This window comes from Henckelia pumila, chromosome 1, assembly GCF_033568475.1.
Source record: "Henckelia pumila isolate YLH828 chromosome 1, ASM3356847v2, whole genome shotgun sequence".
Lineage (NCBI taxonomy): Eukaryota > Viridiplantae > Streptophyta > Magnoliopsida > Lamiales > Gesneriaceae > Henckelia > Henckelia pumila.
Window position 1 is genome coordinate 69701154 of NC_133120.1, and position 72089 is coordinate 69773242.

General features: G+C 38.3%; 2 protein-coding genes and 1 pseudogene across 2 annotated transcripts; all 3 read left to right on the forward strand.

Moving 5' to 3' along the window:
- Nucleotides 1-13995: 13995 nt before the first annotated feature.
- LOC140864477 (nuclear transcription factor Y subunit C-3-like) lies at nucleotides 13996-14533 on the forward strand (annotated as a pseudogene).
- A 15293-nt stretch (nucleotides 14534-29826) lies between these two features.
- On the forward strand, nucleotides 29827-30375 carry LOC140864482 (uncharacterized). The gene is made up of 2 exons (XM_073268695.1): nucleotides 29827-30184; nucleotides 30233-30375. Exons 1-2 carry the CDS (start codon nucleotides 29827-29829, stop codon nucleotides 30373-30375), a joined length of 501 nt encoding a protein of 166 aa, XP_073124796.1.
- Nucleotides 30376-39139: 8764 nt separating this feature from the next.
- LOC140864486 (uncharacterized) lies at nucleotides 39140-39748 on the forward strand. The gene has a single exon (XM_073268709.1). It carries the CDS (start codon nucleotides 39140-39142, stop codon nucleotides 39746-39748), a length of 609 nt encoding a protein of 202 aa, XP_073124810.1.
- Nucleotides 39749-72089: the final 32341 nt, after the last annotated feature.

The following is a 72089-nucleotide window of genomic DNA, read 5'->3' on the forward strand; positions in this document are numbered from 1 at the left end:
TTTTGCACAGCCTATCTGTTCCTGAATGGAAATGGGATCACATTTCTATGGATTTTGTCACGAAGCTACCACGATCCGTTCGAGGATGCGATGCTATTTGGGTAGTGATCGACCGATTGACGAAGTCTGCGTGTTTTATTCCGTACAGGATGACGTATCGTCATGATCAGATGGCTGAGTTGTATGTTAGCAATGTTGTGAGATTGCATGGTGTGCCGAAGTCGATCGTTTCAGACAGAGATCCTAGATTCACTTCGCACTTCTGGCATAGTTTGCAAGAGGCGCTTGGTACTCGATTGCATCTGAGTACAGCTTATCATCCTCAGACAGATGGACAGTCAGAGCGGACTATCCAGACGTTGGAGGATATGCTGCGAGCGGTAGTGCTAGACTTTGGCACTAGTTGGCAGGATTCTTTGCCTCTTGTCGAGTTTTCTTACAACAACAGCTTCCAAGCGAGTATCGGTATGGCGCCTTTTGAGGCTTTGTATGGTAGAAAGTGCCGATCTCCGTTGTTTTGGGATGAATTGTCCGAGTCACCAGATTTGGGACCGGAGATGCTTAGAGATATGGCAGAGCAGGTTAAGATCATTCAGACCAGAATGAAGTCAGCTCAAGATAGACAGGCGAAGTATGCGAATGTCAGACGTCGACCTCTGAGTTTTGAGCAGGGAGACCGTGTATTCCTTAAGATTTCTCCGTTCAGAGGCACCGTCAGATTCGGTAAGAGAGGAAATTTATCTCCGAGATTCATCGGTCCGTACGAGATTCTCGAGAAGATAGGCGATCTTGCCTACAGACTTGCACTTCCTCCGTCTTTATCTGGTATTCACGACGTTTTTCACGTCTCTATGCTGCGAAAGTATCAACCAGATATTTCTCATATCCTTCAGCCTGACGAAGCCGAGTTAGACGAGACCCTGAGCTATTTTGAGCGACCGATTCAGATCCTTGATCGGAAAGAAAAGCAACTCAGAACCAAGTTGATTCCATTGGTGAAAGTGCAGTGGAGCCGTCACGGCGTTGAGGAAGCGACTTGGGAGACAGAGTCTGACATGAGACAGCGTTTTCCAGAGCTATTCGGATGACGTGAGTTCTTCTTTTTGTCTTTAGTTCTTTATTCTATCTTTGAGTTGTCATTCTCGTTGATTTCGAGGACGAAATCTCTTCTTAGTGGGGGAGAATTGTAACGCCCCATTTTTATCTTAAATGAGTTTATTGAGTTTATCAGAGATTACAGAGTTCTCGAGCCGGTTTGATTTTGATCAGGGTCCTTTTTGCAAATTTTGGAAATTTCAGGGACTAAGACGCAAATAGTTGATTTTATATATTATCTACACTTGATATTTATTTCACAAGTCACCTCCTTCCTCCTCCCAACCGTGAGCCCCCATTGAAGCCGATTCTTTGAGCTTTCAAGCTTTCAAAATCCAGTCCGAGCTCGATCCGTCCGTTAGAAATTAATTCTGAAGGCAGATTATCGATCACTGCAGTGAGAGCTCTGTTATATTGTAAGTATTTCTCCGATCGGATATGTTTTGTTTTTCGGAGGTTGTTAGAATCGATTTAGATTCTAGTATGTTGTTCTAGGCAGAGTTCTGATCGTTTATTACCTGTCGGTTTTGAATTAGAGCGACGTCCGGATTTGTTATGATTTTTGGAAGCCATTTTCGAAAATCATGGTTTTGAGATTTGTTGGGTTTGTCTTGTTGTTGTTGTATTAGCATTGAATTGAGTTGTTATCAGTATTGAACTGCTGTCTGCGTTGCCAGTTTGTTCAGTTTATAGCCGTTATGCCATCGGTTTGAGTTTTGGGTTTTCGAATCATTTTTGGTATTGAGTGAAGCCTTGGCTTGTGAATGATCGTGATTGTTGATCAAATCTTGTATTCGTACAGATTCGTTGGAGTGTGTCGAGCCCTGTGTTAGCAGCATTGTTCGTCGAGAGTTGGACGAAGAACGGTAAAGAGATTTCCTTGAACCGTTGTTTGTTGTTTAGGTTGTCTAGTTGTTGATACAATCTTTTGTTGTAGCTTGTCCGGAGTTGGATCTACGACATTGAAAGGTAAAAGCAGTCATCGTAGCGGGATAGCATACTCGGGACTGTTGGTTCTCGAGTTTCCCTTTTTAAATCACATATTGCATTGATACTGGTTCTAGCACGTGGAACTTGTAATTGTTGATTGATTGAGTTTTTGTTATGTGGCTTATGTTTATGTTTCTGTTATGCATTCATCTTGAGCCTACTTTGATTTCAGCGGGCAGAACCGCCCTTTTTGTTAGACGTTTGGGAACTATGATTGAGTGGCCTAGGTTGTAGTATTTCGCCTAGTGCTAGCATACTCATTATGGTTGCTCAAAGTCTAGAGGAGTGGGATACGTGGCACCACCTCGATTGGGAGAGTCGGTGAGTCGTTACGTGATCTCATCCTCGGGATCCCAAAAGCAGAGCAATACTCCCGTGTTTATCAGAATCGATATCCTGGTTTTAAAGACATGCATATCATTAACTTCGACTTGAATATGTGGTTTGATAGCATGTTGTATATTCATTACTTGATATGTTGCTTTTACTGGGATTATCATTCTCACCGGTTATCCGGCTGTTGCTTTGTTTTGTATGTGTACTTGGCAACAGGTGGGGCAGGAACAAGTCAGAAGAGGCATGGTTAGCTTCGAGGGCAAGTAGTAGAAGTGAGACTCGGTTTAGAAGTCGAATTAGCATGTTTATCTAGTTTAAGATTGAAGCATGTTAGAACTCGAACTTGATATGTTTTGTTATTCGAATTAGTTTGTATTCGGATTGTAATCTGAAATCGAAATATGTTGTTGTTGTATCGATTTAGACTTCTGGTTGTTTTTAGGCCTTATGAAAGCATGACTTGTTATGGCATGTTTCCCTACACCCTGTTATTGCATTTGTATTTGAAGGCATGTCGGACCAAGCGCGGAATTCTTTTTTTTTTCTTTTTCTGCAGCCTGAGCATTTTCTGCCCAGGCCTTCCGCGCGCGGGCGAGGAGTTCCTCGCGCGCGCGCGAGGCCTCCGTTGGGCCTCTGATTCGTTTGCCCGCGCGCGCGCGAGCTTGGTACCTCGCGCGGGCACGAGCCTTTAAAAAAAAAAAAAAAACTTTTGAATTGTTTTAGTCTTGTATTCTTGTTCGCTTACTTGTTGTTTAATCCGAGATTAGTGGTTTAGAATCGAGGTCTCACATCCTCGGTATTGTTTACTGGTATGACGTCCTCCACACTTGGTACAATACACATCAGATTTCTGTCCAACTCTTGACTGTTTGGATCCACTTGAACTAGAAGAGCTACCACCAGGGCGTTTAAACTGTTTGCTTTTGCCCTTAAAGAAATTCTTCTTGCCACTGCTACTACCTCCTGCATCAAATCGAGGTGGTGGTGGAATCTGTGGCTGCTCTTGTGGTTGTTTCATTAGCTGTGGCACAAACTGTGCTCCTCGTTGCCTCAATGTCTCTGTTTTATCTCCCTTTGCATGATTCAAAGCATCGGCAAAGTTATTTGGTCTTCCTGAATTTACAAGAGTGAACACATCTGGATTCAAGCCATTTATAAATTGATCGGCTTGAGCTTCATCATTCACAGCAATATGTGGAGCAAACTTCAACAGTCTAGTGAATTTTGCAACATATTCTTCAATATTCATTGGTCCCTGTTGCAAACTCGCAAACTCCGCTCCCTTGTCCTTACGATAAGAAACAGGAAAAAATCGCTGATAGAAAGTAGTTTTAAATACAGACCATGTGATAACTGTACCTTGATGTTCATATGCCCTCTTCGTCGCTATCCACCAACTCTTTGCAAGTCCATGTAGTTGATGAATCACCAATCTCACACGACGATCATCTGTATAGTCGAGGGACTCGAATAACTGCTCAATATCCTCTAGCCAATTTTCACAATCCATAGCATTCTCAGTTCCTTGCAACTTCGGTGGTTTGAATGACTGGAATCGTTTCAGAAGTTTCTCCATCTGATTAGCATCACCAAACACATCAGTAAAAGTACTACTCTGTCCAAGTTCAGGTGTTGTTGCTGGTATTTGTGCAGCATTAATCTGTTCAGGCTGATTTACTGCCAATGTCTGTCTAACTCTCGGTACTGGTCGAGGAGGCATATCTGATAATCAAACAGATTAGTTTACAGTTCAGTATCATATCATAACACATTTATGTTTCAGGCCCTCCTCTGATTAGCACTTTCATGCATCTTCAAGAGATCGAGTTCTGATTCATACTGATTCAATACATGCTGTTACTCAACTTCAGAAAATCAGATAGCATGTAATTTGAAAGACTGTACTACATACTCTTCTCATTTATTCACAAAATCATGTGATCATAAACATCGGAAGGTAATAAATCATATACATACAAGTATGAAATCATTAAATAAAGCACTCAATCAAACTCGATCTACCCCTCTCATCTATTCTCAGTCCGAGAAACTTAACGCTTTGATACCACCTGTTGTGAAGCCTCGAGTTGCTAATCTCATTCTTAGGGCAATTAGTAATTAAACATCATTAATAAACAAAGGAAGGAGTAAGATTAAACAAATTTTTTTTTCAAAGGGGGGTGCACGGGGTCGGTCAAAAAGAGCAGACCGTTTGCCCCCTTAACCCAACTCTCGGGTTGGGAACAAAATAGGCAGCGCTCGGTCCGCTAAAAAGAGCATACCGAGCACAACACTGGGCAGCCTTTTACTCTGGATTTTGATAGAAAAAATTGATCTTACCAACCCCTCCAATTCAACATAATGATGTCCCAAAACATGTAGATATATATAGAACAAGATCTAAACATGTTTATAACAAGCTAATGCATCAAAGTAGAGGTTTGAATCCAACCAAAAGCATGAAATTTTACAAAGTATTCATCAATTCTTCAAGAACAACGACTAGAGTGTTTTCTAACATGCTTTCTAGACTTAATATACATTGTTGCAACTACAACAACCCGAGTCCACTACTCTAGAATCTCTCATGAGCTACCCTCGTCGACTTTGGCCAGCTCCTGCCCCATCTGTTTCCATGCACACATAGAAAACAAAGCAACAACCGGATAAACTCCGGTGAGAAAACATTCCAAGTATAATCGACATATATAAAGCGTTAAATAAATCACATCGACTCTATTCATATCAACTCAAAAATAGAGTAAATAACACATATATCGATTAAGAATTGATTCATCATTCGTCGTTGCCATCAAGATTCATAACCGATCTTGACATGGATATCCATCTATCGTAGTCATTCTGGACTAGAAAATAAGATCGTCTCAGATCTTGACATAGAATCAATTCAATATCATATCATATCATCATCATATCGACTCAAACTCAAAGATCCATTACCTGAGATGGATCGACAACATCAAAATCAACTCAAAACAATAACAAGTATGTGGTTTTGGCGGGACAACTCAAGAAGCTTCATTCTCGAGTTTCAAAATCCCTGACTCGCGATGTCGTCATTATACCTTCGTATATCTCGGTTCTGAATACTTCAAATCTGAAACACAATATCAAAACATACATATTAAACTGTGTTCAAGTCTATCATTTCAGAATTGATTCAAAATCATCAATAATATTCAATCAAATCCACTTCAACCTCGTCTTCTTCTTCCTTGGTTAAAAGTTGAGGTTCTTGAGTCAATAGTCTCCGATTAAACTCTGAACTGAAAATAAAATTTCTACAACGTCAATAACATATCAAGTAACATCTCAGCTTAATCATCGGCTATCGAAACGATCGCAAAACACAAATCGACGGCGTAGCGATTGAAAATCGGTAACCAACGAAATATCGAAACCATTTCCGACTTAGAATACAATTCATACGTATATCATATCAGCGATAACAACTAATAGCAAGATAACAACAACTATAACCATCGAACATAAGCTGAAAATCAGGATTAAGTACAAGCAACATGAATTTTTCGAGCCGGTTTCGATATTGGAATGTAGAAATGTCGAAGAACATATACATAACATCAATATCTGATATCTACCAACTTTCGAGCTTCAAAAATGCCGAAATAAATCAAGACTTACATCAAATCAAAGCCTTTGTTGCAAGGATTCCAGAACACTTTTCGGAATCAAAATCGGACGATCGAATCAAAAGTTACGATGATTTGAAACTCGGAAAATCAAAAGAAAAGAGAGGGTCTCGACTTCTGTTCTGAAAATTCTGAACAAGAATGGAACATACACGTACACATGCTGAGTATTACATTTAAAATCAGATAACTTCAGCCAATATTTCCATTTAGTCCCTCAATCCTTCAAAAATTTCAATTCAGTCCTCGGCCCCTATTTTAATTCAATTTCGATCCTAAAGAATTTAAAAATATTAGAATTTAAATCAAAACTCTAAATATTCCCAAATTAAATATACTCGGATTAAAATTAAATTACCTCGAATTACATTAAATAATCCTGGGCCTTACAAGAATCAACTAGGAGGTCATCTGAATTTGAATCAACCTCCGATGCAACAGAATTTAGTAATTGCTCTTATGAGAATCCGCAGACTCGGACTGCACCTAGAGATGTTATGACATGTAACCATTCAAATTTGGTTTTTCTTCCTGTTGAATATTAGATATTGGTATTTTTCCTACCTTTTTACTTGAGGAATCTAATTTGATGCATTCCCTTTTGTTGAGCTTGTGGGTTACTTTAGTAGAAACTCTTGATTTGGATGGGAATAAGATTGAACTAGGCAGTTGGTACTTAGTTTATCGGATTTTGAGTTTATTATCCGTTTAGCTGTTTAACCAAGTACAGGACAACCGAGGAATGTTTTTTAGGAATTTGTCAGATTCAGACCTGAATCGTTAGACAATTGGAAATCCTCCGTTAAGAATTCTTGATTCGTAGATTCTATTGTTGTTTGTTCTGTAGAATGACCGTTTATTACAGAAATGTGCGGAAGAATTCTTGATGTTTGGAGATGATGTCCTGAATTTTAACCCGATCTGGTTGATACACCAGTGGTTATAAAATTTGCAGACGATGATATAACATGATGAACTTCCAGTTTTGATTCTGATTCATTAGATTGACTTCAACTTGAATGGAAAGCAGAATATCATCTTCCTAAGATCGGACCCAGAACGAGGTATGGTCGCTTGAACTTGTTTTGCCGTTGATTTGGTAGACTCTCCTGCAGTGCTTATGAATTTTAGGAGCCGGATCTTTCAGAGATATTGGGATGAATTTGTGACTATTCTTATCGATGATATTCTTATCCGTTCGAAGAGTCGTACTAATCTTTCAGATTCTTGAGAGTTGTTTGCAGATTTTCATTTCGAGCAGTGTTATGCTTTCTCTATTGGCGTCTAAATTCTGATTGGATCGAGTTGTCCTTCCTCGATCATATTATCTGGAGGTGGAAATACTGTTGATCACCTCAAGACCAAAGCCGATATGAATTGATCTATATCAACGTCCTTACCTGGAAATTGAAGATTATTGGTTTAGAAAGTTCCATCGCAGACTCTTCAAGGGATTCTTATCGGTTGTGAAGCCAATTACTCAGCAGAATATGTTCTTCTGTCTGGACTTAATCTTATGAGACTATTTCTTATTGATTGAAGAAGAGGTTGATCAGCGCTTCATTATTCTTTTATTTCTTCTGTATTGATGACCTTACAATGATTTTCACTTCTTCTTATTGCGATTGGAGTTATATTCTTGTTCAGAAGAGTCATTTATAGCATGAGCGTCGAGGCAGCTGAAGACGCTCGAGACTCAATGTCTGATTATGGAGTTTGAGCTAGTAGCGATCTTATTGATTAAAATATCTGGTATCTAATTTCTTATGAGGAGATTTCCGTAATCTTCTTGATCTTGGAATCTGTAGTACTGGTTTTGCCGTACAGACTGAGTATGAGAAAGAGAAGATGATTAGAGGTACTAGGAATTTACGATTGGAAATCCATTCTAACCGGAGAGATTGTTTGCATTAGCAGATGCTCGAAGCCGTAATATCTGTTTTTATTTTATCTACTATCGGCTTTCTCCTTGATTGATGAATTCAGCACTTCCGGTTTAGAATGCGAAGCAGATAGGAGTTCTATCAGCATTTTTTCTTTCGAGCCGAATCAGAATTGATTGAGAAGATCAAGATCGTTTAGAGATTTAATTCAACTTTTCAGAGTTCGATGAAGGAAAGTCAGAACTGAACCAACCTGAGATTTCAGGTCGGTGTTGATGCTCTATTTTAGATTATGTGCCAATCTCAATATATGTTGTCTCTATTTTAGATTGAGCATATTGTTGTGCCAGATGTCTCTGATTTAGAGACAACATATCTTGAGATTGGCACATAGTAGTGTTTTCAGTATTCTTTCAGATGATCAAAAGATTTACAATGATCAGAGTCAATTCTGTTAGAAGCAGTTAAAGAACGATGTTGAGGTACGAATTCCGATATTGTGAATTGTCCACAACTGAAAGCAGAGAAACTACGACCAAATGGTATGTAGTACAATTTATTCTGGTTCAGAATGAGTTGGAGATCGTGTTTCGATGGATTCGTCATGAAACTACTGAGCAGTCTGAGTTTGAGGTACTTTCTTTTATGATTGACCGATTGATGAATCTGCTTTGTATTCCCTACGGAATGATTCTCATACATGATCAGATGTTAGATTTTTTGTAAGAACTTTTGTCAGATGGTCTGATTGCCAGGTCGTTTCAGACAAAGATATTTGGTATACCCTTTTCTTTGGTATATTCTTCGAAAAGGCTTTTTTTATTCGATTGCAGCTGAGTACAATTGTTATCCTCAGAACGACGGACAGTCAGAACAGACGTTTTGTATTAGAGGCTTTGCTGAGCTGTAGTGCTAGGCCGACCCAATATCTGTATAGCCTGATTTGTGCTAGGTGAGGTGAATGGTCCATGCCATCACTTAAGCTCAAATTATTACCAGACTTGGTAATTCATGGTACCTATCCTGAAGGTCTATAGTTTGTATTAGAGAAAGTTATGAAACTTCTTGACTCCGGGAGGAGAAGATTTGGTGTATGGTGCTTGATCCTTGCACTAGCTGACGAGTGCCGCTTACTCCTATGAAATTCTTGAACAACAACAGTTATTAGATGATTATCTGGATGGAATCTTTTATGAGTTGTGCGAGAAGAAATGGAAACCTCTGTTGTTTTGGGATGATTATTCTTCTGAGTCACCTGTTTTGGGACCAGATTTGTTCCGAGGTTTAGGAGCAGTTGATGATTGTGTGTTGAGAATGTAGAGGAATTGGACTAAGCGGTCGAAGTATACGAAGGTTAGATACAAACTTTCGTTTTTGATCGGAAATATAGAATATTTCTGAAGATTTCGACTTTCAGAAAGATTTGTCAAATATGAGAAGAGAGAGAAATCGTCTCGGAGATTGTTTAAATCTCACTAGAGTCTAGAGCTGATAGGCGATCTTGCCTACAGATTTGTTTTGTTCCGTCTCTTTCTGGTTTTCACAAGGTGATTTTCGTCTTTCATTGCGGATTATCGCCAGATCCGTGTTGCTGAATTACCCAACCAGAAGTTCTTATGTTCTTTATTTGTTGAGATCGGAATTTGACGAGTTACCAAATTGCCTGAGACGACTGATTCAGAGTATGACCGAACAGAGAAGCAGCTCCGAAACAAACAGAGTCAGTTTGTGCTAGTATAGTTGAGCCGTTATGGTTTTGAAGAAGATATTTGGGAAATAAAGTCCGATTAAAGACATCGGTTTCTGGAATTATTCTGAGAGATGAATTCTTTTCCAGCTTTGGATATTATCCCTTTTCTTTTGAGATTGAATCGTAATTGATTTCGAGGACGAAATCAGTTCTTAGAAGGGGAGAATTGTAATGCCTCGAAATCATCTTATTTGAGTTTATTTGAGATAATTAGAGATTATAGAAGTCAAGAGCCGACTTGATTTTGATTAGGGTTTATTTTGCAAATTTCAGATTTTCCAAGGACTAAAATGCAAAATTGGACTTTATTAGATATTTAATCAAGAGTTGACTTCTCTTTTCACTCCATCTCCTCCCCCATCTCGCCATTCCTCCATTTAAGAACCAACGTGAGCTTCCAAGCTTTCAGATTTCTTCCCGAGCTCGATCCGTCCGTTAGAATTTATTTCTGAAGGCAGATTAGCGATCACAGCAGCGAGAGCTTTGTTCTATCGTAAGTTTTTCTTCGATCAGTTAGACTTATATTTTAGGATGTTTTTAGAATCGATTGAGTTTCGGTTATGTCTTTCTTGAGATAGTTCATATCGATTATTCTCAGTCGGTTTTGAATTAGAGCGTCGTTCGGAATTGCTATGATTTTTGGAAGCGTAATTCAAAAATGGAGATTTTGTGATTTGTTGGATTCGGATTGTTATTGTTGTTTTAGAATTGATTTGAGTTGTTTGCAATGCTGTAATTCTGTCTATGTTTTCGGTTTGATCAGTTTATAGCCGTTATTCCGCCGATTAGAGATTTGGGATTTTTTAACCGTTGAGTTGTAGAACTTTGGCAATTGGGTTGTTCATCGTTGTTGATCATCTTTTGTCTCTGTACAGATTCGTTTGAAGTTTTTTGAGCCCAGAGTTAGCAGCAGTCGATCGTCAAAGAGTTGGACGAAAAGCGGTAAAGAGTTTACCTTGAGCGATGTTGATGTTTAGGTTGCATAGATTTTTATATAATCTCTTTTTTAGCTTATCCATAGTTGGAGCTATTTCATCGAAAGGTACAAGCAGTCATCGTTTTAGCGGGATAGCATACTCGAGACAATTGGTTCTTTAGTTTCCCTTAAAATCACATACTTGCATCAATACTTGTTCTAGAATGTGGAACATGTATTTTGTTGTTTTAGATTTGTTATATTGCTTAATGCTTCATGTCTTCTTATGCATTCATCTTGAGCCAAACATTTGATTTCAGTGGGCAGAATGGCCCTTTTTGTTTAGATGTCTGGGGGCTATACTGCGAGTGGCCTGGGTTGTAGAAGTTCACCTAGTGTTAGCATACTCCTTATAGTCGCACCAAAGTCTAGGGGTATGAGATACGTGGCACCACCTCAATTGGGAGAGTCGGTGAGATGTTATGTGATCTCATCTTCGGGATCCCAAAAGCAGAGCAGCAATTCCTTGATTATCAGTTTTGATATCCCTGTTTTTAAAGACCTGCATTTCATTCGTATTAGCTTTGAATAAGTTGTCTGTATTCCATGTTTTGAGTTAATACTTGTTATTGCATGTTATGTTGCTTTTACTGGGAATATCTTTCTCATCGGAGTTATCCGACTGTTGCTTTGTTTTGTATGTGTACTTGGCAACAGGTGGGGCATGATCAAGTCAGAGGAGGCTTGGTTAGCGTCGAGATCAAGGGATAGAAGTGAGACTCAGTTTAGAAGTCGAATCAACATGTCAATCTAGTTTATGTTTTGAAGCATGTTAGAACTCGAACTTGGTTGATGTTGTAGTTCTTTATTCGAATATTGTGGATTGATTGCTGTCTTTGCATGTAATAAGTATGTGAGATCTTGGTTCTAAACAACTAATCTCGGTATTAACAACAATTAAGGCAAGCTACAATTCAAGATTCAAAGCAATAATTTTTTTTTAAAATTGAACAGTGCTCTGCATAATCGGTAAGATCTTACCGATCGAGCGAGCCTAGAACCAAAAAGGTTCTGCCCGAGAATTCCAGCTCTCGCTCGATCTGAAATATTTTGCGAATCGAGCGAGACACAAAATATCAAAACAGAGAACAACATCAAAAGCTCTCGCTCGATCCGCAACTTTCTGCCGATCGATCGAGGACAGATACAGGGCAAAAACAGCAGAAATTTATGCTAGAACTCAAGTCCAAATCATCAACTAATAATCATGCATTACAATCACAAAATCTCCAACTAATACATGAAGTTCTAGAGTTGATCAAATGCCCAAAAGGCTAGAACATGCAACGGTCTTGACTATTATAATACGAATACAAACATAAGAAGTTCGAATTCTAACATGCTACAATCTAAACTAGATGAACATGCTGACACGACTTCTATACCGAGTCTCACTTCTACAACTTTCCCTCGGAGCTAACCATGCCTCTTCTGACTTGATCCTGCCCCATCTGTTGCCAAGTACACATACAAAACAAAGCAACAGTCGGATAACCGGTGAGAATGATAATCCCAGTAAAAGCAACATATCAAATATTGAATAAACAACATGCTATCAAGACAACATATTCAAGTCAAGGTTAATGATATGCATGTCTTTAAAAACCAGGATATCGATTCTGATAAACAAGGGATTGCTGCTGTGCTTTTGGGATCCCGAGGATAAGATCACGTAGCAACTCACCGACTCTCCCAATCGAGGTGGCGCCACGTATCCCACTCCTCTAGACTTTGAGCAACTATAATGAGTATGCTAGCACCAGGCAAAACGACTATGTCCCAGGCCACTCAATCATAGTTCCCAAACGTCTAAACAAAAAGGGCGGTGCTGCCCGCTGAAAACAAGATTGGCTCAAGATGAATGCATAACATACACATAACACATAAGCCATTTAACAAAAGCCAATACAAACAAACAAGACACAAGTTCCTCATGCTAGAACAAGTGTAGATGCAAGTATGTGATTTAAAAAGGGAAACTCAAGAACCAAGCTGTTTCGAGTATGCTATCCCACTACGATGACTGCTTTTACCTCTCAAGGCAGTAGTTCCAACTTCTGGAAAGCTACAACAAAAGATTGTATCAACGACTATACAACCTAAACAACAATCAACGATTCATGGAAATCTCTTTACCGTTCTTCGTCCAACTCTCGACGATCAAATGCTGCTAACACAGGGCTCGACAACTCCAACGAATCTGTACGAATACAAGAGATGATTGATCAATAGCCACGATCAACTTACAAGCCAAGTTCATAACTTAAAACGGTTCGAAACTCCAAAACTCAAACCAACGACATAACGGCTATAACTGAACAAACCGACAACGCAGACAACAGTTCAATACCGATATCAACTCAATTCAATGCTAATACAACAACAACAAGACAAACCCATCAAATCTCAAAATCATGATTTTCGAAAATAGCTTCCAAAAATCGTAACAATTCCGAACGTCGCTCTAATTCAAAACCGACAGATAATAAACGATCAGAACTCCGCTAAGAACAACATAGTAGAATCTAAATCGATTCTAACAACCTCCAAAAAATAAAACATATCCGATCGGAGAAATACTACGGTATAACGGAGCTCTCACTACAGTGATCACTAATCTGCCTTCAGAAATAAATTCCAACGGACGGATCGAGCTCGAAATGAAATCACAAAGCTCAAAAGCTCAAAAGGGGCGCTTCAATGGAGTCTCTCGGTTGGGAGGAAGATGAAGAATGAATGACCAAGTCAATACAAGTGTAGATAATATATAAAATCCCATATTTGCGTTTTAGTCCCTGAAATTTCCAAAATTTGCAAAAAGGACCCTGATCAAAATCAAACCGGCTCGAGAACTCTGTAATCTCTGATTAACTCAAATAAACTCATTTAAGATAAAAACAGGGCGTTACAAAGTACCTTGTTATGTTTTGAATGAGTATTGGTTTGAGATTTGGCAAGTTTCTGCTGGTACTTTTGTTTCAGAGTTGTCATCGCTCGATCGGTAGAGTTTAACCGATCGAGAGATGGACTTTGGGCCAAGTTTCTATTTTTGCAAAAGTTGCCTGCTCGATCGGTTGAATCTTACCGATCGAGCGGCGTTGGTTATTCACGGGCAGTAAGTTTGGGAATTTATGCTCGCTCGATCGGTCGAGTTCTATCGATCGAGCGAGGCACTATTCTCTTAAAATTTTTTTTTTATTGCTTTTAATATTGGATCTTGTATGCTTAATTATTGTTTTATCCGAGATTAGATGTTTAGAACCGAGGTCTCACAATCACCTTGCTTAACAATTTGAAAACCTTGGTCACATAACTTATTTTAAAAACCAAAGCCTGCCCTTGGCCAGAATCAAGAAGATAATGAAAGCAGATGAAGATGTTAGAATGATATCAGCTAAAGCACCTGTTGTCTTTTCTCGTGCCTGTGAGCTGTTCATCCTAGAGTTGAATTTACGTGCATAGAACCACACTGAAGAGAACAAAAGGAGAACCCTACAGATAAATGACATTGTAGCAGCAATTACAAGGACTGACATATTTGATTTCTTGATTGATATTGTACTCGGGAGGATTTGAAAGATGAGGTTCTTGCATCAATGTCCGTAGGACCCATTTCTATTGGAGCTCCATCTGAAGGGCTTCCTTACTATTATATGCCACCGCGGCTGCCAAACCCCACAAGTTGGTGCTCAGGGGATAACTGTGGGGCAGCCTGTAGATCCATCCCTTTTTGTTCAACATCCTCATCCTTATATGGCGCAACATATGTGGCCGCAGGAGCAAGCCCTGCCACCTGCAGACTCCTAAGAGTATTTTGCCACCAAATTTTACCAATTTAAGTGTTGGTAACTTAGTTTTGTTAGTTGATATGCTTATTTATATCATTGGTATTTATTAAAATACTTAGACCTTAAAGTTTTGAAACATTTTATATTTGAGATGGAGGGACGGGCTCCTTTTCAAACATCCACTTAGCATAAACCACACCCACCAATGGTAAGGGAAAGATAAAACTTTGGAAAGGTACTTGTTCATCCATTTGTTATGTAAACTGTAATTGTTTGAGGAATTTGGTAATACCTTGTCTTATGTTGGATTGCGGGACGTCTGCTAATGAAGTTACAAGGCCACTAAATGATTGTTCTAGTAACATTTATATTAGTTACATTGTAAATTAAGGACCTATGTGAAATGGTTTTTAGCATAGGCTTAATTATAAGAAGTCTCATTTGCTCTAGATCGGGGTGTATCAACATTAACTGTCTGGATAGCAGGCCTTTATTATGACTCGGGGTGTATCAATATTAACTGGTCTTGTTTGCTCTTGCTTGGGGTTTATCAATATTAGCTTGGTCTCGTTTGCTCTGGCTCGGGGTGTATCAATATTAGCTGGTCTGGAAAGGAGGCCTTTATTATGTGAAACCAACTTGTGACTAGTGACTAACATCCTTGGACCCTATACCGTGCTTATTATACAAGTGTTCTTCTGTACTGAAAAATCACCCAGGATAAACCTTTCTCACTATTCTAACCTTGTGGGCACATGGCATCCAACATTTCTGCTATAATTGGTCTCATACATGCTCTGTTACATTAACTAGATCATAATATATGCGGTAATATCTAGTTGGCAAGATTGAAAGATGCAACTCCAAGTCCCTCTGCTTTATTATTTTTTGATTTACGTGTTATGATTCTTAAAAATAACTGCCATTTGCAGATGTTATTGCAGAGATCGTGGAGGAGTTATCCAAGCTTGTGGTGAGGCAGATGCAAAGGCCTCAAGTTTGAAGAAATCATATGGAGTATAGATATGTAGTAACCCATCTCCAAAATAAGTAATCAAGCTTCTAATTATATTTAAATGGCTAAAACTTGATTAGGGATCTTAAAAATGGCCGGGAAGGTTCCGAGGGTTCGGAGAGATCGGAGGCTCCGAACGAGGTTCGAAGGGTCCGAACTAAGATCGGATCCAATGCCTAGGATCGGAAGCTCTGTTGAGTTCGGAGGCTCGGATCGTGTACAAGTCTAGCTGTCCGAAATATTACATCATGCATGACCTCACTTAAGGGACTTCGGACGCTCCAAAGGTGGATCGGAGGCTCCGAACTAGTGTCGACAGGCGTCCTCTAGAAGCTAGACACGTGTATGGCTGAGGGAGTTCGGATGCATTGATCGGAGGCTTCGATCAGGATTGGATGCTCCAAACTCGGGATCGGACGCACTGATCCCTGTATATAAATAGAGGGCCGTGGGCTTAGTTTTATTTGTAACTTCCAAAATCCTCTCTCTCGTTCTTAGCTCCTTTTAGGCGATTTTAAGGGTTTCTAGGCATCATATTGGAAAGTTGGGAGTGACGTTCTATCCGAAAATCAAGTTGGATATACATGTATTATGTTTGCATGTTGTGTGTGACATTATTATGTGCATTATATTATGCGGCATGCATTCACACGTTGAGCTTATTGCCTTGATTTTCATAACCTGTATTAGGGGTGGCTAAGCCCCGTATTTTAGTGGATGAATTTCCATGGATTTGAAACTGGTATATCCACAGTTGTATGTTATGGGAGCCACCTCCTGATGCGACGGCCCAGCATGCTACATAACATGGCGCCTTGACAGAGCAGTCTTTTGGATAGGTTTTCAAGTACCCATCATATTGCATGTACATGCATGATATATGTATATTCATACTTCTGTACTGAGCGTTTATACTCACGTCCAACTGTTTTGTGTTGGAAAACCTATTCGATGGGGCAAGACTTAGGTTGGACGGACCCGGTGGCAGCGGTCGTTGAGCTGCAGTGGTTTTGTGGAGATCCTATTTATGTTCAGGTTGTTAGGTTGGACTTTCAGTACCTTCCGTTCGATGGGGTTGTATAATATTTTATTTAGCCTGGTTGTTCTGTCGGTGTATGTTGTATTTTATAGTTCAAGTTTCCGCTGGATTTATTTAATGTCGTTTTAAGATTTAATTGAATGCTTAATCTCTAATTAGTTAGTGATTTCGGTTTGGGTCACTACATTTATTGGTATCAGAGCATGCATTAATTTTGGGATTTAGTAAAACCATTTTGGGATAACCTTTGTTACCGTTGACCAGATGGCTTATTTCGCTGAAAGCCACGGTAGCCGTGGCGGGCGTTGGGGTGACCGAGATGATCGCAAGAATCTTCGGGACCACCACCATCATCGTCGAGATGATCACATACATTTTAGTATGTATCGTTTTATGAAGATGGGTCCTAAAGCTTTGGTTGGAAGGGAATCACCGGAGGATGCGGAGAATTGGCTGGAACGCATGGAGGTTTGCTTCCACGAGTTTGATGCACTGAGGAGCAAAGGATGGAGACTCTTGAATTTCTTGTTAATGGGCATGCGCGAAAGTGGTGGAAGTCCACATCTGCATCTTTCGTTGCTGCGCGAGGCACCGCTACTTGGGCAGATTTCCGCACAGCTTTTCAGAAGCTGTATTTTCCTCCCGCTCTCCGTAAGGCGAAATCCAGTGAGTTGCTGAGTTTGCGTTAGGGCACGATGACTATTGATGAATATCAGCAGAAGTTATTCGAGCTATTATCTAATTGCCCAGAGATTTCTTCCAGTACCTAAATGAAGTATATTTTGTTCCTTCAGGGCCTCAATCTAGAGATTCATTTTCGTGTGGCGATTGGTGAGGACATGAGTTACGAGGATTTGGTGAGCCAATCCCATCAGGCGGAAGACAGACTCCGGCGTAACAGGTCCTTTTTATCTTCTTCCAAGCCAGCTAGCTCTTTGGGCCCTAAGGTTCAATCTTTCAAGAAACATGGTGTGTCTTCTTCTTCTTCTGGCTCGGGTTCAGGTGGAATTCACCACTTTGGGAAAAAGAAGGGCCAGGGACAATCTTCACCCGACTAAGAAATGCCGCAGGTCAGGAGCTTGTTTTTGATGTGCCGAGATTGGCTATATGAAGAGGGATTCTCCATAGGGTACCGGTGGATCAGCGTCTGGTTCTCATCCTTCCGTTACACAGAGGTCACAGGGAAAGATTATTGGGAGCACCAATCAGAGACCTCGTGTTCCCGAATAGGTGTTTGCGCTGAGTCAAGATAAAATTCAGCAGGAGAATGAGGAAGTTATAGCAGGTACATTTATTTTACGTGGCATTGTGTTGGGGTGTACATTAGAGTTTGAGGGCTCTGAGTTGTTAGAGAACCTTATGGTTCTAGAGATGGAGGATTTTGACTATATTTTTTGTATTGATATCTTGGCCTCTTATAGATCTACGGTGGACTGTTATCAAAATATTGTCCAGTTTCGTCCGGTTGAGGGCAATAGTTGGTTCTTTTATGGTGAGGGAGCATGACCCCTTATGCCTCTAGTCTCAGCTTTGAGGGCCGGACAAGCTTTAGAGGCGGCTAGGGAAGACTACCTTATCCATGTGATTGATATATCCGTAGGTAGCAGGCCTATATAGGAGTTACCCATAGTTTGTGAATATCCAGATGTCTTTCCAGACAAGATTCCAGGATTTACTCCTATCCGAGAGGTCCAGTTCGGGATTGAACTTGTACCAGGGACGACATAGATTTCTCGAGCGCCTTATCATCTAGAACCAGCAGAGATGAGAGAGCTTCAATAGCAGTTGCAAGACTTATTGGATAAGGGATATATCCAACCAAGTGTTTCACCTTGGGCAGCGCCAGTCCTTTTCGTAAAAAAAGAAGGATGGTTCTATGCGTCTCTGTATCGACTACAGACAGTTGAACCGTGCGACGGTTAAGAACAAATATCCTTTGCCATGGATTTATGATTTGTTTGATGAACTTCAGGGTACCTTTGTGTACTCCAAGATTGACTTATGGTCATGGTATCATCATTTGCGTGTTCGAGATGTGGATATCTCAAAGATAGTATTTCATACCTGATATGGTCACTATGAGTTTTTAGTGATACCTTTTGAGTTAACGAATGCGCCTGCGGTGTTCATGGATTTGATGAACAGGGCATTCCGTGATTACCTAGACGTTGTCTTCATTGATGATATTTTGGTCTACTCACGCACTGTTGATGAACATGCGTAACACTTGAGACTTGCATTGCAGATTCTCCGTGAGAAGTAGTTGTATGACAAGTTTAGCAAGTGTGAGTTTTGGATTGACTGAGTGATATTTCTTGGTCATGTTATCTCTCGAGAAGGAGTATCAGTCGATCCGAGTAAGACTAAAGCTATTTTGAATTTGTCGTGTCCGACTACAGCTTCAGAGATTCGTAGCTTTTTGAAAGAGTGGGTGCCCGGTTAGCCAACTTGTGGCTAAGGGCTTTTATAACTCTATGTAAAACAATCTTTTGTTTAATATAATTTACACTTTTATAATGGCATTGACTTTATCTTTCTTCATAATATTATATTATGATATACTATTGTTGTTTTGATAAAGACCTTGAATATACTATAGTGTATGTAAGATGTGGTAGCACATGGGGATGACTATCATGAAACACATCTTATAGTCACTGTATATTCTAAATTGTTCCTAGTCAATTGAGCCGTCCGCAAATAAGGATAAGGATCGCTCGAGATTGAGACTAGTATTTGCGATGCCGAGTACCACGTTTCATTGGTATGGAACATAGAGATGTTCAAAGCATGCAAATGGATATTCATATGATGAATGATCGAACTACCCTATTCGGACTTTTCAAGTGGTTATCACTTATCGAGTGGGAAAAGTCCGCGGTTTTGGTTGTACACCATTAGTCCTTATTACTTGAAACATCATTGAGACTCTATATGCTAGTACTGTACTTTGACTCGTTTACCGACTCTATTGGGGTCATCAGGTGTCGGGATTGGGTACAGTTATGACACATATAGGAGTCGATGCTTTGTTGTCAAGGATTCACCACTTACTTGCGAGTATGGATATCCTATGCGATCTGAGAAGATATTAGTGTGACGAATCTCTGGCCAGAGTACATGATGTGTTTTAGGTTAATGGGTTTTCCTAGTAACACATACGATGTCACTATTTGATCTCCAAGATGTAATGCATAGTTATCGAATCTCGAACGACTCTCGATATACCAATGGTTGTTGATTCGATCGGGATATATGGATGAAGGGACTATACTGTACGCTAACCAAAATCTACTGATTCTTGCAGGCACTATCAGTAATACCTAGGGAATCATGGTGCGATGTTGCTAGGCGCTCTTACCATGATTCGATGGGTAAGTTGGAAATTGTTGTTCCGAGTCACAAGGAGTTGTGAGCCCACGGCTAGCTGTATTCCTGAACCATTGAGGGTTACACAAGTAATGATTACTAAAACCCCGTAGAGATAGTTAAATTTAAAGAGTTAAATTTAATGAAAGAGAAGTTGGACTTCTTAACTAAAGGGAGTGGGATTTCCTAAAATGACATAGGGATGGGCATTTTTGGAAATCACTGAATTCGGATTCATAAAAATTATCTTGACTTTAAAACATGCAGAAATGATTTCTATTGCACATTGGTAAAATCAGTTTATCAATCGGAGTCACGATGAATTTTATATTAATTTCTAGAACAACGGGCTTGGCTTGTTGGGCTTAAGTTATGGATTGTGGGCCCTAAGGAGTTAGAGTTCTAATGCAATTATAACTTAATCTAGTCTAAAAATTATCTATAAATATATGTACTGTTTTCGAAAATTACACAAGCTTTCAGTCTAGCAATTTTCGAAAATCAGTCTATATTATTCAAGAGGTTTTTCGAAAATTCCTCTGTCCCTTTTGAAAAAATTCGGGCTGTGATTTTTGTGAAAAATTACAATTCGAATTAACAGATCAAATCTGTTTATTCTCTACGTAAAAATTTTGATTGATTTCTAGTGCAGTCAATCAGAGGGTTTCTGTTTTTCGTTCGTGGACCTAATTCCGGTGATTGATCGTGACGCCATCGGTTCCCGGGATTTACAAGAAGAGCAGATTAAGTTCTGTTGGTTTCCATAATCTCGCTTCGAGATTTTAAAGTAAAATATTTAATTGTGATTATTTGTTTTACTTACACATATTTAATCGTAAAAGTTTTGATACCCTTGATATGGAATCGTTCCATATAATAAAATAAAATTTTTAAACTTCCGCTGCACCGGGTATCAATTTTTGATTGATCTGAACACGTTTTTCAATAGTGGTATCAGATCCAGGTTGCTCAGATCAAATGATTAAATTAATCGATTGTACAAAATTTTTAAGACTCGGTTTTTGAAACAAAACGAAAATTTTAAAATTGAATTTTAATGGGCAAATCGGGCAGCGATTGTCGCTGCCCGAGGCAGCGAGCGTCGCTGCCCAAGGCAGCGAGTCCATCGTTGCCCAAGGGGCAGCGATGGGCTACCCTGCCCGGGCCCTTTTTTGGGGCGCGGGCTGCCCGGGATTGTCCCGGGCAGCCCGGAAAAATTATTTTTAATTTTTAATAAAAATTTTAATTTTTTTTGAAATTTTAGTTTTTGATCTGATCAAAAATTGTTTTTGATTGGTTCACGAGGCATCGGATCGAATTTTTCGAGTTCGAAAATTTTAAAAATTGATTTTTGGATAAATTTGAATTTTTGGAAAATTTATAAATTTTATCCGTTAAATTAAATTTTATAAAATTAATTATTTTGGTACAATTGATGATAAGATATGATCTTATGGATGGATAAGATAAAATATGATTTTATCTTTTAAATTATGATGCATTTGCATGTTTATCCAATTATTTAATTATTGAATTAATTATTGGATAAAGGATGATCGATTGCCATGACCAATGTTTTAGGTGTATGTTAGATAATTTACATTTGTCTTATTGTTGTTGGATTTTATTAATGGGCTTGGTTTATAGCCCAATATGATTGTCATATGTAATAAAAGTGGGCCTGGTTTATGGCCCGTTCCCACCCCTAAAAAGTTATCCTATATTTGTCATCGAAATTTATTGTAAATTTATTAGACTTAGTGAGAGACAAAGATTTGAAGAAATGGTGGGCCCAGAAGACAATGAAAACCGAAAAAATGTAAATTGGAAGCTCAATGTAATAGGATTGCATTGCATACTTGCATATCACCTAGGATTGGACTTAGACTCGTGATTGGCAACCACGGGTCGATTAGTTAATGGGATCGATCATCCTTAAATAATATATGATATTATTGATGTATGCATGTTTAGACTAAATTGTATGAATCCCGCAAGCATACATAAATTGCATGATAAGACAAATTTTCAAAATAAAATCCCTCATTTTAAATATGATTTAAAATTGATATCAAGATAAACAAAGGGAATTTAAATATTTTTTAAATATTCCTACCTTCCATCAACGATCAATGTATGAGATGCTACCCGCAGATATGGTCTGGCTCATATTATTGGGGGGGCCCGTTCGTCGGAAAGCTGTACATTGATCGGCACATGTTGTAAGTTGGGTGGAACTCCCATGGGATTGGCTCATATTATTGAGGATCTACATGGCGACCGTCCATCACAACTTAATATTGATGGGTCATCTAGACATGTCACAATAAACGGCGTCATATTATTGGGCCCTTATTGGACATGAGGTGAAAACATGGGGGTTGCTTTGGAAGCAATTGGGCTCTACCTTTTGAAAATTATGGTTGACTGATATTATTCGGGACTATGATTTGTCAATTGGACTCCATGTTCCCACTAAGGAAAGGGTTTACCTTTTTCACTAGAGGGTAGTGAAATCGTTAAAATAGTGGGAGTGTAATTCATAAAATTAAAATTCGCCATATTTTATGTCTTAGTAAATTAATTAAACAAATCATTGATTATTGTCTGTTTCCTTTTCAGTATTTCATTACGATGAATTCGCGAAATCCACTATACTCAATTCTTGAACAAAACAAATTGACTAGCGTAAATTATACGGAATGGTTCCGTAAATTAAAAATTGTTCTAAACTCGGAGAAAATTTTCTACGTGTTAGAAAAGAATCCTCCAAAGGAAGCACCGGCTAATATAAGTCCGGAAGAATTGGCAAAACTTGATCAATGGTGGGACCATGATATCAAGGCTAAATGATATATGCAAGCTTCAATGTCTGATGAACTCCAGAGGCGATTTGAGGATGCCGTGAATGCTGCTGACATACACGTGCACCTCAAGGAACTTTTTGGAGCTTAGTCAAGGTCGAAAAGGTATGCCACCATCAAAGAGCTCATGACATGCCGCATGCGAGATGGGACTTCGGTCCGTGAGCATGGGGTACACATGATTGGGCTCATTGAAAAGTTGGTAACACTCGATTTGACATTGGAGCATGAGCAAAACGCGGACTTATTACTTCTTTCACTTCCTTCGTCGTTTGATGGATTTGTGGTAAACTTCAATATGAACAAGATAGAGGCCACCCTTGAAGAGATGGTCAATATGCTTGTGTCTTATGAGGCCACATTAAAGAAGGATAAACCGGTACTCTTGGTTGGCTCTTCTTCTTACTCCAAGAAGGGGCCAAGTGGAAAGGGTAAGAAACGTTCTTCCCCACCCAAGAAGATTGTACCAAATAAGAAGGGAAAGGCCAAGGTTTCAAATGTGAATAAAGATGATAACGTTTGCCACTACTGCAAGAAACTCGGTCATTGGAAACGTAACTGCAAGGAATACCTCGAACAGTTGCGAACTGCAAAGGGTATGTTTTACATTGAAATAAATGTTTCGCTTAATACTTCTTCTTGGGTATTGGATACCGGATGTGGATCTCACATTTGCAATGATTTACAGGTGATGACAAGAAGTCGTAAGCTAAGGATGGGTGAGACCCAGCTAAGGCTCGGGAATGGTTCTAGAGTCGAAGCCAAAGCTATAGGAGACATTTATTTAGTTTTGCAGAACAATTTTAAGTTATTTTTGAGAGATGTTTTATATGTTCCGGATTTGGTCAAAAACATTATATCTATTTCTATGCTTGATAGAGATGGTTTTTCTTGCAATTTTGTGAATGGGATTTGCAATATTTACAAGAATGAATGTTTGATTGGAAATGGACAACTTGAAAACGATCTATATAGCTTAAAATTAAAAGACGTTCCAATTAATTATGTTGATAAACCGGTAACAACAATTAAAAAGAAAAACGATAGTCAAAACCCAGCAAACCTTTGGCATCTAGGCTAGGTCATATTTCCTCAAGGAGGATGAACAAGCTAGTGGGAGAGGGCATGTTTGATATGTCTGATATTAACTCTCTACCTACTTGTGAGTCCTGCCTAAAGGGAAAAATGACTAAATCTCCTTTCAAAGGGAAACCTGAGTGTAGTCAAAATCTGTTGGATTTGATCCACACAGATGTTTGCGGTCCATTTAGGATTGGTACTAAATGTGGCAACACTTACTTCATTACCTTTACTGATGATCATTCTAGGTATGGGTATTTATATTTAATGAAATATAAGTCTGAAGCATTTGAAAGGTTCAAAGAATTCAAGGCTGAAGTAGAAAACAAACTAGGTAAAAGTATTAAGGCACTTCGATCGGATCGAGGTGGAGAATACTTAAGTACCGAGTTTTTGGACTATCTAAAAGAGAATGGGATTCTCTCTCAGTGGACTCCTTCTATGACACCTCAGCTGAATGGTGTTTCGGAGCGTCGCAATCGAACTTTGTTGGACATGGTTCGATCTATGATGAGCTTCACTGAGCTCCCACCTTTGTTTTGGGGCTACGCGCTTGAAACGGCAGTATTGTAACAACGTCCACACTAAAGCAGTAGATAAAACACCATACGATTTATGGAATGGCAAAGCTCCTAAGTATTCGTACTTGAGGATTTGGGGATGTCCTGCTTACGTGAAGCAGACAGTGGGAGATAAGTTGGATAATCGATCCACCTTATGTTATTTTGTAGGGTATCCAAAGAATTCAATCGGATATTATTTCTATCATCCTGCTGAAACAAAAGTGTTTGTTTCAAGGAATGCCACCTTCTTGGAGAAGGAGTTCTTATTGGATAAGAAAGTCAAGATGATGGAACTCGAAGAAATTCGAGAAGAACCCGATATACAAAATAGCGATCCTACACCTCAAGAATCATCACAAGACACGCCTATTACTAGGAGATCCGAGAGGACTTCTAGGCCTCCTATTAGATATGATCTTCTTCTTGAAGGGGATCAAAGTGAACCCGACATTGGATGTGATCCAAGAAACTTCAAAGAAGCAATTTCTGATGCGGATTCGAATTTATGGCTTGAAGCTATGCAATCGGAAATAGACTCGATGCATTCTAACCAAGTTTGGTCTTTAGTAGATCCTTCCGATGGAATTGTTCCAATTGGGTGCAAATGGATCTATAAGAGAAAGCTTGGGCCTGATGGAAAGGTATTGACCTACAAGGCACGATTGGTGGCAAAAGGTTGTACTCAAAGACAAGGAGTTGACTATGATGAAACCTTTTCACCAGTCGCAATGTTCAAGTCCATAAGAATCCTTATTGCCATAACAGCATGGTATGACTATGAGATATGACAAATGGATGTAAAGACTGCATTTCTTAATAGAAACATTAAGGAAGAGATCTATATGATGCAGCCTGAGGGATACACATCCATGGGAAGCGAGCATAAGGTATGCAAGCTTCAGAGATCAATCTATGGTCTCAAACAAGCATCAAGAAGTTGGAACCAGAAATTTGATGAAACGATAAAGGATTTTGGTTTTATCAAGAACCTGGAGGAATCATGCGTGTACAAGAAAGTAGTTAAGAATGCGGTAACATTCTTATTACTTTATGTTGATGACATCCTACTCATGGGAAATGATGTAGGGATGTTGCAGTCAACAAAGGTATGATTATTTGGTAGATTCTCGATGAAGGATTTAGGTGAGGCATCCTATATTCTAGGAATTCAGATCTATAGAGATAGATCTAAAAGAATTATAGGACTCACTCAATCAACCTACATCGACACCATATTGAAAAGGTTTTCAATGGATGGGTTCAAGAGAGGACATCTACCTATGTGTCATGGAGTTTCTCTATCCAAGTCTATGTGTCCCAAGACTGACGAAGAGATAGAGAAGATGACACACGTGCCATATGCGTCAGCCATAGGTAGTATCATGTATGGGATGATATCTACCAGACCGGATGTAGCCTATGCTCTGAGCGTCACGAGCAGATACCAAGTCAATCCCGGTCAAATGCATTGGAAAGCCGTGAAGGATATTCTTAAGTACTTGCGAAGGACTAAGAATTTATTCATGGTTTATGGAGGGAGAGAATTGAAGTTGGAAGGCTATACCGACTCTAGCTTCCAATGTGACGTGGATGACTCGAAATCAACATCTGGATTTGTATTCGTGCTCAATGGCGGTGCTGTCTCTTGGAAGAGTTCCAAGCAGGACACCACAACAGATTCCACCACTGAGGCAGAATACATTGCATCATCAGCTGCTGCTAAAGAGGCGGTTTGGATAAGGAAATTCATCCAAGAGTTGGGTGTAATTCCTGAAGCTGTTGGTCCAGTCCCGGTGTACTGTGACAACACGGGTGCCGTTGCTCAGGCAAAGGAACCAAGGTCTCATCAGAAGTCCAAACACGTACTAAGGAAATACCACATCATCCGGGAGATCGTGGAAAGAGGAGACATCAGTGTCGAGAGAGTGGCCTCTACAGAAAATATCGCTGATCCGCTTACTAAGCCCTTGCCAGGACCATTGTCTGACAAACATCGCGTAGCAATGGGATTACGTAGTATGACTAGTTGGCTTTAGGGCAAGTGGGAGATTGAAAGAGTGGGTGCCCGGTTAGCCAACTTGTGGCTAAGGGCTTTTATGACTCTATGTAAAATAATCTTTTGTTTACTATAATTTACACTTTTATAATGGCATTGACTTTATCTTTCTTCATAATGTTATATTATGATATACTATTGTTGTTTTGATAAAGACCTTGAATATACTATAGTGATGTGGTAGCACATGGGGATGGCTATCATGAAACACATCTTATAGTCACTGTATATTCTAAATTGTTCCTAATCAATTGAGCCATCCGCAAATAAGGATAAGGATCGCTCGAGATTTAGACTAGCATTTGCGATGCCGAATACCACGTTTCATTGGTATGGAACATAGAGATGTTCAAAGCATGCAAATGGATATTCAAATGATAAATGATCGAACTACCCTATTCGGACTTTCCAAGTGGTTATCACTTATCGAGTGGGAAAAGTCCGCGGTTTTGGTTGTACACCATTAGTCCTTATTACTTGAAACATCATTGAGACTCTATATGCTAGTACTATACTTTGACTCGTTTATCGACTCTATTGGGGTCATCAGGTGTCGGGATTGGGTACAGTTATGACACATATAGGAGTCGATGCTTTGTTGTTAAGGATTCACCACATACTTACGAGTGTGGATATCCTATGCGATCTAAGGACATATTAGTGTGACGAATCTCTGGCCAGATTACATGATGTGTTTTAGGTTAATGGGTTTTCCTAGTAACACATACGATGTCACTATTTGATCTCCAAGATGTAATGCATAGTTATCGAATCTCGAACGACTCTCGATATACCAATGGTTGTTGATTCGATCGGGATATATGGATGAAGGGACTGTACTGTACGCTAACCAAAATCTACTGGTTCTTGCAGGCACTATCAGTAATACCTAGGGAATCATGGGGCGATGTTGCTAGGCGCTCTTACCATGATTCGATGGGTAAGTAGAAAATTGTTGTTCCGAGTCACAAGGAGTTGTGAGCCCACGGCTAGCTGTATTCCTGAACCATTGAGGGTTACACAAGTAATGGATTACTAAAACCCCGTAGAGATAGTTAAATTTAAAGAGTTAAATTTAATGAAAGAGAAGTTGGACTTCTTAACTAAAGGGAGTGAGATTTACTAAAATGACATAGGGATGGGCATTTTTGGAAATCACTGAATTCGGATTCATAAAAATTATCTTGACTTTAAAAGATGCAGAAATGATTTTTGTGCACATTGGTAAAATCAGTTTATCAATCGGAGTCACGATGAATTTTATATTAATTTCTAGAACAACGGGCTTGGCTTGTTGGGCTTAAGTTATGGATTGTGAGCCCTAAGGAGTTAGAGTCCTAATGCAATCTAGTCTAGAAATTATCTATAAATATATGTACTGTGTCCGAAAATTACACAAGATTTCAGTCTAGCAATTTTCGAAAATCAGTCTATATTATTCAAGAGGTTTTTCAAAAATTCCTCTGTCCCTTTTGAGAAAATTCGGGCTGTGATTTTTGTGAAAAATTACAATTCGAATTAACAGATCAAATCTATTTATTCTCTATGTAAAACTTCTGATTGATTTCTAGTGCAGTCAATCAGAGGGTTTCTGTTTTTCGTTCGTGGACCTAATTCCGGTGATTGATTGTGACGCCATCGGTTCCCGGAATTTACAAGAAGAGCAGATTAAGTTCTGTTGGTGTCCATAATCTCGTTTCGAGATTTTAAGGTAAAATATTTAATTGTGATTATTTGTTTTACTTACACATATTTAATCGTAAAAGTTTTGATACCCTTGATATGGAATCGTTCCATATAATAAAATAAAATTTTTAAACTTCCGCTGCACCGGGTATCAATTCTTGATTGATCTGAACACGTTTTCCAACACTTTTTGGGATTGTCAGGATATTACCGGCGGTTTATCGAGAATTTCTCGCGTATTGCTAGACCATTGACACAGTTTACAATAAAAAATGTTCCTTTTGTTTGGTCAAGCGAGTGCGAGCAGAGCTTCGACGAGTTGAAAGGCAGACTGACTACTGCACCTGTTCTTGCATTGCCATCAGGATCCGGGGGCTACGTAGTTTATACTGATTCATCTCTTCAAGGTTAGGCTGTGTGTTGACATAGAATGGGCACGTGATTGCCTATGCCTCCAGACAATGAAAGACCCACGAAGGGAATTACCCAGTGCACGATTTGGAGCTTGTAGCAATCGTGTTTGCACTAAAGATTTGGCGTCATTACCTGTATGGAGAGAGGTTTGAGAACTTTTTGGACCACAATTGTTTGAAATACTTGTTCACTCAAGCGGAACTGAACATGCGACAACGTCGATGGTTAGATCTTCTCAAGTACTATGATTGCGAGATTAATTATCATCCAACTACTTCTAACCCAGAGACGTACGCACTCAGCCGGAAGGTGAGTATCAGTGCTCTTAGTATCAATGCAAGGGCTAGCACCATTGGAGAATGTTGTTCTTCAGGGTTTATGTTTCAGCATAAGAAGAGGCAACAGGGAATCCGAGTCTTCTCAGTGTTAACCGACCCATCCTTGTTTGCTCGCATTCAAGAAGTGCAGTTTTCTGATTCGAAGACGCAAAAATTAGCGAGACTTGCTCGGGGAGACAACACATCTGGTTTTCAATTTCAGATAGTTGGATTATTGTGCTTGTCTTACAGAGTCATGGTACCTAATGACTCAGCCCTGCAAGAGAAATTTTTGTCTCAAGAACATCGTAGTATATTCGTCGTGCACTCATGTAGTGCAAAGATGTATAAGGATCTACGTACCAAATTTTGGTGTAAAGGTATGAAGCGTAGTGTGTATCAGTTTGTCTCTCGTTGCCTTGTTTGCCAGCAGGTTAAGGCAGAACATCGATGACTGGGTGGTCTGATACATAGTTTGGAGATTTCGGAATGGAAGTGGGAGCATGTGACGATGGAATTTTTCACTCACTTGCCAATGACCTCCAGACAGTGTGATGCTATATGGGTTGTGGTGGACAGATTATCCAAATAATCTCATTTTCTTTCGTACAATCGCGAGTTCAGTTTTGATCACATGGTGAGATTGTACATTCAGGAAATTGTGCATTTTCATGGGGTGGCGTTGAGTATTGTCAGTGATAGGGATCCGAGATTCACCTCACGTTTTTGGGGTAGTTTTCAGTGAGCCTTGGGTATTACCTTGAGTCTCAGCACATCGTATCACCCAGAGACTGATGGTTAGTTCGAGAGGACTATTCGGACATTGGAATACATGTTGAGGACTTCAGTGATGGACTTTGGATTATCATGGTAGGATCATTTTTCGATTATAGAGTTTGTATATAACAATAGCTACCATCGCAGTATTGGCATGGCATCGTTTGAGGCTATTTATGGTCGTCGTTGTCGAACACTCATATTCTGGGATGAATTAGGGAAGAGACAGGTTGAGGGGCCGGAGATGATTCAGCAGATTGTGGATAAAGTTGAATTAATCAAGAAGAGTATCAAGACAGCACATGATAGACAGACAAGTTACGCCAACACCAAGCGCATACCTTTGCATTTTGAGACAGGGGAACATGTCTTCTTGCGAGTTTCTCCTTTTAGGAAAGTGATGAGGTTTGGTCTCAAGGGAAAGCAAGCGCCGAGATTCATTGGCCCGTTTGAGATCTTGGAGAAAGTCGACGATGTGGCCTACCATTTGGCATTACCTCCATATCTATCCGGTATTCATAATGCATTCCATGTATCGCTACTTCGTTAGTATGTGGCAGATGAGTTGCACATTCTGCATCTGACGGAGATTCAGCTAGAACTTGATTTGTCTTATGTTGAGAAACCGCTCAGAATCCTTGACAGAAAATACAAAGTTCTTCGGAATAAGCGCATTCCTCTGGTCATGGTTCAATGGCAGTGATGAGGTACCAATGAAGCTACTTGGGAGCTCGAGATTCGTATGTGTTCTAAACATCCAGAGTTGTTTTGATTGTATTTATTTTTTTGCAATTAAGTTGTAATTGTAACTACAGTATTGTAATAAGATATTTCAGTTTTGTGTTCTGTTATCCTAGTCCTGATTTCTAGGAATGTAGTAACCCGTCTCCAAAATAAGTAATCAAGCACCTAATTATGTTTAAATGGCTAAAACTTGATTAAGGGATCTTAAAAATGGTCGGGAAGGTTTCAAAAATTCGAAGAGATCGGAGGGTTTGAACGGGGTTCGGAGGGTCCAAACTAAGATTGGAGCCAATCCAAACTAAGATCGGAGCCAATGCCTAGGATCGGAAGCTCTGTTGAGTTTGGAGGCTCAGAACTTGGATCGGAGGTTTCGATCGTGCACAAGTCCAGTTGTCTTAAATATTAAATCATGCATGACGTCACTGAAGGGGCTTCAGACGCTCTGAAGGTGGATCGGAGGCTCTGAGAGTGTCGGCAGGCGTCCTTTGGAGGCTAGACACGGTATGGCTGAGGGATTTCGGATGCATGGATCGGACACTCCGATCAGGATCGGAGGATCCAAACTTAGGATCAGATGCTCCGATTCCTATCTATAACTAGAGGGACACGGGCATAGTTTCATTTGCATCTTCCAAAATCATCTCTCTCGTTCTTAGCTCCTTTTAGGCGATTTTAGGGGTTTCTAGGCGTTGTATTGGAAAGCCGGGAGGGTTGGAGCGCTGCGGGGACAACATCGTAATTGTGCCTAAAATTTTAGGAAGTCGTCATCAAAGGGCTTACTACGGACGCATGTATAACTTTGGATCCCTATTAGGGAGTATGAGATAGCTTAGTTAAGGATTTTATGATATTATAAGTGATATGGTAATTATTGCTTATAGGTTTGGAATGTTACCTGGACTGCTAGGTTGCTAGGGTGATCGGGGTTTCTTCTTAAAAGTACATACGTATTATCCGAGATACCAGGTTGGATATATATTGCGTAATTTTGTGCCCGTAAGTGCACGTTGTCAAGTTTTAATATTTAATGAGTAGAGAATCGATCCCACGAGGAGTATTGTGAAAATTATTCAGTGCTTGTAATTAAAATAGTCTAAATTTTATCTAGAAAATTAAATAAATAGTTTTGTTTTCAACTTAAATAAATAATAAATTTTAGCAAAGCTCGCACACAACTTTAGAAAAATATCAATGAGAGAAAATTGTCTAGAGGTTTTGATTTCACCTGGTTTCAACAACAGCTACTTCTAATTAAATCATTTTCATGAATTATATTCAATTAATAACCAAGAACACTTAAATTATATTATTTCCCTCTCCCGAGCAACAAATAATGTGCATCAACTAAGATTCAATTTCAATATCCCTATTAAAAATATAGTCTTAGTGATATATGAAAAACGATGTTCTTTCTAAGGCTCCGTTAATGTTATACACTCTACCGAACTATATAAACAATCAACAGTGTAATTTATATTGTTCCTATTCAAAATTCCTTCTCTGGAGCAATGATTTTGAATAAATATAACAATCCAATTAGTGATCACGTAATTGAAAAGACAATCAAATCTAGAAAAATAATTAATTTAGGAGAATTCAATCCAATAAAATTAAAAACTCGTAGAAGAGTCTACACCAGGTTCCATCAACCTCTAGACTAATAAATTTAGTTCATAATTAAAATTTTTTCAAAACAAATCATGTTAAGAAATCTACACATCAATTCAATAATAATAAGCTCAAAAGGAAGAAAACAAATCTGAATATTCGACGCCATGTCCGGTCAATCGATCTTCGTCTTTTGTTCCAATTTGTTCTTCACGTTGACTCCAGATTTCCCAAGCCTTCTTCTTCTCATGATTTTGCTCTCCAATTTGTGTTGTATTGTGGCGCCTGCTAACCCTCTTTGTGTTTAGAAAAATCCTTTTTATATGATCCTAAAGTCGTCCAAGATAAGCCCAAAATAATCCCCAAGTTTCCTTCTTGAATCAGACTCCTAAAACTTCAAAACTCGATAGCGCGGGCTCAATAAACCATGCGCGGGCACACATAAATATATGACCCGATCCTTCAAAATTCTTCACATCGCGTGGGCGCGCAATTCCTTCCAAGCGGGCGAGCATGCATCTCCGTCCCTTTTATTTTCCAAGCTTCTCACCAACAGCGCTATTGCGCTTCTTCTTCTTCTTCTTAGGCGCAATTGCTCTTCCTTTAGCGCAATTGCTCTTCATCAAGTGCTATTGCGCTTCGTTCCACTCAGCCGCGCTACTGCCCTTATTTCAGCTGCGCGACATTTTTTAAAAAATCATATCTCACAATATAACCATCGGATCGAGCTGAAATTTTGAGAGAAGCTTTAAAAATCCTAAACTTCATTATGAACGGTGGAGATCGGATTTGAATGTCTAAAACATTCCTAGTAATTTTCGAAAGTTGCTGTCTATAATTCGTATTTTCGCTTTTCTTGATATTTTTCCTCCAATCTTTGCATCTCACAAAAACAACAACAAACATGCATAAAATCCATTTGATACATCACAAAATCCAAGTAAAATCATACATAAATTAAGTGCATAAATTTCACTTATCAAATCCCCCAAACTTAGACTTTTGTTAGTCCCGAGCAAAACAATAATATGTAATATAGTTGACCTCCAAATTTATACATTTCAAGATTCAATACATATGTCGGCTAATGTTCTCAAGAGTTCTCGTGCGTGTGTTATTTGCCAATCTTGTCTATCCTCTTCTCTTTCGATACACTAGTGCAACAAGTTTGTTTCATAGAATCATCTACTCCGCTCTGTAATTTCAAAACACTCTCTACCAAGTTCAACTTCTACTCACTAAGATCAAAAAGACTTTTCAATTTATATCACAGTTTTTCATAAAATCGCCGGATTTTGCACCGATTTTTTTTATTTTTCCCCAATAATTACTCGCAAACTTAGTTATAACTAAAGATAGGATTCGGATTTCAATCCCCTTGTTTATAGCCCGGATGGAGCATTAACCCCATTTTATCCGCAAAGTTAGCCATGGATTGGTGATTAGGATTTCAATCCCTTTCCAGACCCGGATGGAGTTGTTTTTAAAAAAGATTTCTATGTTGCTTTGGCAAATTTTTAGCTTTCAATATATTTGCCTAAATCATTTCTAAGCTTCTAGAAGTCTACTTAGGTTTCAAATATAAATCACCAAAGTAAAGAATCGAATCATCCAATCCACTCACAAAATCACAAAGCTTCTCTAATCACTAGGGTGTCAAAAATCAAGTCAGAGTGCATATGAATGAAAACTCAAGATTAAATATAGCTAACACGAGCTTTTTAGCACAAAAAAATTATCTTCATCATAGGCCAACACAATTACAACATCATGTCTTTAACTCAAACTAACTCATTAAAAATTTTCAATTTTTTAGAATTTTAAAACACCCTCCCAAACTTAAAATGTGCATTTTCCTCAATGTACAAAAGTACAATAAAACCAAGAACACATTCCTTGGGTACTGAGCATCAGTACTCGGCACCTTTTTAATCACTCAATGCTCATCTTCAGGGGTATCTCTTAAAATCTTGCAGCTCCACAATTTTTTTCACCTACACAACTCAAAATTATTATTAATATCTAGTCTCTACATGCACAAAATATAAATATAATAAAAAGGATAACAACTAAAAAAAATAAAAATAAAGCAAACAAAAAAAACTAGCTTGGGTTGCCTCTCAAGAAGCGCTTAGTTTATAGTTCATAGCCCGACTATACACTCAATCTATCCCGGTTCCACTTTGTTGAAGGTCTTTCCCTTCTCTTTTACCCTCCAAACATACTCAACAACCCTCTTGATCTTTGATTTCTTTTTGTTCTTCTTCTTATTGGCCATCGGCGGATCCGTCTCTTCGCACTTCTATATTTCTCTCAACTTTGTAGCAACATTCCATCATTTTTGCTTGATCGATCATCAACACTCTCTCCATGGATGGATTATTAGCCTCTTTAAATACATTAAAGATAACTTTGTCACCTTCAACTCCCATTGAAAGCTCTCCTTTCTTGACGTATATCTTGGCTTCAGCAGTAGCCATGAATGGTCTCTCCAAAATCAACGGCATATTTTCGTCCTCCTCCATATCTATCACAACAAAATCCGCAGGAAAAATAAACTTATCTATTTTTACCAGAACATTCTCGATGATTCCATGTGGATATTTGATAGATCTATCAGCTAGCTGCAATGCGATTGTTGTGGGCTTCACCTCTCCAAGTCCTAAACTCCTGAAAACAGACAAAGACATTAAGTTAATGTTATCTCCTAGATCACAAAGTGCATTATTAAAATTAGAAGAACCAATAGTGCAAAGAATAGTAAAACTCCCTGGATCTTTTAATTTTTGTGGTAGCTTCTTTTGAAATAACGCGCTGCACTCCTCAGTCAGGTTGAATGTCCCAAAATCCTCCAACTTTCATTTCCTAGACATCACCTCCTTCAAGAATTTTGCATAATTCGGCATTTTCAGAAGCATCGGTGAACGGAATATTAATGTGTATCTTTTTTAATATCTCCAAAAATTTAGAGAACTGCTCGTCCAATGCCTTTTTCTTGAACCTCTGTGGATATGGATGTGGTGATTTATACATCGGTTTAGGCACAGGTTCACTTTGCTTCTCCTCAACCTCTTCCTCAAATTTATTCTCTTCAACTAAAGAATTTCTTGTCCTCTCAGATGTCTCACTCTCAAGTTTTCTTTCTTCAGTACCTACTCGTTTCCCGCTCCGCAACTCTATCGCCTTGCAATGTTCAATGGAATTCACTTCGGTATTACTTGGGAACTAACTTCGATTATTATCTTTCAATGCATTTGCCAGTAGCCCAATCTGCGTTTCCATTGATTTCATCATGGCACCGATATTGACCACATGTGTCTCCAGGCAGTCAAGGCAAAACTCAGTTCGCGCCATCCTCTTACTAGACTCATTGACAAAAGTACTTACATCTTCTAACGAAGGCTTCCATTCTCCCTTATTTGCATAAGAAACATTTTCTTGGTTACGGAATTCAGAATGTTAAGAATTTGGGAAAGAGTTATCTCGATAGCCTCTATAACCTCTTTGGTTGATGTACTGAACTTGTTCAGGAGATTAGATTCCTTGATGTCAACCGACCCACTTGTTGAATCTACAACATTCACCTTATTTAATTCAGTCACTTGTGTCATCAGAGCGGATAACTGAGCAAATATAGAGGTGAGAGGATCAATTGCATATGCTCCGATGGATTTCTTGACTCTCATACGTTTAGATGGCCATTGGAAACTATTGATAGTCATCTGCTCCAACATGTCATAGGCTTGTACAGGGTCCTTAGCAAAGATGGTACCTCCAGCAGCAGAGTCCACAAACATCCTCGTAGGCGCATTCAGTCCATTGTAGAACCACTCAATTTGCTCCCAATCTACAAAATTGTGGTTAGTACAACGTCTCAATAAATCTTTGTACCTTTCCCACGCTTCATATAGTTGCTCAGAGTCCATCTTCTGGAAGGTACTGATCTCGATCTTTAGTTGAGTGGACTTGGCAGGTGGAAAATAATTCGCTAAAAATTTAACATCCATGTCCTCCCAAGTAGTGATGCTTCCTAGCGGCAACGACTGCAACCAGCTCCTAGCCTGATCCTTGAGAGAAAAAGAAAACAAACAAAAACGAATAATATCTTCAGGAACATCATTCATCTTTTTCGTATCAGTTATTTCCAAGAATGTTCTCAGGTGCAGATGAGGATCAGCTGTGGTGATCCCATTAAATTGGTTCTGCTGAACCATATTAATCAGTGCAGGCTTGAGCTCAAAATTGTTGGCATTAATAGTTCCACGAGCTATTCCAGAGTAGTGTGTATGGATCACTGGTGGCAAGTGCTCTCTGATTGGCACCAAGGGAGCCTGCGGTTCATCATCATTCTCAGTCATGTTCCTTAATTCTTCTGTCCTTGCTCTTCTCAAAGCTCTTGCAGTGCGTTCGATCTCCAGATCAAACAATAGAGAATCAACGCTTTGAGATCGTCACATGAACTGGAATAAAGAATAATAAAATCAATCAGTAACTAAAAAAATAAAATAAAAACTCTAAATTAAAATCTAGACTAATTGGTAACAAGACTATAATAAAATCAACAAATTACTCACCAGCAACGGCGCAAAAAAATTTTTGCGTAATTTTGTGCCCGTAAGTGCACGGTGTCATGTTTTAATATTTATTGAGTAGAGTGTCGATCTCACGAGGAGTAATGTGAAAATTATTCAGTGCTTGTAATTAAAATAGTCTAAACTTTATCTAAAAATTTAAATAAGGAGTTTTGTTTTCAACTTAAATAAATAATAAATTTTAGCAAAGCTCGCACAACTTCTGAAAAAATATCAATGAGATAAAATTTTCTAGAGTTTTTTATTTCACCTGGTTTCAACCACAACTACTTCTAATTAAATAATTTTCATGAATTCTATTCAATTAATAGTCAAGAACACTTAAATTATATTATTTCCCTCTCCCGAACAACAAATAATGTGTATCAACCAATATTCAATTTTAATATCCCTATTAAAAATCTTGTCTTAGTGATATATGTAAAATTATGTTCTTTATAAGGCTCCGTTAATGTTATACACTCTTCCGAGATATATAAACAATTTACAGTGTAATTTATATTGGTCCTATTTAAAATCCCCCCTCCCGATAAATGATTTAGAATAAATATAACAATCCAATTAGTGATCAAGTAATTGAAAAGACAATCAAATCTAGAAAAAAAACAATTAATTTAGGAGAATTCAATTCAATAAAATTAAAAATTCGTAGAAGAGTCTACATCAGGTTCCATCAACCTCTAGACTAATAAAATTTAGTTCATAATTAAAATATTGTCAAAACAAATCATGTTAAGAAATCTAGACATCAATTCAATAATAATAATCTCAAAAGGAAGAAAACAAATCCGAATATTCGACGATGTGTTCGGTCGATCGATCTTCGTCTTTTGTTCCAATTTGTTCTTCACGTTGACTCCAGATTTCCCAAGCCTTCTTCTTCTCATGATTTTGCTCTCCAATTTGTGTTGTCTTGTGGCGGCTGCTAACCCTCTTTGTGTCTAGAAAACTTCATTTTATATGCTCCTAAAGTCGTCCAAGATAAGCCCAAAATAATCCCCAAGTTTCCTTCTTGAATCAGACTCCTAAAACTTCAAAACGCGATAGCGCGGGCCCTCAGTAGACAATGCGTGGGCCCGCATAAATCTCTGACCCGATCCTTCAAAATTATTCACATCGCGTGGGCATGCAAGTCCTTTCGAGCAGGCACGCATGCATTTCTTTCCATTTTATTTTCCAAGCTTCTCACCAACAACGCTGTTGCCCTTAGAATAAGCTCTACTGTGCTTCTTCTTCTTCTTCTTCTTCTTCTTCTTCTTATTAGGCGCAATTTCTCTTCCTTTGGCGCAATTGCTCTTCATTAAGCACTATTGCGCTTAATTCCACTCAGCCGCGCTACTGCCCTTATTCCAGCTGCGCGACATTTTTTCAAAAATCATATCTCATAATCTAACCGTCGGATTGAGCTGAAATTTTGACAGAAGCTTTAAAAATCCTAAACTTTATTATGAACAGTGGAGATCGGATTTGGATGTCTAAAAAATTCTCAGTAATTTTCGAAATTTTCTGTCCATAATTTGTCTTTCCGCTTCTTCTTGCTACTTTTCCCCCAATCCTTGCTTCTCATAAAAACAACAACAAATATGCATAAAATCTATTCGATACATCACAAAAGCCAAGTAAAATCATATATAAATTAAGTGCATAAATTGCACTTATCAATATACATGTATTATGTTTGCATGTTGTGTGTGACATTATTATGTGCATTATATTTTGCGGCATATATTCACACGTTGAGCTTGTTGATTTGATTTGCATAGTCTGTAGTAGGGGTCGCTCAGCCCCGTATTTTTGTGGATGAATTTCCATGGAATTGGAAATCGGTATATCCATGGTTGTATGGTATGGGAGCCACCTTCTGATGCGATGGCCCAGCGTGCTACATATCATGGCACCTTGACTGAGCAGTCTTCTGGATAGGTTTTCTAGTACCCATCATATTGCATGTTCATGCATAATATATGTATATTTGTACTTCTGTACTAAGCGTTTATGCTCACGTCCAAGTGTTTTGTGTTGGACACCCTATTTGATGGAGCAGGACTTAGGTTGGACGGACCCGATGGCAACGGTCGTTGAGCTGTAGTGGTTTCGTGGAGATCCTATTTCTGTTCAGGTTGTTAGGTTGGACTTTCAGTACCTTCCGTTCGATGTGGTTGTATAATATTTTATTTAGCCCGGTTGTTCTGCCGGTGTATGTTGTATTTTATAGTTCAAGTTTCCGCTGGATTTTTTAATGTCGTTTTATGATTTAATTGCAGGCTTAATCTCTGATTAGTTAGTGATTTTGGGTTGAGTCACTACATTTATTGGTATTAGAACATGCATTAATTTTGGGATTTAGTAAAACCGTTTTGGGATAACCTCTATTACCTTTGACCAGATAGCTGATTTCGATGAAAGCCACGGCAGCGGTGGCGGGCGTTGGGTGACAGGGACGATCGCGAGAATCATCGGGACCACCATCATCATCATCATCGAGATGATCACAGACGTTTTAGTATGCATCTTTTTACGCAGATGGGTCCAAAAACTTTGGTTGGAAGGGAATCACCGAAGGACGCGAAGAATTGGCTGGAATGCATGGAGGTTTGCTTCCGCGAGTTTCGATGCACAGAGGAGCAAAGGATGGAGACTCTTGACTATCTTGTAGAGGGGCGTGCACGAAAGTGGTGGAAGTCCACATCTGCATCTTTTGTTGCTGCGCGAGGCATCGATACTTGGGCAGAGTTCTGTGTAGCTTTCCAGAAGTTGTATTTTCCTCTTGCTCTCCGTCAGGCGAAAGCCAATGAGTTGGTGAGTTTGCGTCAGGGCACGATGACTATTGACAAATATCAGCAGAAGTTTTTTGAGCTATTATTTTATTGCCCAGAGATTTCTTCCAGTACCAAAATAAAGTATAATATGTTCCTTCAGGGCCTCAATCCGGAGATTCATGATCAAGTGGCGATTGGTGAGGACATGACTTATGAGGGTATGGTGAGTCGATGCCATCAGGCAGAAGACAGCCTTTGGCGTAACAAGTCCTTTTTCTCTTCTTCCAGTCCAGCTAGCTCTTTGGGCCTGAAGGCTCAATCTTTCAAGAAACAGGGTGTGTCTTCTTCTTTTTCTGGCTCGGGTTCAAGTTGAGTTCACCACTTTGGGAAAAATAAGGGACAGGGATAGTTTGCTACTTGTGGAGGTCGTCACCCAACTGAGAAATGCTGTAGGTCAGGAGCTTGTTTTCGATGTGGCGAGATTGGCCATATGAAGAGGGATTGTCAACAGGGTACCGGAGGATCAGCGTCTAGTTTTGGTTCTCATCCTTCCATTCCACAGAGGTAGCAGGGACAGTCTATTGGGAGCAATCAGAAACCTCGTGTTCCCGGATAGGTGTTTGCCCTGAGTCAGGATAAGATTCAGCAAGAGAATGAGGACGTTATAGCATGTACAATTCTTTTATTTGTGAAAGAGTGGGTGCCCGGTGAGCCAACTTGTGGCTAAGGGCTTTGATGAATCTTTGTATAAACAATCTTTTGTTTAATATAATTTGCACTTTTATAATGGCATTTACTTTATCTTTTATCATATTATTATGTTGTGACATACTATAAGATGTTTAGATGAAGACCTTGAGTATACTATAGTGTATGTAAGATGTGGTAGCACATGGGGATGGCTATCATGAAAACACATCTTATAGTCACTGTATATTCTAAACAGTTCCTAGTCGATTGAGTCGTCCGTTAATAAGGATAAGGATCGCTCGAGATTGAGACTAGCATTTGCGATGCCGATTACCACGTTTCATTGGTATGGAACATAGAGATGTTCAAAGCATGCAAATGGATATTCATACGATGAATGATCGAACTACCCTATCCGAAATTTCCAAGTGGTTATCATTTATCGAGTGGATAAAGTCCGTGGTTTTGGTTGTACACCATTAGTCCTTACTACTTGAAACATCATTGAGACTCTATATGCTAGTACTGTACTTTGACTCATTTACCGACTCTATTGGGGTCATCAGGTGTCGGGATTGGGTGCAGTTACGACACATATAGGAGTCGATGCTTTGTTGTCAAGGATTCACCACATACTTGCTAGTGTGGATATCCTATGCAATCTGAGGAGATATTAGTGTGACGAATCTCTGGCCAGAGTACATGATGTGTTTTAAGAAATGGTTTCTTAGTAGCACATGCGATGTCACTATTTGATCTTCAAGATGCATTGCATAGTTATCGAATCTCGAACGACTCTCGATTTACCAATGGTTGTTGATTCGATCGGGATATATGGATGAAGGGACCGTACTGTACGCTAACCAAAATCTATTGGTTCTTGCAGGCACTATCAGTGATACCTAGGGAATCATGGGGCGATGTTGCTAGGCGCTCTTACCATGATTCGATGGGCAAGTCGGAAATTGTTGTTCCGAGTCACAAGGAGTTGTGAGCCCATGGCTAGCTGTATCCCTGAACCATTGAGGGTCACACAAGTAATGGATTTTTAATCCCCATTGAGATAGTTGAATTTAAAGAGTTAAATTTAATGAACAAAGAAGTGGGACTTCTTATTTAAGAGTAGAGGAGTAAGATTTCCTAAAATGGCATAGAGATGGGCATTTTTGGAAACCACTGAATTCGGATTCAGAAAATTTATCTTGACTTTAAAAGATGCAGAAATAGTTTCTGTGAACATTGGTGAAATTGGTTTATCAATCTGAGTCACAATGAATTTTATATTAATTTCTGAACATGCGGGCTTTGCTTGTCAGGCTTGAACTTATGACTAATGGGCCCTAAGCTGTTAGCAGCCCACATTATAAATAAGTTATTGCAGTACAGAAATTAGATAACAGAGGTCACAAAATATTTTCGAAAACCCTAGCTGTGTTTTTAAAAGTGGCCGCCCCCCTCCCTCTCTGCTTGGGAAAATCCAGCCTGTGAATTTTGAATTTGCAGTCTGGTTTAACGGATCAAATTCGTTAATTCTCTTCGTAGAAACTTCTGATAGATTTTCTAGTGCAATCTATCAGAGGGATTAAATCTCTGTTCGTGGACCTGATTGAAGAATTGTTCGTCCATCAGTTCCTGGGATATACAACAAGAGCAGAGTAATCTGTTGGTGTCCATAATCTCGATTCGAGATTGGAGGTAAAAATTTAATTGTTATTTAATTTTTACACGCACAATTTAATCGTAAAGTTTTGATACCTATTATGGAATCGTTCCATATAAAATTTTTAAACTTCCGCTGCACCGCGTATCAATTTTGATTGATCTGATCACGGTTCTCCAACAGTGGTATCAGAGCCAGGTTGCTCAGATCAAGCGATTAAATTAATCGATTGTACAAAAAAATTTAAGCCTCGGTTTTTGAAACAAAATAAAATTTTTAAAATAAAATATTTTTTTTTTCGGGCAAAACACGGGCAGCGATTGGATCGCTGCCCAGGGCAGCGATCGTCGCTTCCCGGCCCGAGCCCCTTTTGGGGCGCGGGCCGCCCGGGATCGTCCCGGGCGGCCCGGGAAAAAAAAAATTAATTTTTTATTTTAAATTAAAATTTTAATATGTTAAAATTCTATTTTTGGTCCGATCAAAAATTGTTTTTGATTGGTCCACGAGGCGTCGGATCGAATTGTTCGAGTCCGAAAATTTTAAAATTGATTTTGGATAAATTTGAATTTTTGGAAAATTTATAGATTTTATCCGTTAAATCAGATTTTATGAAATTAATTATTTTTGTTACAATTGATGATAAGATATGATCTTATGGAAATATTGAGTAAAATATGATTTTATGTATAAAATTGGATTTTATATGTAAAATATGATTTTATTTGATAAAAAGATAAAATATGATTTTGTATGTAAAATAGGATTTTATATATGAAATATGATTTTATCCCTTTTAAATTTAATTGTCATTGCATGTTATCCAATAAATTAATTTTGAATTAAATATTATTGGATAAGGATGATCGATTGCCATGACCAATTTTGTAGGTGTATGTTAGGAATTTACATTTGTTTTTATTGTTGTTGGATTTATTAATGGGCCTGGTTTATGGCCCAATATGAATTGTCATATGTAATAAAAGTGGGTCTGGTTTATGGCCCGTTCCCACCCCTTAAAATGTATCCCCTACTTGTCATGGTTATTTATTGTAAATACATTAGACTTAGTGGGAGATGAAGAGTTGAAGACGGAGGTGGGCCCAGCAGATAATAAAGACTGAAGAAATGTAAATTGGAAGCTCAATGTAATAGGATTGTATTGCATACTTGCATATTACCTAGGATTGGACTTAGACTCGTGATTGGCAACCACGGGTCGATTAGAAATGGAATCGATCATCCTATATAATATATGATATTATTGTTGTATGCATGTTTTAGACTAAATTGTATGAATCCCGCAAGCATACAAATTTTAAATGATGAGACAAATTTTCAAAATTAAAATCCCTCATTTTAAATATGATTTAAAATTGATATCAAGATTAAAAGGAAATTTAAATATTGTTTAAATGTTCCTACCTTCCATCAACGATCAATGTATGAGATGCTACTCGCGGATACGGTCCGGCTCATATTATTGGGGGGGCCCGTTCATCGGAAAGCTGTACATTGGATCGACACATGTTGTAAGTTGGGTGGAACTCCCATGGGATCGGCTCATATTATTGGGGGATCCACATGGCGACCGTCCATCACAACTTAATATTGATGAGTCATCTTGACGTGTCACAATAAACGACGTCATATTATTGGACTCTTATTGGACATGAGGTAAAAACGTGGAGGTTGCTTTGGAAGCAATTGGGCTCTACCTTTTGAAAATTATGGTTGGCTGATATTATTCGGGACCATAGTTTGTCAATTGGACTCCATGTTCCCACTAAGGAAAATAGTTTTCCGTTTTCACTAGAGGGTAGTGAAATCGTTAAAATAATGGGAGTGAGATTCATAAAATAAATTTTGCCTATTTTATGTCTTAGTAAATTAATTAAACAATCACTGATTATTGTCTGTTTCTTTTCAGTATTTCATTAAGATGAATTCGCGCAATCCACTATTCTCTATCCTCGAACAAAATAAACTGACTGGCGCAAACTATACGGAATGGTTCCGTAAGTTGAAGATTGTCTTGACCTCGGAGAAGATGCTCTACGTGTTAGAAAAATCTCCTCCGAAGAAAGCACCAGCTGATATAAGTCCGGAAGAGTTGGCCAAACTTGATACATGGTGGGACCATGATATCAAGGCCAAATGCTATATGCAAGCCTCGATGTCTGATGAACTCCAGAGGCGATTTGAGGATACCGTGAATGCTGCTGACATTCACGTACAACTCAAGGAACTTTTTGGGGCTCAATCGAGAGCTGAAAGGTTCGCTACTGTAAAAGAGCTAATGACGTGTCGCATGCATGAAGGGACTTCGGTCCGTGATCATGGGGTACGAGTGATTTGGCTCATACAGAAGTTGGTAACGCTTGATTTGGTGTTGGAGCATGAACTCAACGTGGACTTATTACTTCTCTCTCTTCCTTCTTCGTTTGATGGTTTTGTGGTGAATTTCAATATGAACAAGATAGAGGCCTCCCTTGAAGAGATGGTCAATATGCTTGTAACATATGAAGCCAGTTTAAAGAAGGATAAACCGGCTCTCTTGGTGGGCTCCTCTTCTTCTGCTAAGAAGGGGCCAAGTACAAAGGGTAAGAAACGTTCTGCCCCACCCAAGAAAACCGGACCCGAGAAGAAGAACAAGACAAAGGCTTCAAACATGGAAAAGTCCAAGGATGTTTGCCATCACTGCAAGAAACCCAGTCATTGGAAACGTAACTGCAAGGAATATCTAGAGCAGTTGCGAACTGCGAAGGTTATGTTCTATATTGAAATAAATGTTTCACTTAATACTACTTCTTGGGTATTGGATACCGGATGTGGATCTCACATTTGCAATGATTTGCAGGTGATGACAAGAAGTCGCAAGCTTAGAATGGGTGAGACCCAGCTGAGGCTCGGAAATGGTTCTAGAGTTGAAGCCAAAGCTGTAGGAGACGTTTATTTAATATTGCAGAACGATTTTAAGTTACTTTTGAGAGATGTTTTATTTGTTCCAGATTTGATTAAAAACATTATTTCTGTTTCTATGCTTGATAGAGATGGTTTTTCTTGCAATTTTGTGAATGGGATTTGCAATATTTACAAGAATGAATGTTTGATTGGAAATGGACAACTTGAAAACGATCTATATAACTTAAAATTAAAAGACGTTCCAATTAATTATGTTGATAAACCGGTAACAACAAATAAAAGAAAAACGATAGTCAAAACCCGGCAAACCTTTGGCATGCTAGGCTAGGTCATATTTCCTCAAGGAGGATGAACAAGCTAGTGGGAGAGGGCATGTTTGATATGTTTGATATTAACTCTCTACCTACTTGTGAGTCCTTCCTAAAAGGAAAAATGACTAAATCTCCATTCAAGGGGAAACCTGAGCGTAGTCAAAATCTGTTGGATTTGATCCATACAGATGTTTGTGGTCCATTTAGAATTGGTACTCAATTTGGCCACACCTACTTCATTACCTTTACTGATGATTATTCTAGGTATGGGTATTTATATTTAATGAAATATAAGTCTGAAGCATTTGAAAAGTTCAAAGAATTCAAGGCTGAAGTAGAAAACAAGCTAGGTAAAAGTATTAAAGCACTTCGATCGGATTGAGGTGGAGAATACTTGAGTACCGAGTTTTTGGACTATCTAAAAGAGAATGGGATTCTCTCTCAGTGGACTCCTCCTATGGCACCTCAGCTGAATGGTGTATTGGAGCGTCGTAATCGAACTTTGTTGGACATGGTTCGATCCATGATGAGCTTCACTGAGCTTCCACCTTCGTTTTGGGGCTATGCGCTTGAAACAGTGGTATTGTTGTTGAACAACGTCCACACTAAAGCAGTGGATAAAACACCATACGAGTTATGGAATGGCAAAGCTCCTAAGTATTCGTACTTGAGGATTTGGGGATGTCCTGCTTACGTGAAGCAGACAGTGGGAGATAAGTTGGATAGTCGATCCACCTTATGTTATTTTGTAGGGTATCCGAAGAATTCAATCGGATATTATTTCTATCATCCTGCTGAAACAAAGGTGTTTGTTTCAAGGAATGCCACCTTCTTGGAGAAGGAGTTCTTATTGGATAAGAAAGGCGAGATGATGGAACTCGAAGAAATTCGAGAAGAACCCGAAATACAAAATAATGATCCTACACCTCAGGAACCAATGATGGACACGCCTATACCTAGAAGATCCGAGAGGACTTCTAGACCTCCTATTCGATATGGTCTTCTTCTTGAAGGGGATCAAGATGAACCCGACGTTGGATGTGATCCAAGAAACTTCAAGGAAGCAATTTCTGATGCGGATTCAAATTTATGGCTTGAAGCTATGCAGTCGGAAATAGATTCGATGCATACAAACCAAGTTTGGTCTTTAGTAGATACTCCCGATGGAATTGTTCCAATAGGGTGTAAATGGATCTACAAGAGAAAGCTTGGGCCTGATGGTAAGGTATTGACCTACAAGGCACGATTGGTGGCGAAAGGTTATACTCAAAGACAAGGAGTTGACTATGATGAAACCTTTTCACCAGTTGCAATGTTCAAGTCCATAAGAATCCTTATTGCCATAGCTGCTTGGTATGACTATGAGATATGGCAAATGGATGTGAAGACTGCATTTCTTAATGGAAACATTAAGGAAGAGATCTATATGACGCAGCCTGAGGGATACACATCCATGGGAAGCGAGCATAAGGTATGCAATCTTCAGAGATCGATCTATGGTCTCAAACAAGCATCAAGAAGTTGGAACCAGAAATTTGATGAAACAATAAAGGATTTTGGTTTCATCAAGAACCCGGAGGAACCATGCGTGTACAAGAAAGTAGTTAAGGATGCTGTGACATTCTTAGTACTTTATGTTGATGACATACTACTCATTGGGAATGATGTAGGGATATTGCAGTCAACAAAGATATGGTTATCAGGTAGATTTTCGATGAAGGATTTGGGTGAGGCATCCTATATTCTAGGGATACAGATCTATAGAGATAGATCTAAGAGAATGATAGGACTCACTCAAGCAACCTACATCGACACCATATTGAAAAGGTTTTCAATGGATGGGTCCAAGAGAGGACATCTACCCATGTGTCATGGAGTTTCTCTATCCAAGTCTATGTGTCCCAAGACTGATGAAGAGATAGAGAAAATGACATATGTACCATATGCGTCAGCCATAGGTAGTATCATGTATGGGATGATATCTACCAGACCGAATGTAGCATTTGATCTGAGTGTCACGAGCAGATATCAAGCTAATCCCGGTCAAATGCATTGGAAAGCCGTGAAGGACATTCTTAAGTACTTACGAAGGACTAAGAATATGTTCATGGTATATGGAGGAAGAGAACTGAAATTGGAAGGCTATACCGACTCTAGCTTCCAAAGTGACGTGGATGACTCGAAGTCAACCTCTGGATTTGTGTTCATGCTCAATGGCGGTGCTGTCTCTTGGAAGAGTTCCAAGCAAGACACCACAGCGGATTCCACCACTGAGGCAGAATACATTGCGGCATCAGCTGCTGCTAAAGAGGCCATTTGGATGAGGAATTTCGTCCAAGAGTTGGGCGTTATTCCTGAAGTTGTTGGTCCAGTCCCGGTGTACTGTGACAACACGGGTGCCGTTGCTCAGGCAAAGGAACCAAGGTATCATCAAAGATCCAAACACGTACTGAAGAAATACCACATCATCCGAGAGATCATGGAAAGAGGAGACATCACTGTCAAGAGAGTGGCCTCTTCAGACAATATCGCTGATCCACTTACTAAGCCCTTGCCAGGACCATTATTTGACAAACATCGCGAAGTAATGGGACTGCGTAGTATGACTAGTTGGCTTTAGGGCAAGTGGAAGATTGAAAGAGTGGGTGCCCGGTGAGCCAACTTGTGGCTAAGGGCTTTGATGACTCTTTGTATAAATAATCTTTTGTTTAATATAATTTGCACTTTTATAATGGCATTTACTTTATCTTTTATCATATTATTATTTTGTGACATACTATAAGATGTTTAGATGAAGACCTTGAATATACTATAAGGTATGTAAGATGTGGTAGCACATGGGGATGGCTATCATGAAACACATCTTATAGTCACTATATATTCTAAACAGTTCCTAGTCGATTGAGCCGTCCGTTAATAAGGATAAGGATCGCTCGAGATTGAGACTAGCATTTGCGATGCCGAGTACCACGTTTCATTGGTATGGAACATAGAGATGTTCAAAGCATGCAAATGGATATTCATACGATGAATGATCGAACTACCCTATCCGGACTTTCCAAGTGGTTATCATTTATCGAGTGGATAAAGTCCGTGGTTTTGGTTGTACACCATTAGTCCTTACTACTTGAAACATCATTGAGACTCTATATGCTAGTACTGTACTTTGACTCGTTTACCGACTCTATTGGGGTCATCAGGTGTCGGGATTGGGTGCAGTTACGACACATATAGGAGTCGATGCTTTGTTGTCAAGGATTCACCACATACTTGCTAGTGTGGATATCCTATGCAATCTGAGGAGATATTAGTGTGACGAATCACTGTCCATAGTACATGATGTGTTTTAAGAAATGGTTTCTTAGTAGCACATGCGATGTCACTATTTGATCTTCAAGATGCATTGCATAGTTATCGAATCTCGAACGACTCTCGATTTACCAATGGTTGTTGATTCGATCGGGATATATGGATGAAGGGACCGTACTGTACGCTAACCAAAATCTATTGGTTCTTGCAGGCACTATCAGTGATACCTAGGGAATCATGGGGCGATGTTGCTAGGCGCTCTTACCATGATTCGATGGGCAAGTCGGAAATTGTTGTTCCGAGTCACAAGGAGTTGTGAGCCCACGGCCAGCTGTATCCCTGAACCATTGAGGGTCACACAAGTAATGGATTTTTAATCCCCGTTGAGATAGTTGAATTTAAAGAGTTAAATTTAATGAACAAAGAAGTGGGACTTCTTATTTAAGAGTAGAGGAGTAAGATTTCCTAAAATGGCATAGAGATGGGCATTTTTGGAAACCACTGAATTCGGATTCAGAAAATTTATCTTGACTTTAAAAGATGCAGAAATGGTTTCTGTGAACATTGGTGAAATTGGTTTATCAATCTGAGTCACAATGAATTTTATATTAATTTCTGAACATGCGGGCTTTGCTTGTCAGGCTTGAACTTATGACTAATGGGCCCTAAGCTGTTAGCAGCCCACATTATAAATAAGTTATTGCAGTACAGAATTAGATAACAGAGGTCACAAAATATTTTTGAAAACCCTAGCTGTGTTTTTAAAAGTGGCCGCCCCCCTCCCTCTCTGCTTGGGAAAATCCAGCCTGTGAATTTTGAATTTGCAGTCTGGTTTAACGGATCAAATTCGTTAATTCTCTTCGTAGAAACTTCTGATAGATTTTCTAGTGCAATCTATCAGAGGGATTAAATTTTTGTTCGTGGACCGATTGAAGAATTGTTCGTCCATTAGTTCCCGGGATATACAACAAGAGCAGAGTAATCTGTTGGTGTCCATAATCTCGATTCGAGATTGGAGGTAAAAATTTAATTGTTATTTAATTTTTACACGCACAATTTAATCGTAAAGTTTTGATACCTATTATGGAATCGTTCCATATAAAATTTTTAAACTTCCGCTGCACCGCGTATCAATTCTGATTGATCTGATCACGGTTCTCCAACAATTTGTCAATCATTCATGTATTTTATCGACACTGATGCATCACATTCTTTCATTTCAGCAAGATTTGTTAAGCGTTATAGGTTGTCATTCATGCCTCTAGACGTAGTGTTATCTGTGTCTACTCTGACTGGTCATTCAGCTTTTGCCAAACGTTTAGTGTTGGGGTGTATATTAGAGTTTGAGGGCTCTGATTTGTTAGCGAACATTATGGTTCTAGAGATGGAGGATTTTGACTGTATTTTGGGTATTGATATCTTCACCTCTTATAGAGCTATGGTGGACTGTTATCAGAAAATTGTCCAGTTTCGTCCGGTTGGGGGCGATAGTTGGTTCTTTTATGGTGAGGAAGCGCGACCCCTTATGCCTCTAGTCTCTGCTTTGAGTGCTGGACAAGCTTTAGAAGCGTGTGGGGAAGGCTACCTTATCCATGTGATTGATACATCCGTAGGCAGCAGGCCTATAGAGGAGTTGCCCATAGTTTGTGAGTATCCAGATGTCTTTCCAGACGATATTTCAGGATTTCCTCCTATCCAAGAGGTTGAGTTCGGGATTGAACTTGTACCAAGGACGACACCTATTTCTCGAGATTCTTATCGTCTAGCACCAGTAGAGATGAGAGAGTTGCAACAGCAGTTGCAAGATTTAATGGATAAGGGATATATCCGACCGAGCGTTTCACCTTGGGGAGCGCCAATCCTTTTCGTCAAAAATAAGGATGGTTCTATGCGTCTCTGTATCGATTATAGACAGTTGAACCGTGCGACGGTTAAGAACAAATATCTTTTTCCACTGATTTATGATTTGTTCGATCAACTTCAGGTACCTCTGTGTACTACAAGATTGAATTACGAACAAGGTATTATCAGTTGCGTGTTTGAGATGTGGATATCTTAAAGACAACATTTCATACCTGATATGGTCACTATGAGTTTTTAGTGATGCCTTTTGGGTTAACGAATGCGCCTGCGGTGTTCATGGATTTGATGAACAGGGTATTCCGCGCTTACCTAGACAAGTTTGTCGTTGTCTTCATTGATGATATTTTTGTCTAATCGCGTAGTGTTGATGAACATGTGCAGCACTTGAGACTTGTACTGTAGATTCTCCGTGAGAAGCAGTTGTATGCCATGTTTAGCAAGTTTGAGTTTTGGATTGACCGAGTGATATTTCTTGGTCATGTTATCTCCCAAGAAGGAGTATCAGTCGATCCGAGTAAGACTGAAGCTATTTTGAATTTGTCGCGTCCAACTACAGCTTCAGAGATTCGTAGCTTTTTGGGATTGTCAGGATATTACCGGCGGTTTATCGAGAATTTCTCGCGTATTGCTAGACCATAGACACAGTTGACAATAAAGGAAGTTCCTTTTGTTTGGTCAAGCGAGTGCGAGCAGAGCTTCGACGATTTGAAAGGCAGACTGACTACTGCACTTGTTCTTGCATTACCATCAAGATCCGGGGGCTATGTAGTTTATATTGATGCATCTCTTCAAGGGTTAGGCTATGTGTTGACACAGAATGGGCACTTGATTTCCTATGTCTCCAGACAATTGAAGACCCACGAAGGAAATTATCCAGTGCACGATTTGGAGCTTGCAGCAATCATGTTTGCACTGAAGACTTGGCGTCAATACCTGGCGAGAGGTTCGAAATATTTTCGGACCAAAATTGTTTGAAATACTTGTTCACTCAGGCGAAACTGAACATGCAACAACGTCGATGGTTCGATCTTCTCAAGGACTATGATTGCGAGATTAAGTACCATCCAGGTACTTCTAACCAAGTGGCGGATGCATTCAGCCGGAAGATGAGTATCAGTGCTCTTAGTATCAGTGCAAGGGCTAGCACCATTGGAGAATGTTGTTCTTCAGGGTTTATGTTTTGGGATAAGAAGGGGCAACAGGGAATCCGAGTCTTCTCAGTGTTAACCGATCCATCCTTGTTTGCTCGCATTCGAGAAGTGCAGTTTTCTGATTCGAAGACGCATAAATTAGCGAAACTTGCTCAGGGAGACAACACATCTGGTTTTCAATTTCAGACAGATGGATTATTGTGCTTGTCTGGCAGAGTCGTGGTACCTGATGAATTAACCCTGCGAGACGAAGTTTTGTCTCAAGCACATCGTACTAGATTCGTTGTTCACCCAGGCAGTGCCAAGATGTATAAGGATCTGCGTACCAGATTTTGGTGTAAAGGTATGACGCGCAGTGTGTATCAGTTTGTCTCTCGTTGCCTTGTTCGACAGCAGGTTAAGGCAGAACATCTACGATCGGGAAATGGAAGTAGGAGCATGTGATGATGGAATTTGTCACCCACTTGCCAATGACCTCCAGACGGTGTGATGCTATATGGGTTGTGGTGGATAGATTGTCCAAGTCATCTCATTTTATTTTGTACAATCGTAAGTTCAGTTTTGATCACATGGCAAGAATGTACATTTAGGAAATTTTGCATTTTCATGGGGTGTCGTTGAGTATTGTCTGTGATAGGGATCCGAGATTCACCTCATGTTTTTGGGGTAGTTTTCAGCGAGCCTTGGTACTACCTTGAATCTCAGCACAGCGTATCACCCAGAGACTGATGGTTAGTCCAAGAGGACTATTCGGACATTGGAAGACATGTTGAGGACTTCAATGATGGACTTTGTATTATCATGGCAGGATCATTTGTCGATGATAGAGTTTGCATATAACAATAGCTACCATCGCAGTATTGACATGGCACCGTTTGAGGCTCATTATGATCGCCGTTGTTGAACACCCTTATTCTGGGATGAAGTAGGGGAGAGACAGGTTGAGGGGCCGGAGCTGATTCAGCAGATTGTGGAAAAGTTGAATTAATCAATAAGAGGATCAAGACTGCACAGGATAGACAGGCAAGTTACGCCAACACCAAGCGCATACCTTTGCACTTCGAGACAGGGGAACATGTCTTCTTTTGAGTTTCTCCTTTCAGGAAAGTGATGAGGTTTGGTCTCAAGGGAAAGCTAGCGCCGAGATTCATTGGTCCGTTTGAGATCTTGGAGAAAGTCGATGATGTGACCTATCGTTTGGCGTTACCGCCGTATCTCCGATATTCATAATGTGTTCCACGTATAGCTACTTCGTCAGTACCTGGCAGATGAGTCGTACATTCTTCATCTGACGGAGGTTCAGCTGGAACCTGATTTGACTTATGTTGAGAAACCGCTCAGAATCCTTGACAGGAAAGACAAAGTGCTTCGAAATAAGTGCATTACTCTAGTCATGGTTCAATGGCAGCGACGAAGTACTGAGGAAGCTATTTGGGAGCTCGAGAGTCTTATGTGTTTTGAACATCCAGAGTTGTTCTAATTGTATTTTATTATTCGCAGTTAAGTTGTAATTGTAACTGTAATATTGTAATAAGAAATATCAGTTTTGTGTTATGTTATCCTAGTCCTGATTTCGAGGACGAAATCTCTTAAGTGGAGAAGAATGTAGTAACTCATCTCCAAAATAAGTAATCAAGCGTCTAATTATGTTTAAATGGCTAAAACTTGATTAAGGAATCTTAAAAATGGTCGGTAAGGTTCCGAGGGTTTGGAGAGATCGGAGGCTTCGAAAGGGATTCAGAGGCTCCGAACTAAGATCGGAGCCAATGCTTAGGATCAGAAGCTCTGTTGAGTTCGGAGGCTCCGATCGTGTACAATTCCAAATGTGTGAAATATTACATCACGCATGATGTCACTCAAGGGATTTCAGACGCTCCGAAGGTGGATCGGAGGCTCCGAACGAGTGTCGGCAGGCGTCCTCTAGAAGCTAGACATGTGTATGGTTGAGGGAGTTCGGATGCATGGATCAGACGCTCCGATCAGGATCGGAGGCTCCGAACTCGGGATCGGACGCTTCGATCTCTGTCTATAAATAGTGGGCCGCGGGCTCAGTTTCATTTGCACCTTCGAAAATTCTCTCTCTCTCTCTCTCGTTCTTAGCTCCTTTTAGGTGAATTTAGGGGTTTCTAGGGGTCGTATTGGAAATCCGTGAGTAGCGGAGCACTGGGGGACAACATCGGAGTTGTGCCTAAGTTTTGAGGCAGTTTTCATCAAAGAGCTTACTATGGATGCAGGTATAACTTTGGATCCTTATTAGGGAGTATGAGATAGCTTAGTTAAGGCTTTTAGGATATTATAAGTGATATGATAATTATTGCTTATAGGCTTGGACTGTGAGTACATGGACTGCTAGGTTGCTAGGGTGCTCGGGGTTTCTTCTTAGAGGTACAGACGTATTATCCGAGATACTAGGTTGGATATACATGTATTATGTTTTCATGTTGTGTGTGACATTATTATGTGCATTATATTATGTGGGCTGCATTCACATTTTGAGCTTATTACCTTGATTTACATAGCCTGTAGTAGGGGTTTCTCAGCCCCGTATTTTAGTGGATGAATTTTCATGGATTTGGAAACCAGTATATCCACGGTTGTATGGTATGGGAGCCACCTCTTTATGCGACGGCCCAACGTGCTACATACCATGGCACCTTGACTGAGCAGTCTTCTGGATAGGTTTTCAAGTACCCGATCTATTGCATGTGCATGCATGATATATGTATATTTATACTTCTGTACTGAGCGTTTATGTTCGCGTCCAAGTGTTTTATGTTGGGCAACTTATTCGATGGGGTAGGACTTAGGTTGGACGGACCCGGTGGCAGCGGTTGTTGAGCTGCAGTGGTTTCGTGGAGATCCTATTTCTGTTCACGTTGTTAGGTTCCGTTCGATGGGGTTGTATAATATTTTATTTAGCCCGGTTGTTCTGTCGGTGTATGTGATATTTTATAGTTCAAGTTTCGACTGGATTTATTTAATGTCATTTTAAGATTTAATTACATGCTTAATTTCTGATTAGTCAGTGATTCCAGGTTGGGTCACTACAAGATCACTCCAAGGTTCAACTCCATTCTTGCGTTTACCAATCTTGGCTCCTTTGAGATTTCATTGTTTTATGAATTTTTATGGACAAAGTGGTCTTGTGCTTGGTTTTCTTTTCTTTTATGTATCGAACCTGATGGATCATGTAGACGTCGTATTGAACATCATGAGGAAATGGCGAAAACAAATACAAATGCCGCAATGCCTTTCTTCATGTGTGCATCTATATGAAGTTTGAAAATTATAACGAATTCTCGAGTAAAGGGTAATACCTTTCTTCCAACATCGAGCTTACTGTCTGTCATGGCGGCCGCAATGCCGCATTAACTTTGACCCCCCTCAATTCAATTTTACTTCATGTGTGCATCTATATGAAGTTTGAAAATTATTAGGAAAGTTGGGGTAATTAAAATCAACTGGGAAATATTTAACCTTTGTTTGACTTTGAGTTTGCAATTAAACCTTTTCTATTTTACCATTTGTTTTGTATTACTTTCTTATATGTTGAATGTTATTTTGGAAGAAGAAAAAAAAAATTGTCACAATTCGAAACGAATGTTTGACTATAGATCAGTTTTCAAAATATCTTTAGAAATAAGTAAGGTTCTAAAAAGCGTTGGGCGGTAGGCGGACGGTCATCCACCGCCTAGCGCCTAGACGCTTAGACGGGCGCCTAGGCGATTTTTTTTTAGACTAAAAATATAATTATTCTAGTTCGATTCAGCTTAATATTTCTTCAATAATTTATTTTTATGGAATTCATCTGCCTAAGTGGTGTTTTTTTAGTTTAAATATATCATCTTAACATTTCTCCGATAATTTATCTTTTTACCGAATTCAAACTTGAAATACATGACATATTTTTCGTCTTCATCCGCTACAAATTGATGGACAAATATGCCAAATAATATTTTTTAAAAAAATTAAAATAAAAAATTTATATATATGTTAATCTAAGGGGCTGGCTAGGTGGATTTTGAGGCGGTTAGGCGGTCTAGACGACCAATTTATATAATAAGTAATAACTCCCAGAAGTTTCAACTGGCTAAAAATCGAGGCGACGAGCAACTGCCTAGCGCTTAGGCGGTCCTAAGCGCCGCCTTTTAGAACACTGGAAATAAGCGCCGCCTTTTTTATATTTATATATATATATATATATAAAAATTTTATGGAGGGGTCGATTTTCGTTCAGTTTTAAGCAAATAGAAACCAAGTTGTAAATTAAAATATGCTGCCCAAATCCCGAAAATCTTCTGATGAAATTGATCGCGCGAATAGGTAATCTTGTGCATTTAATTGGTGTACCTTATACAATAAGATCTTGTTTTTTAGCACTGGTGGGTTTTCGGTATACTGTATCAAAAATATTAATATGAAAAAAATTTATACCGATACTGATATCGAAATTTTGAAATTTTGGTATGGAAAAAATCCATATTGATACCGTACAAATACCGAAAAAAAAATTCGATATACCAAAAAAATGTCTATATATCGAAAAAATTTCGGTACGAAATTTCGAAAAGTCGATATTTTGGTTCGGTATCTCAGCCTTATTTTTTAGTAACTATTATAATATTCTTACAAATAGAGTTTTTTTAGTTGGGATGAAATTTGTTACAATTCGATCTCGAACTCGATATCTCATCTCAAACTTAAAATATTGAGGTCAAATCATAAATTTTATATGGTAAAATATCATCCCCATAAATTTTAACATAATTGCCAAATAATATGATAATAATAATTGCCACACATAATAATGACATCAACGGTCAAATAATTGCGACTTCGCTTTCACGGAATCACGGCTGTATAGCTTCTTTTTGACTATCAATAAACTTCACTCCATTAACGAGTTATGTCCAAATTTCCTTTCCCTGTGTATCATTGTATATATAAATGGTTATATAAATGGTTAGAGTAAAAATTAATTTGGTACACGATTTATTGGTTAAATGTTGGTACACAAACTTTCGTTAATAACTTAATTAATTAATACATATCCGCCGGATTCCGGTCAATTTTCGGCGACATTTATGTAAAATGTCCAATTTTTCCTTTATTACAAAAAATTCACATTTTATTTTTTATTTTAATTAAATATATTTGTATATTATATTTTATACGTAAAAATTTATTTGATTAAAATTTTTCTTTGTAAATAATATTTATTATATTAGATAGAAATAGATTATATATTTCAACGAGAAGAATTATGTAAAGTATATTAAGGCATACAACATCTAAATAATTATAAATAAATAAATTGATACTATAGAGAATAAATAAATATTTTTTAGCTAAAATTTTGATTTTTGTATACATAATTTTTTCGATAATATTTTGAAAAAATATTAAATAAGTAGTGACTGTGATAAAATATTTTTTAAAATTTTAACTATGTAAAAATTTATTATTATTTTAATAAAAATATTACGTAAGTTCTACTAAAATTTAATTTAAAATTTAAAATTATATTTATAAAAAAAACTCATCAAAACAAAACTCCAATTAAACTCCGCCATAACGTGACATATGTTTTTTAATCAATAAACAAAAAGTTGAAAGTTGATTTAAACACAATAATTTTATAAGAGAACGTGACTAATAATAAATTGAAAGTCGTTCTCGGTTTTTCTGACAGAAAAAAATGATGAAGCTGGTTTTGAAACAAAATAATATTATTGTTTTAATTAATTTGTATTATCAAAAGACTATTATACATTTTTCTTCATCATAATTTGGTCAAAATCAGATGGACATGTACCAATAAACATTTAACAAAAGTTCGTGTACCAATTTGACATTTAACTAAAGTTCATATATCAAATTAATTTTTACTTTAAATAGTTATGTCTATTACAATTTTCTCTCAATATGTGTGTGTATATATATATATATATATTCCATTAGATTATCGTTACTAAATTTTGAATAATTTTAAATTTTATATTCATTGTTCATTATATATATATATATATACATACATAAATTCTTATGAGACTATTTCATGACTCGACTCATTAAAAATATTAATTTTTTTGTCAAAAATATTATTTTTCACTTTAAATATAAATCGGGTCAAATTATCTCATGGCCATCTCACAAGATATATATTTACACACATATATATTTTTTAACCCATACACACATATAATTAAATACATTTGAATGATATCATTAAGCAATAGCATCCCACAGTGGTCTATTATTCAATAAACGTAAAAACTTATGTAAGGTCATATTATAGATTAATTTTATGAGACAAATATTTTATTTGACTCAATCATAAAAAAATATTACTTTGTTGCCAAAAATATTAATTTTTATTGTAAATATGGATCAGACTCAGAAAAAAAAAAATCGTTCCAAGTTGCCCTTGTCATATTTTAAGAATTAAAAAAATTATATATTTTTTGGCATTAAAAGATTTTTCAGAAATACTCTATTGACATTATTTAATATCTAATTACTTGGCAATATGGCAGCAGTCCAGATGATATATATATTTCGATCGCTTTTCAATAAGATGATTCTTTTGTTTTGTTTTCACGGTAAAACTCTCGTAATTTATTGAATATAAAATAGGTCTTTTATTATAAGGTAATCAATCATAAAAGAAAATTTCATGCTCCCAAACAAAAAGGGATGAGAAAAAATTCGCAAAAGCGACGATCCAATGTACAGTGGTATTCGCCGACTTTTAAGGTGACTGAAAGTGATGAGGCATTGAGAATCGAATAATAGTATATATGATATATGTCGCAATAGATTCTTCATGGCTAAGATTTTCTGTTGATCTCGTGATTGTTTGCACGACAAGAAGAGAATCCGATATGATTTTGTGAATATGTAGGATGTGCTCCCCAAAAATTTGTAATCCACCTTTGAGCGCTAGGAGCTCAGCATAGAGACTTTTCAATCTTTCTACCGAAAACCAATACCATGAATGATGCAGTGAATATATCTCTATGTTACATTCTTCAAGAATGCATACATATATCTATATGCTATGTATAAAGTTTGAGACACTTATAGTAACTAATTTGGTCCGTTAATGTTACATTAACGTTAAATGACATATTTAGTTTATAAAAAAATATTCATTCATTTATATTAATATTGGAAAAGATGTTGAAATCAAATTTTCACTTCTCTATTGTCTAATAGCTAGAATCACTTTTCATCTCTAATTTAAGATATTTTTAGAAGATGCAAAACACCACATAAAATTTAAATGAACTGCTTTATCCACTTCTTTCCACTCTATTTCTATCTTCTTCAATTTTTTATTTACTTCATTTTTATTTATTTTATTGCACGTGTTTTGTATGTGCCTTGATCATTAATAATTATAAAAGATTTACGGGTTACATTAAAATTTATATATTATATTATATATGCGACGTGTGTAGAGCGTTGGCTAGTTTTATTTTTTTATTTTTTTTTTTTTTTAGAGAATGGCTAGTTAATTATTAACCTTCCATTGATTCAATGAAGTTTGGAAACAAAATGAAACAATATTTTATGCTCATGATTGCATCGTAAATCGTAATTAACATAACTCCATTAAAATTAATACAAGCCTGTAATTTTGTCCGTTTTCATATTTTAAATATTTGTGCAATGTAATTTTGGATGAGTTATATATAGATGCTTTTTTTTATTTAAATTTAATATTTCCTTCGATTTCCCAACTTCACATATATGTGGTTTTGTATGTGATATCTACAAATCTATTCCATTAAAGTTGAGCACAATTTAATTAATATTTGGAAGAGCTTTTAAGAAGTATTTTTCAGTTTTTTTTAACAAAATTTTAAAATTTTATTAAAAAAAATCTGAGAATTGCTTCTTAGAAGTTATCCCAAATACTACCTTAATAACTTGTTATTAACACACGTATCATGTGTGCTGGATACACTAATTTAAATTATTTCGCAATGGTGATCAGCTCGAAATGAGATACAATTTTAAATATTGATAGTTGAAACAAAAATTGTCAAAAACTAGTTCACATTAATAACGTCACTCATTCTCGAGTATAACGTGATCCACGGCTTTATTACCGATGGCAAATTGGCAATCAATATTCAAATGAAACATATATTGAATTTTTATGTAATCCAGTAATAAAAATAAAATATTTTTCGTCTTGGAATTGCACATTTTTCATTTTATCATGTTGTCAATCGTGAGTAGAGCAATCGAAACGTGGTTTGAGTTATGATTTAAAATATTTGAATTGTACTCTATAAGATCACGGTGGTAACAATGTAATTCAAAATTATTTGTATATATCTTGAGTTGTCCCTATTATAATATCAATTGAAAAGTAGATCATGTTATACTAAGACACCAATAATTGCATTGTTACAGATGCAATAATTGCCCCTATTAGGATATATAACGATTGAATCATGACGCTTCGGACAGTTTGAAATATTTGAGATGGATTGTTATCGCTATTATATTTATAATTTTTTGTAAAGCGACAAGTATTCAGTATTACAAAAATGATGATATATATGGCACCATAAAATTGATGACATGTTCTGTTAAGTAAAAAATATTCAAATTTTGGTGATGACAAAGATATCATTAAATTAAGCAGATCAGTTATAGACAAGCATATCAAAATTACCCTAGAAAATCATATGAGATTACATGAACAAAACCGAAGGACGTAAATGACATACATAACAAACTTGGTTTAAATAAATTGATTTGGATAAAGACTAACTAATAAGGAATCTCTTATCGATCAGATCGAACTTTACTCAGACCAATTTTTCTTCTTCCTGGACCAGTTTAAGTTATCTGGACCAGATCAACTATCTATCAAAACAATCTCAAATATCTTTAAAGATCAATCCGAGTTGTTCAAGAAAAGACAAAGTGAATAAAGTCGTTGTTTTTGTATTTACCTATCATCCAAAAGAGCCTCGCGCCACTATACTATTTTTGGAATGATCATCACAAATACAAGTGGCATGCTCTGGACAATTGTCAGTTATATTTGGAATAAGATTGTACCGGCTAGATTTTATGACGTTGGATTTCTACACCTATAAATTGTAGTAGCCCGACTCTCTATTAAGCTAATAAATGACTAAACATAATTAAAGTATTCTTAATTGGTCTTAAAGAGTTAAAAATCGAATTCAAAACGATCAAAAATGACTTCTAGGATTTAGAGTACTGGAGCAGTTCGGAAGCTCGAAGGAGGTATCGGAAGCTCCGAACAGGTTCGGAAGCTAGCATTGTTGATCGGAAGATCCGAGTAGTTCGGAATTTACGAACTAGAGATTAGTAGTTCCGATCTTGTGACAATTGGACAAGGTATGAGTTTGGATTGGATGATTTGATGTAAGGGAGTTCGGAAGCTCCGAACTATGGATCGGTAGTTTTGAACTATTGTCAGTAGCCGAGTTTTCCAATCAGAGACACGTGGTTGGTGGAGAACGATCGGAAGCACGATCGAAAGCTCCAAAGGAAGATCAGAAGTTTCGATCGCGAGTTCAGTAGTTTCGAACGTGGTCTATAAATAGGGGGCCGAGAGCTCGCTTTTTTTTTTTTCTCATTTCAACTTCTCTCTCATTCTAGCTAGCTTTTAAGGTCTTTTGGACATCTTATTCGAGGGCCAAGTAGCAACGAAGCGCTGCCGGGTTTGTAGCAGAGTTGTGCCCGAGTTCTGAGGCCATCGTCATCAAAGGGCTGACTACGGACGCAGGTATATCGCCAAACTCTGATTAGTTTCAGTGAGTAGCTATTAGTCTAGTTAAAGCTTTTAGTAGAATTTTAGTGATACGGTAATTATTTGTTTATAGGCTTGGACTAGAGAGGCAGTATCACTAGGTTGCTTATTTTGAGGTACGGACGTACTATCCGAGATATCCTGGTTGAGTATGCATGTTATATGTGGCATTAATGATATGTGCATATATTATGACACGAATATTATGTTGCATGCATTAACATGTTGAGCCTTTACCATTGTTATAACATGTAGAGGGGTCACTCAGCCCCATTATATTTTGTTTATGGATTCCATGGACTTTTGGATCCGGTTATGTCCACGGTTTATGGTATGGGAGTGCCTCCTGATAGACGACCCAGCGTACTACATACCATGGCGCCTTTGACTGAGCAGTGTTCCATCGATGAAAGGTTTTCGGTACCCTTCACTTGCATTTAGCATTTATAGTATGTGCATACTCATACATCTGTACTGAGCGTTGTTAGCTCACGTCCTTGGTTTTTTTTCTGGACACCCCATTCCACGGGACAAGACTTAGGTTGAACGGACCAGGTGGTAGCGGTCGTTGAGCTGCATCAAGGTGGATTATTGTAAGGTCCAAAAAGTCTACTAGCTTAATCACGATTAATTGATTTAATTATATGATTTAATGCATGTTATTTATAATATTAATTGTTATGTGAATTATGTGTTATATTATTTTTTTTAAAATTTTTAGGTTGGGTTTAATTTTGGGTCGTAGGGACGAGCCTAGCCTTGAAACGAGTTAAGAAAAATATTTTAAGTAAAGTTAGTAGATGCAGAAGTATTTTATTGAGAGAGTAAAAATTTTAAAGAATTTTAAGTATAACTAATGGGCCGTGTTGGAGCCCATTAGTCACGGAAGAAAAGCGTTCAGAAGTTTTCTGAACTCTCATTTGAACGCTTACTCTTCTTTCTCAAAATCTCTCTCAAACACTGCGATCTCCAAGCTAGGGTTCTTCAGGCTTCTCAAGGCTAGATCGTTCCGCAGTCCAGGTTAATCCCAATCAGACGATCCAGGCAAGTTTTTACTGTTTTTAAACCCATTCAAGAATATATGTATTTTTTTTAGGTAAAACCTTAGGTGTTTGATTGATGATCTATGCATGTTTCTTGAAAATTTTATGAGTATGTTTCTTGAGTATGATACGTGAAGCATTCCTGATGTGTTCGGTTCATGTTTATTGAGTTTTGAAAGATTTGAATGCATTATATCATATTTTTGGGTAAAAGTAGTTATGAAGGTTTTTGACTCAAAATCTTTGAATGTTTGATGTATTGGTACAAGTTATTTTAAAATTTTGATGTTGTTGAATGGCATTTTTGATGAAAAAATCGTCCCTAAGCAATGTGGTTTTGAAAAAGTGCAGAAAAGATCAGTTTTCGGAAAAAAGAGTCGCGACGGCGTGCCCGCGCCTGAGTCGTGCAGGTCTGCGCACAGGAGGCGCGCCCGCGCTGCCAAGAAGCGCGCCCGCGCCGAGCGCCCACACTTTTGCGAGCGGGAGGCGCGCCCACGCTGGTTCTGCGCGCGGTCGCGCCGGTGGCAGCGCCAAGACGGCGCGCCCGCACTATAGGGGTAGCGCAGCCGCGCCGCAGGCTCGAACTTCCCATCCCATTTTCCGAGTTTTTGAGTCCCAAAAATCATGATTTTTATATTTTAAGGTATTTTAATTATTTTTAAGAATGTTCATGAAGAATGTTAAAGTTTTCAGGGTCCGAAACGGACGGAATGCCTCACGTGGATCAGTCAAGTTATGTATTGCATGATTATGTGATTTTCTCATGAAAGTTAATTTCTCATGAAATGTTATGACGAATTTTAAGCATGTAGCATCACGAGAAACTTTATGAGCATGTACGAGATTTATGAAATGACATGATAAGATGAATGATATGATGCATGGAAAATATTTTGATGATTTATGCGTCTTATGGTGATTATATGGGGTATGCACTTCGGGATGAGCTCCGGAGCGGCTATCCAAACATGGCTCACGGGATGGTTATACGGGGTATGCACTTCGGGTTGAGCTCCGAATCGGCTATCCAAAGAATGAAAGTTTACGGGCGTAATGCCATATGCTTGTTGATCAACAGAAAACTATGAATGGATCGTTATGACGGTTACCACACTACTCATACTTCATCTCCCCAAATATTTTTATGATATGGCTATATTAAAGTTATGTTTATTGCATGGGAGTTTAAGTTAATGTTTTTTTTTTTAAAGTTAGAAAATCCTTTTCTGCATGCTCTTACTGAGTCTTTCGACTCACTATACTTGAATGGTGCAGGTAATGATGATGTGGATGCTTTTATTGATGATTATGTGGGCGGACATGAAGAAGAGGCAGGGGTCGGTCCAACGGGCAATGCATGAGTGTGAATGCTTTAGAATGGAAGATGTTTTAAACCTTTTTATTTGATGAGAGGCAACAAGTTTTAATTTTTTTTTAAGTTGATGGCCATGTTTTTGCAAATATTTTTAGATGCTAATTTATTTTGTGCACATTTTATATGCTATTTTAATAAATAAGATGATGTTTCCGCAAAGTTTTTACCAAATAATTGGGACGTTACAATTGTATTGTTCTAGGTTTATTGTTTTACAATATTTTTAGTGTTATCTTCGATGGGGTTGTATAATATTATTAGTAATTATTTTGGACCGGTTGTATTTCTTCGGTAGGTTTTAGTTTGAATTGTTTAAGTTTCCACTGGATTTTTTGCTTAATTGTTCTTAAGTTATTTTGCATGCTTAAGCTTTGGTTAACTAGTGATTCTGGGACTACATAAATATGAAAGAGTGGGTGCCCGGTGAGCCAACTTGTGGCTAAGGGCTTTTATGACTCTATGTATAAACAATCTTTTGTTTAATATAATTTACACTTTTATAATGGCATTTATTTTATCTTTTATCATATTATTATGTTGTGACATACTATAAGATGTTTAGATGAAGACCGTGAATATACTATAGTGTATGTAAGATGTGGTAGCACATGGGGATGGCTATCATGAAACACATCTTATAGTCACTGTATATTCTAAACAGTTCTTAGTCGATTGAGCCATCCGTTAATAAGGATAAGGATCGCTCGAGATTGAGACTAGCATTTGCGATGCCGAGTACCACGTTTCATTGGTATGGAACATAGAGATGTTCAAAGCATGCAAATGGATATTCATACGATGAATGATCGAACTACCCTATCCGAACTTTCCAAGTGGTTATTACTTATCGAGTGGATAAAGTCCGCGGTTTTGGTTGTACACCATTAGTCCTTACTACTTGAAACATCATTGAGACTCTATATGCTAGTACTGTACTTTGACTTGTTTACCGACTCTATTGGGGTCATCAGGTGTCGGGATTGGGTACAGTTACGACACATATAGGAGTCGATGCTTTGTTGTCAAGGATTCACCACATACTTGCTAGTGTGGATATCCTATGCAATCTGAGGAGATATTAGTGTGACGAATCTCTGGCCAGAGTACATGATGTGTTTTAAGAAATGGTTTCTTAGTAGCACATGCGATGTCACTATTTGATCTTCAAGATGCATTGCATAGTTATCGAATCTCGAACGACTCTCGATTTACCAATAGTTGTTGATTCGATCGGGATATATGGATGAAGGGACCGTACTGTACGCTAACCAAAATCTATTAGTTCTTGCAGGCACTATCAGTAATACCTAGGGAATCATGGGGCGATGTTGCTAGGCGCTCTTACCATGATTCGATGGGCAAGTCGGAAATTGTTGTTCCGAGTCACAAGGAGTTGTGAGCCCACGGCTAGCTGTATCCCTGAACCATTGAGGGTCACACAAGTAATGGATTTCTAATTCCCGTTGAGATAGTTAAATTTAAAGAGTTAAATTTAATGAACAAAGAAGTAGGACTTCTTATATCAGAGTAGAAGAGTAAGATTTCCTAAAATGACATAGGGATGGGAATTTTTGGAAATCACTGAATTCGGATTCAAAAAAATTTATCTTGACTTTAAAAGATGCAAAAATGGTTTCTGTGCACATTGATGAAATTGGTTTATCAATCTGAGTCACGATGAATTTTATATTAATTTCTGAACATGCGGGCTTTGCTTGTCATGATTGAACTTATGACTAATGGGCCCTAAGCTGTTAGCAGCCCACATTATAAATAAGTTATTACAGTACAGAAATTGAACACAACAAGGCATAATTTTCGAAAACACTAGGTTTTTCTCTCTAGTGGCCGCCGCCCCCTCTCCTCTCTTTGTCGAAAATTCCAGCCTGTGAATTTCGAATTTGCAGTCTGGTTTAACAGATCAAATTCGTTAATTCTCTTCGTAAAAACTTCTGATAGATTTTCTAGTGCAATCTATCAGAGGGATTATACTTCTGTTCGTGGACCTGATTGAAGAATTGTTCGTCCATCAGTTCCTGGGATATACAACAAGAGCAGAGTTATCTGTTGGTATCCATAATCTCGTTTCGAGATTTCAAGGTAAAAATTTAATTGTTATTTAATTTTTACACGCACAATTTAATCGTAAAGTTTTGATACCCATGATATGGAATCGTTCCATATAAAATTTTAAAACTTCCGCTGCACCGGGTATCAATTCTGATTGATCTGAACACCGTTCTCCAACAGTGGTATCAGAGCCAGGTTGCTCAGATCAAGCGATTAAATTAATCAATTGTACAAAAAATTTTTAAGACTCGGTTTTTGAAACAAAACAAATTTTTAAAATTAAATTTTTGACGGGCAAAACACGGCCAGCGATTGGATCGCTGCCCAAGGGCAGCGATGGTCGCTGCCCTGGGCAGCGCAGCGCACGGCGCTGCCCGGCCCGAGCCCCTTTTGGGGCGCGGGCTGCCCGGGATCGTCCCGGGCGGCCCGGGAAAATTAATTTTTATTTTTAATTAAAATTTTAATATGTTAAAATTCTATTTTGGTCCGATCAAAAATTGTTTTTGATTGGTCCACGAGGCGTCGGATCGAATTGTTCGAGTCCGAAAATTTTAAAATTGATTTTTGGATAAATTTGAATTTTTGGAAAATTTATAGATTTTATCCGTTAAATCAGATTTTATGAAATTAATTATTCTTGGTACAATTGATGATAAGATATGATCTTATGGAAATATTGAGTAAAATATGATTTTATGTATAAAATTGGATTTTATATGTAAAATATGATTTTATTTGATAAAAAGATAAAATATGATTTTGTATGTAAAATAAGATTTTATATATGGAATATGATTTTATCCTTTTTAATTTAATTGCCATTGCATGTTATCCAATAAATTAATTTTAAATTAAATATTATTGGATAAGGATGATCGATTGCCATGACCAATTTTGTAGGTGTATGTTAGAGAATTTACATTTGTTTTTATTGTTGTTGGATTTATTAATGGGCTGGTTTATGGCCCAATATGAATTGTCATATGTAATAAAAGTGGGCCTGGTTTATGGCCCGTTCCCACCCTTTAAAATGTATCCCCTACTTGTCATAGTTATTTATTGTAAATACATTATACTTAGTGGGAGATGAAGATTTGAAGACGGAGGTGGGCCCAGCAGACAATAAAGACTGAAGAAATGTAAATTTGAAGCACAATGTAATAGGATTGCATTGCATACTTGCATATCACCTAGGATTGGACTTAGACTCATGATTGGCAACCACGGGTCGATTAGTAATGGAATAGATCATCCTAAAATATAATATATAATATTATCGTTGTATGCATGTTTAGACTAAATTGTATGAATCCCGCAAGCATACAAATTTTAAATGATGAGACAAATTTTCAAAATTAAAATCCCTCATTTTAAATATGATTTAAAATTGATATCAAGATAAATAAAGGAAATTTAAATATTGTTTAAATGTTCCTACCTTCCATCAACGATCAATGTATGAGATGCTACCCGCGGATACGGTCCGGCTCATATTATTGGGGGGGCCCGTTCGTCGGAAATATGTACATTGGATCGACATATGTTGTAAGTTGGGTGGAACTCCCATGGGATTTGCTCATATTATTGGGGATCCACATGGCGACCGTTCATCACAACTTAATATTGATGGGTCATCTTGACATGTCACAATAAACGGCGTCATATTATTGGGCCCTTATTGGACATGAGGTAAAAACGTGGAGGTTGCTTTGGAAGCAATTGGGCTCTACCTTTTGAAAATTATGGTTGGCTGATATTATTCGGGACCATAGTTTGTCAATTGGACTCCATGTTCTCACTAAGGAAAACAGTTTCCCGTTTTCACTAGAGGGTAGTGAAATCGTTAAAATAGTGGGAATGAAATTCATAAAATAAATTTCGCCTATTTTATGTCTTAGTAAATTAATTAAACAATCACTGATTATTGTCTGTTTCTTTTCAGTATTTCATTAAGATGAATTCGTGCAATCCACTATTCTCTATTCTCGAACAAAATAAACTGACTGGCGCAAACTATACGGAATGGTTCCGTAAGTTGAAGATTGTCTTGACCTCGGAGAAGATGTTCTACGTGTTAGAAAAATCTCCTCCGAAGGAAGCACCAGCTGATATAAGTCCGGAAGAGTTGGCCAAACTTGATAAATGGTGGGACCATGATATCAAGGCCAAATGCTATATGCAAGCTTCGATGTCTGATGAACTCCAGAGGCGATTTGAGGATACCATGAATGCTGCTGACATTCACGTACAACTCAAGGAACTTTTTGGGGCTCAATCGAGAGCTGAAAGGTTCGCTACTGTAAAAGAGTTAATGGCGTGTCGCATGCGTGAAGGGACTTCGGTCCGTGATCATGGGGTACGTGTGATTTGGCTCATTCAGAAGTTGGTAACGCTTGATTTGGTATTGGAGCATGAACTCAATGTGGACTTATTACTTCTTTCTCTTCCTTCATCGTTTGACGGTTTTGTGGTGAATTTCAATATAAACAAGATAGAGGCCTCCCTTGAAGAGATGGTCAATATGCTTGTAACTTATGAAGCCACTTTAAAGAAGGATAAACCGGTTCTCTTGGTGGGCTCCTCTTCTTCTGCTAAGAAGGGGCCAAGTACAAAGGGTAAGAAACGTTCTGCCCCATCCAAGAAAACCGAACCCGAGAAGAAGAACAAGACAAAGGCTTCAAACATGGAAAAGTCCAAGGATGTTTGTCATCACTGCAAGAAACCCGGTCATTGAAAACGTAACTGCAAGGAATATCTAGAGCAGTTGCGAACTGCGAAGGGTATGTTTTATATTGAAATAAATGTTTCACTTAATACTACTTCTTGGGTATTGGATACCGGATGTGGATCTCACATTTGCAATGATTTGCAGGTGATGACAAGAAGTCGCAAGCTTAGAATAGGTGAGACCCAGCTGAGGCTCGGAAATGGTTCTAGAGTTGAAGCCAAAGCTGTGGGAGACGTTTATTTAATTTTGCAGAACGATTTTAAGTTACTTTTGAGAGATGTTTTATTTGTTCCAGACTTGATTAAAAACATTATTTCTGTTTCTATGCTTGATAGAGATGGTTTTTCTTGCAATTTTGTGAATGGGATTTGCAATATTTACAAGAATGAATGTTTGATTGGAAATGGACAACTTGAAAACGATCTATATAACTTAAAATTAAAAGACGTTCCAATAAATTATGTTGATAAACCGGTAACAACGAACAAAAGGAAAATCGATAGTCAAAACCCGGCAAACCTTTGGCATGCTAGGCTAGGTCATATTTCCTCAAGGAGGATGAACAAGCTAGTGGGAGAGGGCATGTTTGATATGTCTGATATTAACTCTCTACCTACTTGTGAATCCTGCCTGAAAGGAAAAATGACTAAATCTCCATTCAAGGGGAAACCTGAGCGTAGTCAAAATCTGTTGGATTTGATCCATACAGATGTTTGTGGTCCATTTAGAATTGGTACTCAATTTGGCCACACCTACTTCATTACCTTTACTGATAATTATTCAAGGTATGAGTATTTATATTTAATGAAATATAAGTCTGAAGCATTTGAAAAGTTCAAAGAATTTAAGGCTGAAGTAGAAAACAAGTTAGGTAAAAGTATTAAAGCACTTCGATCGGATCGAGGTGGAGAATACTTAAGTACCGAGTTTTTGGACTATCTGAAAGAGAATGAGATTCTCTCTCAGTGGACTCCTCCTATGACACCTCAGCTGAATGGTGTATCGGAGCGTCGTAATCGAACTTTGTTGGACATGTTTCGATCCATGATGAGCTTCACTGAGCTTCCACCTTCGTTTTGGGGCTACGCGCTTGAAACAGCGGTGTTGTTGTTGAACAACGTCCATACTAAAGCAGTGAACAAAACACCATACGAGTTATGGAATGGCAAAGCTCCTAAGTATTCGTACTTGAGGATTTGGGGATGTCCTGCTTACGTGAAGCAGACAGTGGGAGATAAGTTGGATAGTCGATCCACCTTATGTTACTTTGTAGGGTATCCGAAGAATTCAATCGGATATTATTTCTATCATCCTACTGAAACAAAAGTGTTTGTTTCAAGGAATGCCACCTTCTTGGAGAAGGAGTTCTTATTGGATAAGAAAGGCGAGATGATGGAACTCGAAGAAATTCGAGAAGAACCCGAAATACAAAATAATGATCCCATACCTCAAGAATCTTCAGAGGACACGCTTATACCTAGAAGATCCGAGAGGACTTCTAGACCTCCTATTCGATATGGTCTTCTTTTTGAAGGGGATCAAGATGAACCCAACGTTGGATGTGATCCAAAAAACTTCAAGGAAGCAATTTCTGATGCGGATTCAAATTTATGGCTTGAAGCTATGCAGTCGGAAATAGATTCAATGCATACAAACCAAGTTTGGTCTTTAGTAGATCCTCCCGATGGAATTGTTCCAATAGGGTGTAAATGGATCTACAAGAGAAAGTTTGGGCCTGATGGTAAGGTATTGACCTACAAGGCACGATTGGTGGCGAAAGGTTATACTCAAAGACAAGGAGTTGACTATGATGAAACCTTTTCACCAGTTGCAATGTTCAAGTCCATAAGAATCCTTATTGCCATAGCTGCTTGGTATGACTATGAGATATGGCAAATGGATGTGAAGACTTCATTTCTTAATGGAAACATTAAGGAAGAGATCTATATGATGCAGCCTGAGGGATACACATCTATGGGAAGCGAGAATAAGGTATGCAAGCTTCAGAGATCGATCTATGGTCTCAAACAAGCATCAAGAAGTTGGAACCGGAAATTTGATGAAATAATAAAGGATTTTGGTTTCATCAAGAACCCGGAGGAACCATGCGTGTACAAGAAAGTAATTAAGGATGCTGTGACATTTTTAGTACTTTATGTTGATGACATCCTACTCATTGGAAATGATGTAGGGATGTTGCAGTCAACAAAGATATGGTTATCAGGTAGATTCTCGATGAGGGATTTGGGTGAGGCATCCTATATTCTAGGGATACAGATCTATAGAGATAGATATAAGAGAATGATATGACTCACTCAAGCAACCTACATCGACACAATATTGAAAAGGTTTTCAATGGATGGGTCCAAGAGAGGACATCTACCTATGTGTCATGGAGTTTCTCTATCCAAGTCCATGTGTCCCAAGACTGATGAAGAGATAGAGAAAATGACACATGTACCATATGCGTCAGCCATAGGTAGTATCATGTATGGGATGATATCTACCAGACCGGATGTAGCATTTGCTCTGAGTGTCACGAGCAGATATCAAGCCAATCCCAATCAAATGCATTGGAAAGCCGTGAAGGACATTCTTAAATACTTACGAAGGACTAAGAATATGTTCATGGTATATGGAGGAAGAGAATTGAAATTGGAAGGCTATACCGACTCTAGCTTCCAAAGTGACGTGGATGACTCGAAGTCAACCTCTGGATTTGTGTTCATGCTCAATGGCGGTGCTGTCTCTTGGAAGAGTTCCAAGCAGGACACCACAGCGGATTCCACCACTGAGGCAGAATACATCGCGGCATCAGCTGCTGCTAAAGAGGCCGTTTGGATGAGGAATTTCGTCCAAGAGTTGGGCGTCATTCCTGAAGTTGTTGGTCCAGTCCCGGTGTACTGTGACAACACGGGTGTCGTTGCTCAGGCAAAGGAACCAAGGTCTCATCAAAGATCCAAACACGTATTGAGGAAATACCACATCATCCGAGAGATCGTGGAAAGAGGAGACATCACTGTCGAGAGAGTGGCCTCTGCAGACAATATCGCTGATCCACTTACTAAGCCCTTGCCAGGACCATTATTTGACAAACATCGCGAAGCAATGGGACTGCGTAGTATGACTAGTTGGCTTTAGGGCAAGTGGGAGATTGAAAGAGTGGGTGCCCGGTGAGCCAACTTGTGGCTAAGGGCTTTTATGACTCTATGTATAAACAATCTTTTGTTTAATATAATTTACACTTTTATAATGGCATTTACTTTATCTTTTATCATATTATTATGTTGTGACATACTATAAGATGTTTAGATGAAGACCTTGAATATAATATAGTGTATGTAAGATGTGGTAGCACATGGGGATGGCTATCATGAAACACATCTTATAGTCACTGTATATTCTAAACAGTTCCTAGTCGATTGAGCCATCCGTTAATAAGGATAAGGATCGCTCGAGATTGAGACTAGCATTTGCGATGCCGAGTACCACGTTTCATTGGTATGGAACATAGAGATGTTCAAAGCATGCAAATGAATATTCATACGATGAATGATCGAACTACCCTATCCGGACTTTCCAAGTGATTATTACTTATCGAGTGGATAAAGTCCGCGGTTTTGGTTGTACACCATTAGTCCTTACTACTTGAAATATCATTGAGACTTTATATGCTAATACTGTACTTTGACTCGTTTACCGACTCTATTGGGGTCATCAGGTGTCGGGATTGGGTACAGTTACGACACATATAGGAGTCGATGCTTTGTTGTCAAGGATTCACCAC

Excerpts from the sequence above, each read along its gene's own strand:
- LOC140864486 (XM_073268709.1), top strand. The coding sequence starts at position 39,140 with ATGGGTCCAAAAACTTTGGTTGGAAGGGAATCACCGAAGGACGCGAAG.
- LOC140864482 (XM_073268695.1), top strand. The coding sequence starts at position 29,827 with ATGGCATCGTTTGAGGCTATTTATGGTCGTCGTTGTCGAACACTCATA. Across the intron at positions 30,185-30,232 it reads ATTACCTCCATATCTATCCG|ATGAGTTGCACATTCTGCAT; the intron begins GTATTCATAATG and ends AGTATGTGGCAG.